At 36.4% G+C, this 72,089-nt stretch overlaps 1 protein-coding gene and 3 long non-coding RNA genes across 5 annotated transcripts in view; 2 read left to right on the top strand and 2 right to left on the bottom strand.

The window, feature by feature from the left end:
- Positions 1 to 124, top strand: part of LOC140008109 (uncharacterized) — a 2,340-nt gene extending 2,216 nt beyond the window's left edge. Inside the window, exon 2 of the long non-coding RNA XR_011815515.1 lies at positions 1 to 124. This exon is cut by the window's left edge and continues 71 nt beyond it. This is a non-coding gene — a long non-coding RNA (uncharacterized lncRNA).
- Positions 125 to 14,792: 14,668 nt separating this feature from the next.
- On the bottom strand, positions 14,793 to 17,868 carry LOC140008910 (uncharacterized). The gene is made up of 2 exons (XR_011816207.1): positions 17,631 to 17,868; positions 14,793 to 14,949 (listed from the first exon to the last, which is right to left on the bottom strand). It is a non-coding gene; the product is annotated as an uncharacterized lncRNA (long non-coding RNA).
- A 2,286-nt stretch (positions 17,869 to 20,154) lies between these two features.
- LOC113691741 (protein RRP6-like 2) lies at positions 20,155 to 35,915 on the bottom strand. 2 transcript variants are annotated; one of them, XM_072053889.1, is made up of 14 exons: positions 35,097 to 35,915; positions 32,582 to 32,737; positions 30,079 to 30,237; positions 29,929 to 30,012; positions 26,027 to 26,106; positions 25,830 to 25,880; positions 25,030 to 25,138; positions 23,196 to 23,278; positions 22,980 to 23,025; positions 22,644 to 22,731; positions 22,362 to 22,531; positions 21,485 to 21,655; positions 21,306 to 21,401; positions 20,155 to 20,906 (listed from the first exon to the last, which is right to left on the bottom strand). In XM_072053889.1, the coding sequence occupies exons 1-14, from the start codon at positions 35,712 to 35,714 to the stop codon at positions 20,289 to 20,291; spliced, it is 2,529 nt and encodes an 842-aa protein (XP_071909990.1). In that variant the 5' UTR covers positions 35,715 to 35,915; the 3' UTR covers positions 20,155 to 20,288. The 2 variants fall into 2 exon arrangements, with proteins under 2 accessions (XP_071909990.1, XP_071909989.1); XM_072053888.1 differs by having other exon boundaries at positions 21,485 to 21,805.
- Positions 35,916 to 40,661: 4,746 nt separating this feature from the next.
- On the top strand, positions 40,662 to 48,661 carry LOC140008911 (uncharacterized). The gene is made up of 5 exons (XR_011816208.1): positions 40,662 to 41,329; positions 42,665 to 42,724; positions 43,386 to 46,378; positions 47,715 to 47,774; positions 48,436 to 48,661. It is a non-coding gene; the product is annotated as an uncharacterized lncRNA (long non-coding RNA).
- Positions 48,662 to 72,089: the final 23,428 nt, after the last annotated feature.

Genomic DNA, 72,089 nt, shown 5'->3' on the forward strand with positions numbered 1-72,089 from the left:
GATTTGGAATTATTTGATGTATAGTTGAGAATTAATTTCCGCTGCATTTGTGACATGTAATTATTGGAGACTTGGATGTATATTTGTGGACCATGTGATGTATATTTGAGGTTTATTCTTGTAATTCATTTGAGGACTTTAGTGAACGACTCACGACTGAGTCCCGACGAGAGTTGGGCAGGCGGTCCGCTGAACCCCCTGGTTCGCCCTAGGGGGAGGTGGGGCTGTCACATAAGTCTTCATCTCATTACCAATTCAACCATTTAACTTGATTTCAGGCCACTAATCACTCACCAAGTTTAAAGTTTAGATTATTAGAAACCATGTTTCTTAGCTTATTAAACAAGATACGAAATTCCAACAATCTTTCTCACATTTCTCTTCAAGATTTGTTAAGTTTATTAACTAAGAATGATGAATATATACAAATACACCGAATTTAAAGTCTTGTGAAATAGTTAGACTAAGATTAAATCATTTTCAATCCCACTTAAAGAGTAGAACTGGAAAAACTTTTCATTTCTTCTCTCTCGGTCAAATCAATTTCCAATCAACTTTGTTGTTTAAGTTCTCTCAGATTTCATCTGCTTTTCAGGTCTCAAATTCACTAAAATGGACGTGAACGATAGGGTCAAGATGTTATAAGATGTTTTATACAAGATTACAACCAATCATCCTGGAATTTTTTTTTGAAATATCATAAGAGCTTCATCTCCTCCCTCTCTCGGCCGACAAACAGATTTCCAGCAACATTACCTCAAGGTTTTCAACAAAGTTCCATCTTTTACTTGGTTAAAACACTCAACACTCAGTATACACTCTGTCCTACCTAAACTAAAACAAATAACATGTAATTTGAGCAAATAATCCCAACAAAAGCAACAATTAATTCTGTCCTCAGCTAAATGCAACTTCCAGCAGTTCGGCAGTTAAGTACAAGACTATTTCCCTCAATTTCTTCATTTTCCTCACCCCCAACTTAACATGCAGAGAGTAATTATCAAACTACAGAGTTTTTAAGCAGCAATATGAAATTTATTGCCAAGAATTTGAAGAGAAAAGCTGAACCAAACTCTACTTCCTCTCTCGGCCATGTTGGATGAGTTCTAGCAGCAATCAGCCTTTAAGACAAGAAAATTCCCCAATAAACTCCTCATTTTAGACTTAAATCTTGCATGCATGTTAATACCAATGTATTCTACAATATATTACAGCTTAATATAAAATTTCAGGACCAAAATTCATAAGGACAGCTGGAACTTCTTCATTTCCCCTACTCGGATGAAGCTAAAAAATTCCAGCAGGTTTCTTTCAATAGTTTCAGCTCAAAGTTCCAACCTTTCACAAGTTCTACAGCTAAACCTCTTATAAGAACCTAAGGTACACATATTGCATGCATTTCTTACAATATTTTCCATTTTATACTGATAACAGGCTGCAACTCAAGCAAACAGCTCTCGGTTCCTTCAAATTTCTGTCCAATAACTTATTCATCTTCTATGCAGAAATTTCCTTGGTTAAGAACTCATGTTCCTTACTAAATTTTAACATGCAGCTTAAGTATCGTACATATTAGTTGAGTAAGAGTTTATTATAGAGTTTTACCTCTTTTTTTTTTTCCTTAGAATCTGGAATTGCAGACTGCACTAGCTTTTCCCTTCGGCTCCTTCAAACAGCACCGATCCTCTTTTCCTTCTATTTACTTCATTCTCACTCGATTGAAGCTAATAAGTAATGAATCTAACAAGTTTTCTCTCCCTCACTCACACCTTTTTTTTCACGGTTTTGAGGTTGGAAAAGTAAGAAAGCTTCACACTCTGCTTCTCTCTTTTGCTCCTCACGGTTTCTGCTATCAAATGAAATAGCCGAGCCTTCCTTCTCCTTCAATCCCTTAACTCCCGGTTTAGAATAATGGAAGGAGAAAGAAATGGTGAAACTCTCAGTTTCTCTCTCGGTTGCTGCTGTCCAGAGTAGAAGTGTAAAGCTCTCTCACGTTGCAACTTCCTATTATTCTCCCTCGGTCGATAACTCCTATGCTGGTCACTCACTTCCTCTCATTTGGTGGGGAACAAACTCTGAGTTCTCCTCTCAATTTTGTTGCTAATCAGACACTCCACAGCTTTTCTTCACTCGGTTCTCTTTTCCTTTGCTCAGACTACTAGCTGGCTGCATGGTATTTCGTCTAAAGTCCTAAGGCCAATTCAGTCATTTAGTTGTAGTTTAATTGTTTTCCAAGGCCTGAAATCTTATGATCTCAAGTATGAACTCCCAACTTTTGTTATATATATTTACATCACTCCAAAATATTTATAAATTCTTGATTTTCCTTTGTAAAGTTTAAATTTAGACATTTAATCGACCAATTATTTGTTATCTATAATAATTCAAATGACGAAATAAGGGTAATAATGGCTAAGTCTATTCAAGATTTTTTTCGAGTTACCACATTCTTCCCCCCTTAAGAAAATTTCGTCCTCGAAATTTCACATTTTTAATCGTAAAAAGTTCCAGGTATTCTTTTCGTATTTTATCTTCCAATTTCCACATCATTTCGTCTCATCATTCATGTTTCCACCAAAATCTTAACCAAAGAGATTTGTTTCTTAGCGTTTTCTCCTTCCGATCTAAGGGTTGTATCGGCTGTTTTCCCAAGTATATAAAATTCAACTACTTTAGTTTACAATTGAGCTGAGCGTTATACCTAATTAAACAATCTATAACTAAGATAACATCATAACCTGACGTTTTCACTTGACGTTATCACTCCCTAAGCTCTATAATTCTCACAACTAGTCTATTTACTAATGTGTAATAATCAATTATGCATGCGTACAATTGGAGGTAGCTGTAACCCAAAAACACATTCACTCCATATATATCATTAATACAAAGCAAATTCATGATCAATTAAATTACACCACACAACAAAGTCAATTACGGCATATATCAACCTTAAGTACACTTTAATAAAAAGTCAAACAAGTCTTTTTAAGTACATTCAATATCCAAACATGGCAAAGTTCCGACTCACTCATCCCAACCCTAGGGTTTTTATCCATAATAGAGATGGTAGATCCCTGAAATTCCTACCTTTATTCACAAAAGTTCAGTTTTTTTTTCAAATATCCCAATAATATCATCCCATTCACTAGATCTATCAAGTCATGGCTTCATCATTAGTTTGTCCTTTCTTCTAAACGTATGAGCTGACAAATAGATCAAATTTACTAACTTTAACATATTATTCATGTTCTCACCCTTTCCTACTTGTTATCAATAATGGTTATATCCACAACTTGTAAACATCTTACGATAAATATTTCTTTAGACTCATAAACTGCAACGATTCATCATAACATCATTGCCCTAATAATCACCACCTACTCCATATATTACATTTTTCTGAATTCCACTGCAAAATAATTCATTTTCTTATTTAATTCACCTAAGCCTTGCCTTAATAGTTAAAGCACCATTAACCTTAGTCTTGGCTTAATCTTATCCATTGATAGACGTTTAATTTATACTGACTACCGTGTATAATCATCCCAACATAGTCAAGGTGACAATCGTTCAAGTGCATTTACTAATCCAATTACCCCATTAGTACCACTAATCAAAATTCCTTCGTAAATTATAGATTTACTACGTCTAATATCCAATCAAAGAGTATGATCATTACATATGTACATCAATGGCTCTTGAGTATTCCAAATGATCTCAAACATTTCATACAATAGCCCCAAATAATCCTCCAATAAAATTTAAGGAGTCACAATGTCATCGAGAACTCACCTCACATGGCAAATTCATCAAATTACTTACACACAATATGAATTACATTACACACCAACTTCATACAACTTTAAAAGCCAAACAATTCACGGATAGTCCCCCTTTTTCATACATAATTCAAACTTCAATCTTTATAACATGAAAGAAAACAATTCAATAATACACAAATTACTATAACCACATGGCTAATAGTTCAACCCTTAGTTTAGATTCAACTTAACCTTCATTAGTTTAGTCCTGGACAATCCCACTAGACCCCACTTGTTCTTTCGGTTCCACTTCCATAGGTTCTTCTATCATATTAGTTTCCAACTCTAGAATCCTGTCACGTCACATCCTTATGGATTTCCTCATTTCTTACATTCTGATATGAACTCTCTCATTTGCTATTACTAGCCTCTGTCTTTTACCCATTTAAACTCGTATCACTCGCTCCAAATAGAAGTAAGTTCTTGAACGGTCACAGTGACTAGTCATTTGATACCCTAGAACACACTACCGAAAGGTTTCTGTGGAGTCTTGGGGATGGATTTATATAGCGATTGATGCCCTAGAACACACTACACAAAAGAATGTGTAGCACCTGGATCAATTAAAACCCTAGCTAAACGGTGAAAGATTGGGATTGTACCTTCTACCACCTCAGTTGCCTCAGGAACTTGTTGGTAATCCAGTGCATAAACCCTGGCCGGTACTTTTGGTCGGCTCCCTCCGGCACTGGTTTGCTTAGGGCTGACTTTTCCGGTCTCTGGGTATCACCTCCCGCCTTCAGTTTGTTTGGGCAATTCGCGAGCTGATGCTCGGTACTACCGCAGGCCAAACACTTCCCAGATTTCCTCCAACAGTCACTTTCAGAATGGTTGGATTTTTTGCAGTACCCACACGTAACTTGAGGGGTCACCGCTGATCCACTAGAAGGCGCTTTCCTTGCCTGTGTCAGTCCACTACGACCTCCTCTAGATAAAGCTCCTCTCAAAACTCCAGCAGTCCTTGGTCCTCCCGCTCCTCTTCCCATCTTGGAAGGCTGTGCACTTTTACTAGCTTGTCCAGAGGTATGGCTAGAAATGTTTCTTTTCTTATTGTGGAAGTCTCTCACTTGCAATCTTGCACTCTCAACCCTCTGTGCCTTCTCTAAAGCTTCAATAAATGTAGAGATTTGGGCTGCGGCCAAACCCTCTTGTATCTCTACATTGAGTCCCTGAACAAACCGTCTAATCCTTTTTCGCTCATTGGTCACCAATTCGGGAGCGTACTTTGAAAGCTTAGTAAATTTTCCTTCATACTCAGCTACACTAAGAGTCCCCTATTTCAGTTTGATAAATTCGTCCTCCCTCTTCTCCTGGATTAAGGGCGGAAGAAACTTTTCATTAAATTCCCTTGTGAAATTCTCCCAAGTCCAAGGGGTTTGAGTTCTCTCCCATTTTCCTTTTATCAGATCCCACCAAGCACGGGCTACTCCCTCAAATTGGAAAGCAGCGAAATTCACTCGCCTATCTTCAGTGTAGTCTAAATCAGCGAATATGTTGGTCATCCTTTCTAACCAATTCTCCGCTACCTCAGGATCAGGTTCGCCAAGGAACTTAGGCGAGTTAAATTTCAAGAACCTCTCTAAGGCTCTATCTTCTCCTCTTACCTGACCCCCAGGTTGGTTGAACGGTCCAGTGCCTTGTCTATCAGCTAAGCGCTCTAGGATATCAGTCATTCTATTAATGGCGGTAGCCACTTGATTACCCTCAATATTTTCCTGTCCCTGGGTCGGTCCAGTTGCCGATCCCTGGTCATTCCCCTGAGGTTGGACCAATCTAGTCCCTCGCCCACGGCCTCGACCCCTTCTTAGCCCTTTCATAACCTAGGCATGTCTAGTGCAAGAAATAAATAAATTATGCGATGCAAAGTAGAGAGCAGGAACCAATCAAGAAAACATTGGAATTAACAATAATTTACATTCATTAACATATCAAATTCATACAATTAACAAGTCATGGGGTAATCACAAAAATATAGCACACAGGTGCCACAAGAGTACTTTTAGTCACAGAAGACTAAAGTAAAGCAAGTGCCTCAAAAATAGGTCACACAGTCATGCAAAATACAATGGTCTCAGCACTTAGCATCACCCCTACTAATACTAGCTATACTAGTCAAAAGGATCAAAAGAAAGGTCAGTCAATCTAAACCTAGTCCGCAGCAGGACTATCAGGAGGGACCTCCTCCTCAGGATCCTCCTCCTTAGAGTCCTGAGTTACACCCATCGCCTCATCCACTAGCCTAGTGGCATCAGCTGCGATATCGGAAGCCCTACTACGGACCTCCTCTCTCAACCTAGTAAGCTGAGCCCTAGTACTCTGAAACTCATCACGAACCACAGCAGATGTGGCCACCTCACCCTCGACCACCTCCTCGATCTCGGCAATCCGCTCACCCTGAGTGCTAACCATCTGTCTAACCTCGTCCACCCCTGCCTAAAGATCCCTATTAAGATCCACTAGCTGATGACGCTCGTCGTCTAGAGCAAGCACAAGATGGTTCGGGTAAGCAACACGCACACCAGGGATATCTGTCAGATGGGGAATAGCGTACTCGAATTTCTCCAGCCAAAGCTCGGTAGTAAATAGGCCTAGGAGGCGCTATATGACCATTTGCATGGCCATTCCCGTCAGCTGCCGGAACTCCATTTCCGTTTTCCATCCCTGCAAAATAATAGCACCTTTCGGGTTAGAAATTTAAATCGCTATCTAATTCGGATGTCGTTTATGCATGCCTAACCCAAGCTCTAGTATGCCCCAAGTACCTCTTAAGGTATAACTAAATTATCCGATCTCAGGTCTTAAAGGTAGAGTATCCAATATGTTTCCCATATAGATCTCTAACTAGCGCTTTGATACCAACTGTGACGCCCCCACTTCTCCCTAAGGCGTCCCGCGGATACCCTTTGGTTCGCCTTAGGGAGAAGTGGGGGCGTCACAGTTGGTTATCAGAGCGCTAGGTTAGAGATCTATATGGTAGACATATTGGATACTCTACCCTTAAGACCTGAGACCGGATAATTTAGTTATACCTTAAGAGGTACTTGGGGCATACTAGAGCTTGGGTTAGGCATGCATAAACGACATCCGAATTAGATAGCGATTTAAATTTCTAACCCGAAAGGTGCTATTATTTTGCAGGGATGGAAAATGAAAATGGAGTTCCGGCAGCTGACGGAAATGGCCATGCGAATGGTCATATAGCGCCTCCTAGGCCTATTTACTACCGAGCTTTGGCTGGAGAAATTCGAGTACGCTATTCCCCATCTGACAGATATCCCCGGTGTGCGTGTAGGGTTACCTTTGCTTACCCGAACCATCTTGTGCTTGCTCTGGACGACGAGCGTCGTCAGCTAGTGAATCTTAATAGGGATCTTCAGGCAGAGGTGGACGAGCTTAGACAGATGGTTAGCGCTCAGGGTGAGCGGATTGCCGAGCTCGAGGAGGTGATCGAGGGTGAGGTGGCCACATCTGCTGTGGTCCGTGATGAGCTTCAGAGTACTAGAGCTCAGCTTACTAGGTTGAGGGAGGAGGTCCGTAGTAGGGCTTCCGATATCGTAGCTGATGCCACTAGGCTAGTGGATGAGGTGATTGGTGTAGCTCAGGACTCTAAGAAGGAGGATCCGGAGGAGGATCCTGAGGAGGAGGTCCCTCCTGATAGTCTTGCTGCGGACTAGGTTTAGATTGACTTATCTTTCTTTTGACCCTTTTGACTAGTATAGCTAGTATTAGCAGGGGTGATGCTAAGTGCTGAGGCCATTGTATTTTGCATGACTGTCTGGCCTATTTTTGAGGCACTTGCTTTACTTTAGTCTTTTGTGACTAAAAGTACTCTTGTGGCACCTGTGTGCTATATTTTTGTGACTACCCCATGACTTGCTAATTGTATGAATTTGATATGTTAATGAATGTAAATTATTGTTAATTCTAATATTTTTTTGATTGGTTCCTGCTCTCTACTTTGCATCGCATAATTTATTTATTTCTTGCACTAGGCACGCCTAAGTTATGGAAGGGCTAAGAAGGGGTCGAAGACGTGGTCGAGACCGTGGGCGAGGGACTAGACCAGTCCAACCTCAGGGGAATGACCAGGGATCGGCAACTGGACCGACCCAGGGTCAGGAAAATATTGAGGGTAATCAAGTGGCTACCGCTATTAATAGAATGACTGATATCCTAGAACGCTTAGCTGATAGACAAGGCTCTGGACCGTTCAACCAACCTGGGGGTCAGGTAAGAGGAGAGGATAGAGCCTTAGACAGGTTCTTGAAATTTAACCTGCCTAAGTTCCTTGGCGAACCTGATCCTGAGGTAGCGGAGAATTGGTTAGAAAGGATGACCAACATATTCGCTGCTTTAGACTACACTGAAGATAGGCGAGTGAATTTCGCTGCTTTCCAATTTGATGGAGTAGCCCGTACTTGGTGGGATCTGATAAAACGAAAATGGGAGAGAACTCAAACCCCTTGGACTTGGGAGAATTTCACAAGAAAATTTAATGAAAAGTTTCTTCCACCCTTAATCCAGGAGAAGGGGGGACGAATTTATCAAGCTGAAAGAGGGGACTCTTAGTGTAGCTAAGTATGAAGAAAAATTTACTAAACTTTCAAAGTACGCTCCCGAATTGGTGACCAATGAGCGAAAAAGGATTAGAAGGTTTGTTCAGGGACTTAATGTGGAGATACAAGAGTGCTTGGCCGCAGCCCAAATCTCTACATTTACTGAAACTTTAAAGAAGGCACAGAGGGTTGAGAGTGCAAGATTGCAAGTGAGAGACTTCCACAATAGGAAAAGAAACTTTTCTAGCCATACCTCTGGACAATATAGTAAAAGTGCACAGCCTTCTAAGATGGGAAGAGGAGCGGGAGGACCAAGGACTGCTGGAGTTTCGAGAGGAGCTTTATCTAGAGGAGGTCGTAGTGGACTGACACAGGCAAGAAAAACGCCTTCTAGTAGATCAGCGGTGACCCTTCAAGTTACGTGTGAGTACTACGGAAAATCCAACCATTCTGAAAGTGACTGTTGGAGGAAGTCTGGGAAGTGTTTGGCTTGCGGTAGTACCGAACATCAGCTCGCGAATTGGCCAAACAAACTGAAGGCGGGAGGTGATATCCAGAGATCGAAAAAGTCAGCCTCTAAGCAAACCAGTGCCGGAGGGAGCCGACCGAAAGTACCGGCCAGGGTTTATGCACTGGATTACCAACAAGTTCCTGAGGCAACTGAGGTGGTAGAAGGTACAATCCCAATCTTTCACCATTTAGTTAGGGTTTTAATTGATTCAGGTGCTACACATTCTTTTGTAAACCCTAACTTCATAAGTGGGATCGATTTGAAGCCAATTAAGTTACCATATAATCTAGAGGTTAAAACGCCTACTGGGGATCAAAGTCTAATTGCTAACTTGGTGTATCAAGATTGTGAAATCTGGATTGGGGAACGAAAATTATTGGCTGATTTGATGGGATTGACGATTAAGGGATATGATGTAATCTTGGGGATGGATTGGTTAGCCCGTTATAATGCTCAGATGAATTGTAGGACGAAAATTGTAGACTTGTGTATTTCAGGGGAGGCAACCCTGAAACTGGATGTAAAGGGCAAATTAGTTTCGTCTGCACTTATTTCAGAAATTCGGGCTAGAAAATTATTAAGTAAAGGAGCTCAAGGGTATTTGGCTTTTCTTATTAACACCCCTAGTGATAAGGTGAATTTGGAGGACATGCCTATAGTGAAAGACTTTCCTGATGTTTTTCCTGAAGAATTGGAGTCTCTACCTCCGGAACGGAAAATAGCCTTTAAAATCGATGTAACTCCGGGAGTAGCCCCTATTTCTAGAACGCCATATCGAATAGCCCCAACTGAATTGAAGGAGTTGAAATTCCAACTACAGGACTTGTTAGAATGGGGTTTTATACGGGAAAGTGATTCGCCGTGGGGAGCCCCAGTTTTGTTTGTTAAGATGAAAGATGGGAGTCTAAGACTGTGTATAGACTACCGAGGCTTGAATGATGTTACAATTAAGAATAAATACCCACTGCCCCACATTGACGAGTTGTTTGACCAATTGCAAGGGGCTGTAGTATTCTCGAAGTTGGATTTGAGACCGAGTTATTATCAGTTGAGGATTTTGGAGAAGGACATACCCAAGACTGCTTTTAACTCGAGATATGGACATTTTGAATTTGCCGTGATGTCATTTGGGTTAACAAATGCTCCTGCTACTTTTATGGATTTAATGCATAGGGTTTTTAAGCCTTATTTGGACCAATTTGTGGTAGTATTCATTGATGATATTTTGATGTATTTTACAAATGTGAAAGACCATGAGAAACACCTAAGGGTTGTTTTGCAAACCTTAAGGGAATATCAATTGTATGCTAAGTTTAGCAAGTGTGAGTTCTGGTTTAAAAAAGTGACTTTCTTGGGGCACATAATTTCTAAGGATGGGATTAAAGTGGATCCAACTAAAGTTGAAGTTGTTTTAAAATGGAAACGACCGGAAAACCCTTCCGAGATTCGGAGTTTTATTGGATTAGCAGGGTATTACCGGAGATTTATTCAGGATTTTTCGAAAATTGCTGGATCCATGGCTGAATTAACCAAGAAAAATGAAAAGTTTATATGGAGTCCTAAGTGTGAGGAAAGTTTTCAGAAATTGAAAAGACGATTGACAAGAGCGCCTGTGCTAGCTTTGCCAAACGGAAAGGATAGTTTTGTGGTTTACACAGATGCATCTAAGGAAGGACTAGGATGTGTTTTAATGTAAAATGACAATGTAATAGCATATGCCTCTAGGAAATTAAAACCGCATGAAGGGAATTACCCTTTGGTTCGCTTTAGGGAGAATCACTTCTCCCTAAGGCGAACCAAAGGGTATCCGCGGGACGCCTGCCTCGCTCTCGCAGGACTCAAGCCAAATCATTCAAGCTTATTATCGAACTACTCAACAACAGTAAGTAACTTACGTACAGTAAATGCGGAAGCGTTCAAGCTTATCAATAGTCATCCATTATCCAACCCGCATGTCGGGTATTCAAAATACATCATGAATTCCAAATATACATTACGCCCCAAAAGTTACATTTCAATTCCAAAAGTACAATCCAAAACCAAGGCATAACCAAAAGTAATAAAAATCCTAAACAAAAACCCATCAGGAAGGTTTTCGAGTATACCTCCAAGTTCAAACCTGTTAAGGAAAATAAATCTACAGAGTGAGCAAAAACGCTCGTAAGGCCAAGAACACACATGCAGGCACATAGCTCAGGTAACAAGCCCAAGTAACGATTCAAGTAATAGCTTGCAAGTAATTAATAATGCCATCCAAAATGTAACCAGAAACAATTTAAGGATATGGTAACTCTCAGGAGTTAAGTTCCACTTGCTTTGCCTGTTCATTCGTATATCTTCCCGTGATGACTCTCCGTCAACCGGGTTAATATTTCCAAACCGTAGATCACCACTTACTTCTCATCCGTCCCCCATACACCGCTTCGGGCCCGCACGACATTTATAAGGCGATACTCCACGAGTATGCCAAGCAAGATCTCTCAATAGATCAAGCTTATCATGTGAATCTCATGGCTCACTAAGGTTCCCGACCAATCCCATGCCGGCTCGAATTCCAAGGTCGGCTTATGAGTTTGGGCGTCCCCCATGTATCATATAAGTGTCAAGGAGATTTACTCCAACGACGTATGCAGCCATAGCATACCATGTCATGTATTCAAACATTTGACAGGTATAAGCATGTATTTCAGGTCATGTAAACCAGGCAAACGATGTTAAGCATGAATCATTTGTTTCAAATGAGATCGAGTGCGATAAAGTACACACTCGACTTCTTTTTTTCAAAACCAAGTAGGCTAAGCATGTAATCAGGTAAGCCAAGTATGAATCAAGTCCATAGAGTTCAAGTAGTCATACACTTGACACTCACCGAGCAAATCAAGAAGAAATATTTTCTGGAAGTTCAAGTGTTCACGGTAGGATCCTCTTGAAGGTTCTCGTGTGCGCCTGAGCAAATAATAATGTATTATCATTCATATATCCCAATTATCAAGGAAGATTGTAAGCTAGTACAATCTAAGGAAATTTCATGAAAACGAACCTCAATTACTCGTAAATTGAGGTTCAACTGGAGTTTCTTAAAGTAACAAGGGAGATCGAGTTTTTATTTTAGAAAATTAAGTATAAAACGTTCAAGTAATATCGAAGGGATAAAGAGTGCTTGAAAACTCTCTTCTTTTGGAATTCGGAAAATTTTCAGTTTTGATACGATATTTTAAAAAATCGTATCTCACATTTTACATGTCAAAATTTGGAAAACTTGGTACCGTTGAAAACCTCTTTGAAAGTACTAAAAGTTCTTAGAAGACACTTTTCCATGAATCTAAGTGGAAGGTATTCAAAAATGAGCTTAAAGTTGCTGTTCCAGAACACCCAGGATTGAGCCGGGTTTGCTTTTTCGCTAACTTTGGAAATTCGGCAGAATTCACTCGTTGTAAACCAGCCCTTGAAATTTATAACTCAAATAGAGGTGCAAGTAAGGTTTATGACAGAACAAGCGGATCAAGAATTGGAGTTTCGAGTACCAAGATATGGTAGCTCAAAGTTGGAAAAAATTCAAGACTGTTGAACAATTTCCAGATTTGGGTCTCCGACTTTGGACCTTTAGTTAAGTGTCGAAACGGACTTGGATTGGTGCCAAATTTTTCAGTATAGTACTCCTATATGAAGGGTATCTCTCTATCCAATTTCATGAAAAAATACCTTCGGGAAGGTAGTTAACCAATCAACCCAAATTTTGAAATTACTAAGGCCAAACTGCCTTTAGCTCCATTTCTCTCCGTTTCCAAACATTCGGCTAAGGAACCTCCAGACATGGTTCATTTGTGCAAGAAAAGCCTAAGGAACCTACATGGTACATTTGGTAGGTGTTTAACACCAAGAAATTCATTTAGTAAGACCACAACGAGTCTCACATCAAATCTGTCCAAATCCAAGGGTTTTCAAGAACAAGGCAGTCACCGTATTTCGATCACAAATCACTCAATTTAACTCGGAATTGGGCATGGTTTATGGCGTTGGAAAATACATTCATAGGGCTATAATTTTACAGAAGAAATTATTTTAAGATTCAGCATGAAACTGACTTGAAATTAAGCCTAAAGTTGCAGCATCATCAAATCGTTCCAGCAAAACAGAGAAACAGCGCAGCCTTCTTAAAATGATTGGTTTGGCTCACACACTTGGAACCAAAACGTACATTTTATACCATTGGAAAGGTGTGGATGTCTAGTTTCAAATGCCACTGATGATACTCAATTTCGACATCGGAGTACAGAGTTATGGGCGAAATACGAACACTGGTCTGAGTATTACGGGAACAGTTTCCAGATTGCTAGCTTTGGGCAATAAATTCATTTGACCAACCAAAACTCAGTATTTTTCAATGAAAATTTTTATACAATAACTACAACATGTAAACAACACAATCAAGCCATTAAATTCTCAAATTTTTGCATTAAAGTGGCCGAACAAAGCGGGGGCAAAATGGTCAGATTTGGCCTTTGCACCCATCATGAGTTTCCATCAATTTCCCACCAATAAACCACTAATTTAAACACTAATCCAACATTAAATCCATCATCAAACATTATACCAGCCATCAACACAGAGATGGGAGTTCATAGAGCCCACCTTCCAATTTTTCCAACAACAACAACAACCCATATGAAATTAAGAGCTTAAAGGTATAATAGAACTTCCAAAAACTGAAATTAGAAAGCTTGATCATGACTTACTCTAGTTAATGTCCAAGCCAGAAATTTCGGCCCCTTTTTGCTCCAGAAAATCCGTGAGTTTCAGCTCCCTTTTGCAGCTCAAAGTAGTGTCCAAGTGTAGAGCTAAGTGTATGTGAAGTTGGGTGTGAATCTAGGAAGGTTTGGTGCAAGTATTTGGAGATGGAAAAATTTGAGAAGCCTTGGTTGTTTTTGCTGCTTGGGTGTCGGCTGCTCTAGTGAGGAAGAAAGAAATGTTTGGTCTGACTCTTTGGCGTACAAAGAAAGCTTAACAACTAAGAGTTTAGGTGCGCAAAAGTCAACCGCAAATAGTGCGCATACGCGCGCGTTTTGTGCTCGATTTCTCTTAAGTTTGTTGTACTAGTGCACTAAATCTCTAAGACACTTACATTCATATAAATATTATTCACTCTTAATTGTCCCAAAATAATGGTCTAAAGTCCCTCAATTAATCGCGCGCGTGAAAACGCGTATTTCCAATTTAGGCGCAATAACGTGAAACCTTCAAGAAATTCTTATAACGATCGTACCACTAACTATCACTTGAGTACTTAAACCTAAAATTACCTATTTTAGAACCATTATACATGTCTCCAAATTTCCGAGCTTATTGTACTCCCAATTAGTTTAAGTTTTCAGACACGTTTTTACTTTTTCACTAAACAAGATTCTAAGAAAATATTTTTTTTGAAACGAGACACTTTAAAAAATATAACGAAACTATAAAACTATGTACTTAGGTCTAATAAGGTTAGAAAATAATAATCGAAGCAAATATTTGAATAAATAATTAAATGAGCAAAAATAGGAGTCGAAAAAATAATAATAATTTTACGAGTCCTCACAGATTGAGTTTCAAGAAAAGGCCCTTGGGTTACTTGGCTCTAAGATAGGCATTGATAGTCAAATTTCCTATTCTTTGAGGGATTCACTATTATTTTACCCTTTCAATATTCTTTTTTTGGCACTTTTTACCATACTAGAGCTACTGTGTGTGACGCTCCCACTTCTCCCAAGGGCGAACCCAAGAGTATCCGCAGAACGCCTGCCTAACTCTCGCCAGGACTCGAGACAAATCAATTCAAATTTAACAATATATAACAATTTATACCAGTCTAATAAGGAAAAATCGCTTCCATAATCGAATATCCAAGTCTTGCACCACGAGTTCAAAATACATCTGTTATCCAATTCTTACATCAGGATCCAAAAGATACATCAATTCCCAAATATATACAATAGCCAAAATATCTAGTCAATTACAATTGAAACCCTAATACAAAAGTACATCCAAAGGGTTCTATCGAGTTTCACTCCATCCATTCCTGTTAAGGAAAACAAATCTACGGGGTGAACCAATAGCTCGTGAGGCCAAGAAAACACACATGCAAGCACGTTGTCCAAGTAACAATCCCAATATAACAAGTAGAGCAATGCAATTTCAATATATAACAATTCGAGCGAGAAAATTAAACAGAAACAATTCAAGAATATATGAGCTCTCAGGAGTTATTTTCCACTTGCTTCGCCATGGCTCGATCCGATACCCCTTCGTGATGACACTCCGTCATCTGGGTGGGTATTATATCCGTAGAAACTTCACTTATTACTTCCTCCGACCAACATTCCACCCTCTCAGATCCGTAACCAAACACGCACGAAAAAGGCAATACTCGTCGAGTATTCCTCACGAGATCTCAAGAGATCAAGTTTTGATTTTTGAACACGCACGAAAAGGGCGATACTCCACGAGTATGTCGAACAAGATCTCAAAAGATCAAGTTGTGTTTTGTTATTCTCTTGGTTTATCAAGCTTCTCGACTAAGCCCATGCTGACTCGAGTTGCAAAATTGGCTAAGAGAATTGGGCGTCCCCATAAGTCGAGGAGATTCACTCCACCCAACAACACGACACGCACAGCATACACAACACGCACGGCAACACGACATGCACACGAAAACGGGTATATTTTAGTCGACGAGATTCACTCAAATCGACTTTGAAAACCAAGTTAATGCAAGTAAAGTTCGAGTAAAAGAGAGCGAGTGCGATAAAGTACACACTCGTCTCATCAAGTGATATTCACATATATGAGTAGGAAAATCAAGTAAACACGACAAGTCATGCACTTGACACTCACCAATTCAAAAGTAATTGAGCGAGAAAATCTTTAGTTGTTCCCTCCGGGATTCTCTTCAAGACTCGTTTGAGCACCTGAAGCAATTAACAAGTATTTTTCACTCACAATCACGTATTAATCAAGAAAGGAGTTACGCTCATTTGGACTAGTCAATACCTCAAACCAAGAACCTTAGCCACTCAAAATAAAGGTTCAAAAGTGAGGTTTTATTAACACAAGAAAAACTGATTTCCTTCATGAAATCAAGTTTAAAGTGACCAATTATCATCAAGAAGGAGTAACGAGTTTTCAAATTTTCATTTTCTAAGAAATCGGCAAATTTCAATTTTGCGCGTCAAATTTAGAAAAATCAGATCTTGCACTCACTAGGTCCAAAATTAGAAAACTTGGTACCGTTGGAAACCTCCTACAAAGTACTAAAAGTTCATAAAATACACTTTTCCATGAATCTAAGTGGAAGGTATTCAAAAATGGGCATGAAGTTGCTGTTCCAGAACACTCAGAATTGAGCCGGGGTTGGTTTTTTCGCTAACTTTGGAAATTCGGCAAAATTCACACGTTGCGAGTTAGCCTCTGAAATTTGTAACTCAATTAGAGTTGAAAGTAAGTTTATAACAGAAAAAGCAGATCAAGGATCGGAGTTTCGAGCACCGAGATATGGTGGCTCAAAGTTAGGGAAAATTCAAGACTGTTGAACAATTTCCAGATTTGGGTTTCCGACTTTGGACCTTTAGTTAAGTATCGAAACAGACTTGGATTGGTACCAATTTTTGCAGTATAGTACTCCTATATGAAGGGTATCTCTCTATCAAATTTCGTGGAAAAATACCTTCGGGAAGGTGGTTAACCAATCAACCAAAGTTTTGAAATTACTAAGGCAAAACTGCCTTTAGTTCCCTTTCTCTTGATTTCCAAACATTCGGCTAAGGAAAACCTCCAAACATGGTTCATTTGTGCAAGAAAGGTCTAAGGAACATACATGGTACATTTAGTAGGTGTTTAGCACCAAAATATTCAGTTAGCGAGTCTATACCAAGCATTGCATCAAATCTGTCCAAAAGTCAGGGTTTTCAAGAGCAGGGCAGGCTCTGTATTTTGATCACAAGTCACTCACATTAACTCGGAATTGGGCATGGTTTATAGCGTTGGAAAACACATTCATAGAGCTATAAGTTCACAGAAGAAATCATTTTAAAATTCGGCATACAACTAGCTCGAAATCGAGCTTCAAATGACAGCTTCTGTATTTCATTCCAGAAGAACAGAGAAACAGAACAGCTGAATTCAGAAGAGTGGTGCCGCTCACACACATGGAACCTGAATGTGCATTTTATACCGTTGGAAAGGTGGGAATGTCTAGTTTCAAATGCCGCTGACGGCACTTGATTTCGATGTCGGACCACTGAGTTATAGACAAAATATGAACACTGATCTGAGCATTACGGAATCAGTTTCCAGATTACTAGCTTTGGGAAATAAATTCATTTGACCAGCCAAAACTCAGTATTTTTCAATGAAAATTTTTATACAACTACTACAACATGTAAACAACACAATCAAGCCATTAAATCCTCAAATTTTTGCATTAAAGTGGCCGAACAAAGCAGGGGCAAAATGGTCAGATTTGGCCTTTGCACCCCTCATGAGCTTCCATCAATTTTCCACCAATAATCCACTAGTTTAAATACTAATACAACATTATAAACATCATCAAGCATAAGATCAGCTTCCAAGACAAAGATGGGAGTTCATAGAGCCCACCCATTTCATTTTACACCATAACCAAGTCATCCACATGAATATCCAAGCCTACAAGTGTAAATCAACTCTTATAAACCAAGTTTAGAGTGTTAGATCACTATATACCTCCTTGGTGTGCTTAAAACCAGAATTTCGGCCCTCCTTGAAGCTCCAAGAAACCGTGAAAGCTCCTCCCTTTTGAAGCTCAAAGTGGTGTCCAAGTGTAGAGCTAAGTGTATGTGAAGTTTGGTGTGAATCTATGAAGATTTGTGCAAGATTTGGAGATGGAGAAATTGAGAAGTCTTGGGTTGTTGTTGCAGCTTGATGGCCGGCTGATGAGAGCAGAAAAAGAAGAGCAATTGCTGATGATAAGCTTCCGTGAGAAGCTTTAAGATTTGGCCAAAGTTTGTTTCAAAAGTCAACTAGGAATAGTGTGCGTACACGCGCGTTTTGTGCTCGATTCCTCTCGAATTTATTTCACTAGTGCACTAAACCTCTAATGCACTTATATTCATATAAATATTATTCACTCTTAATTGTCCCAAAATAATGGTCTAAAGTCCCTCAATTAAACGCGCGCGTGAAAATGCGTATTTCCAATTTATGCGCGATAAAGTGAAACTTTCGAGAAATTCTTATAACGATCGTACCACTAACTATCACTTGAGTACTTAAACCTAAATTTACCTATTTTAAGAACATTGTACATGTCTCCAATTTTCCGAGTTTAATGTACTCTTAATTGGCTAAAAATTTCTCAAACGTGTTTTCACTATTTTCATTAATCGAGCTTCCAAAAATTAATTTTTTGAAACGAGTCACTTTAAAAACATAATGAAGCCATAATTCCATGTATTTAAGTCTAATAATGTTAGAAAATAATATTCGAGGCAATTGGCCAAATAAATAATTAAATGAGCTCGAAATAAGAATTTAAATAAGAAAATTTTGCGAGTCCTCACACTGTGCTTGGTTAACTGTATCATTGATAGCATTTAATGTAGCTTGTCTTTATTCCTCACAGCTAAAATGGATTGATGAGGATTTCCCGAGCTATGACTGAGTCCAACATTTTGCTAACTTGCTAAATTTGTTAAGAGAATAGTTGGCTTGCTTTACTTAATGATTCCTAATTTTGTCAAGTTATGGTGAGTTGTATTCTTAATGACAATGAATTGCAATTTTCACTCGCCTCTTTAAATCAATAATTCTTTTTACTAATTATATGCCTCCTAATTATATGGCCCCAAATAATACAACGTCTATCATCACAATAATTTGTAAGTTAGATGGACAGGATTGGGCAATTTGCAAATTTTCACCATGCATCGCATGGTGTTCCCCTCCGAGTTATCCACCAACTTTGAAGCTTAAATCATGCGAAAGCACCCAATTGAATGACTCAATCTTGAACCAAGATTAATCTTCATGCGCTAATCCTTAGGAAAAAATTTGAAGATGGGGATAGGAAGATTCAAAATTCATGATTGGTACAAGTTTTGGAAACTTTGTGAATGGATTCTGGTTACTATTTATGAATAAAAATAACTAACAATATTATCACTAAATTAATAAATCACCTCGTGACAGAATTTAGTCAACAACAGCATGTTCTTTAATCAAAAAATATGCAAGTTGTACGTTCAAATGTACACATTTAAATTGATATACGTGCAAATATATGTACTTGATTGTGCACATGAGGGCTAAATCGATATATGTGCAAATCTATGTACAAGATTGTGCACGAGTGCTAGTACATGCACATAAAAAGATAATTTCATGATTTTATGCAATACATGTACTCAATTGTGCACATCAGGGCTACTATATGCACATAAAATGTAATTTCATGAAATCACTGAGATTAGCTTGGTGATCAAGGAGGGCTCTTAAGAGCTCTCTCCAATATTAGGTTTAAGGTTCGAATATTATACCATTTAGTTGTTGAGGGCAAAAAAAGTATGAAGAGGAATGGAAAGGTGTAAAAAAAGGGATAATTTCATGATTTTGTTTACAACACAAATTCTATTTTTACAATGTATGAACCTGTTTCTAAATTTCCCGATACACATCCTTACATCCTCATTGTTTTTGAATCTTCCCATTCCCTTTCACCAAATTTTCCGTAACCCTTAATAAATTGTTTTACGGTGAGATAGCTTCCATGTACGTCACATCTTGTTATCTTTCATTTCTTTGCAATTTCCGTTAGGTTCATGACGGTGGATACTCGAGTCATTTTCCTAGCACTCCCAGCATCTAGCTACAGTTCTGCCAGATTTCTAAAGGTTTCCAACGGACCAAAATCTAGCTCGCATTCCATTTCTGATACAAATTCACCTCTACATTCAACCCCAGTTCACCATAATATGTGCTGTTAGCCTGTTACACAGGACAAGTTCTCTAACCCAGTAGTGCGTAACTAGACAGACTTCAAATCTCTAGCACAACTCTTCCCAAAGCTCAGATGGACTGCGAGACACATTGCTGCACTTCCTGCATTATGAAGTGTGGCACCTCGCAGAAAACTATTTCAAATGTCAACGACTTCTTAACGAACAAGATGGCCTAATGCTCATAAAAGCACCTGCCTGTATCAAGAAGTACTTGTGTATCCTTGACAAACCAAATGAAACTAGGCACAGCATTTGAAATCTAGATAATAGATAATTTTATATCGAATTCCAGCAACTAAATCATCTAGTAAACTACATGGGTTTCAATTGCTTTACAATGGAGAGAAGTATTAATCAATTTTGACCTGACACTCCAGGCCCAGAATCAGCGGAATGTTGCAGTTCGATTTCCTGACGCTGGAAAGGCCTGGCGCCTCCTACCCTGTGGTAAATCTCTTGTCCCATCTTCCTTCTGTGATTTCTTATCTCCCTTGGTAAGCCTACTCCTACTATCCTCAGCCTTTGGACTAGGATCTTCCCTGAAAATTACCTGCTTCTTTGCTGCTTCGTAGTCAAAAGGCTTAAACTGGAGTAAGCCCGCACTTTCTTGGGGTTTCTCAACAAGTTTGCCATCCCTCACTCGATTGATTGAGGGAAGGCACTTCTGGAAACTTGAAGACAAATCAGATAGAGACATAGTATCCTCTCCCTCTCCCTCTTCCTCTTCCATATCCAAGGTAGAACCTACAGCATTGTCCTCCTTATTATCCACCACTACATTCACAGCTTCAGTGCCATCATCTCCTGATTCAACATCAGATCCAGCTCCCAGCAATATGAAATCTTCCAAGTTTGAACTATTTGACACAGGTTGTCCATTGTGTAAAGTATCCACTAGTGCAGCACGTTCTTGTGCAGCTGGCTGCAGCAGCTCACCACTGCTTGGAAATGCATGGAATGGAAGGTTCACCGAGGACTTGATCTCTTCCAGCTTTTGATCTTCCTGGTGCTCATATTAATTACAAACAAAAAGAAATGAGTCTGGCTGAAAAGATAAGATATCTGAACCACTACATGGGCAAACACTTTTAACAAGATATCAGCAAATTTATGCAGAGCTTCAACTAAATCATCAATAATTGAATACCAACTCAGCTAGCCTATGACATTGGAAAGTCCGACATGCCATCACATCCGATAAGCTGCCAGTGAATGGGTACCATACAAACTAAACATGTGAACCACAAAAACCACAAACACGCCATGCACGTGCACATGCAAACACCCATACAGACACAATCACAAATACACAGAGGTGTACCAACATTTTTAGAAAGCGTAGATAATTACAACTGAGCATCAAAACCAATTACTTCGGAGAAAGCAAACTATTACAAATTACCTTTATATCAGGATGGAGCTTTCTTTTTGTAGAACCTCCTAGCAGGGCCCCAAAACCACGGCTTGGCTTCTTCAGAACCTGAATGCTGGCTCCAGCCTACAAGAAACAAAATATGGTAACAATACTGTTACAGAAAACAATTGTAGCTTATGAGGCAACGTTTTTATCGTGGTATCTACCTCTCCAGAAGATTCAGATGCACCACAGGCTGCTGCCCTTGGGATGGCAGCAGTGTAACTATCAGCTGCACTATTTATGCTTCCACTTTCACCAGGAGACTTGTGAATTGCCTGTGAATTTGCTGTAATACCTCCAGTTGAACATCCTGGGTCGACCAACTTGTTTTCTTGCTGTACAGAAACCATTGAATGCCCAAGCATGGTGTTAGATGATAAAGTCCCAAGAGTAACACCTTCAGCATCTCCAACAGTTTTCAAAATCTCAGGAGCTTCAGAGGGCAAAACTTCATCTACTTCAGCAACTAAAATATTTTCAGTTGCCTGAATTAATTGGATATCAAATTACTAAATCACAACATACTGGATTACGAGAATTAAGTGTGAATCAAAAGCGAGGTGCAGAAGAGCATATTCATCCATATTGCAAGCTAGCATTTTTTTAAGAAAAACAAATGCAGGTTGACACCTGAATTCAAAGTGCTTTTAAGTACCACAGCGCTGTTCATTAATTCTGAATTTTCTCCCCATAAATGGTTAAATTAGTCCAAGCCCACATTAATAACAACCGCACGAGAAATTGTGTTGAAAAAAAGTACACTTTCCAAAACCAAAAGAAAGCGTAACTTAATCTTTGGAAAATACCCTTGCCTTCCCACTTGTCCACGCCCCATTCAGAATTCTATTCAACACTTGAAAGCAGATAGTTTCAAAATTTTCAGCAAATGTATCAACAAAAGAATATTGAAATAACACAACTGATTCAGTTGTGAAGCTTCAGATTACAACTACTATACTATGAATGAAATAAAAGATAAAAACATCATAACATCCCTGTATGATAGAAAAAAATTTATAGCTTAAGGCAATGAAGTCTTACTCTTTCCACATGCTGTTCTTTTAGCTGCTGAGCCGCAACTTCAAATGCAGCTGCATTTTGCATGGAGTGCCTAATGATGCTTAAAACAGAACCAAGATTCCGCTCGATATATGGATGCTTTGATTTTAATGATCGCTTCAATTTGCTAGTCGTGAGAGGCATCTGTTTGGCTTTTTGTATTGGCAAAAGAGGATGAAGAAAGTTTGACATGTATCAGTAACTTTGTTGGCAACTCAGCAAACCACGTTTTGAGGAGACTTAAAATAATCAGTTTCCACATACCAATTTCAATAAGAGTTTTGTTTGGCAATACATAGCCAGTACTCTCATCTTCGGCACGGGCTACAACATCCCTCCATTCACATAGACCCTGCAAAGGATTTAATTATAGTGTAAGGTAACCCAATCACATGTTAAAGCCCAGAGAGAAATTAATCATTAATTAACTGAAGATGGGAGGAAAATCCTGAAAGAACCACACATTAAACAAGAGAGAGAGAGAGATGCTAGCACATACGTGCTAACTGTGACTGGATCAGTTACAACATTACAAGGCTCTAGAATGATGGTTACTTTATCTCATTGGAGAGAAGACTATGAAAGAAAGCAATAACTTACAGCAACAACAGCAAGCTGCTGAGCATTAAGATCAGCACCCTGTAACCTGCATTACAAAAGGTAGGCCATGCATAACAAACACGGTAATACAAGTAATGGCAGAAACATGGACATTTTCCTGATGAACACTCAAATCTAAAAAGCCATATTAGAAAAATCAATAAACTTTCATCTAAAGCTTATAGCCACACTAATATCGCTAAATCCAGAACATACCCATAGATATGAAGATATGAACGATCGGTCAAAAGCTCCTTCTCATAAAGCTGCATGCAGACATCGTAACTGCGCTTGTACACCTGAGTGAACAATCAAACACAATTAACAAAGATGAGAAATAACTGAAGTCCATTTTCAATAAGATGAAAGTGTTGAATAGCTCAAGACATATCATTGGGTATTGAGATAGCAGTTAAACATTTCTCTCTCCCTCTTTCCTTGATGACTCCACCATTTTACACTCAAATACCAGAAGAAAAAGAGGGCAAACTGTCACATGCTGGGGGATGGTTTTAAAGAAGAAACTTGACAAATGTGAGCCTGAACATGGCTAAAAGATGCTTCAACACATCATTCTTTGCTCATCCCAATAAAATACAAAAAAGAAAAAAGGCTGAATTCATACAACTTTACGTAAGTTGCTACAAATTATAAACAATAGCAGACAGTTACCCTTACCAACTTCTGAAGACCACCTTTTGCCTTTTCTTCAACAAGCTAATTTACAATTACTTTATTTTACTCGAGTTTCTAATTATCTTTTTGCTAAAAATTTTGCAAATTTAGAAAGGATTAATCATATATGCACTGTCACTGGAGATTTTTTTTTACACTGACAGGTGTAGATGCGCCACATGCGCAAAAAGTGAATATCAAATTTGAATAGAGCTAATGAGGCATGTATCTTACCCACCTAGTGAAACTAAATTCTAACACTGACTTTTTTTTTTTTTTTAAGTTCATTTAGAACTAACATTTCATGTTCTAGAAAATGACACTCTCAGATGCTTGACGTTGGAAAGTACACTAGTTTTTGTCAACTGTGATTGTCAGAAAATACAATCCGTTAATATGTGATACATATCTGCAGATTACATTTGAAACAAAATCATAAATTGTGTTATCACATATATAATATTATACCAGTGAGTAATTTACAATAATTACTAGAGCAGATTGTATGATTGCAAATGGGTGTGATACCAGTGTGATACCATTGCAAATATATCCATCATTGTCACCTACAGTCTCAGTAGTCCCATGCATACGCTCTTGGGGAGAACTTTGCAGTTTGACCAAATATTTGCAGATTCTTCTGGAACAGTTAACGAATGCCCACCTTAGTTAGCCAGTTACAAAGCAAGCACCTATTTGGCAAATGTGGGGATGACAATGCCACTATTAGTTGGGATTTCCTGCTTCTACGGCATATCTTCCCATACTTCAACATCAAAACCTAGACGTGTTCTTTATTGCCCATCAATTATTAATCCCCACGTGGACCATGGAAGTGTTCAATTCTCCACTAAGATGCAGGACAATTTAAAAGAAAAGTAGTATAGTGTCCTCCATTTCTTCTTTTATGATTTTCAGGTAGTGATAAGGATGAGATCCAAGATGCATTCACAGTACACAAACTCCAGAGAAGAAAAAGAAAAGATTAACAATTATATTTTTCTTAACACCAAAGTATTTGGTCAATCTGTTATATTTTCCAAATATCTTTATCTACAACAGTTTATGAACTAAAGGCTATGTACTTTCCAGTAAGATATCGAGAATTAATCTGATTACTCTGGGACACAGTTGATCAAAGGTCCAGTTGATCAAAGGCACTGCTCAGCCTTAAACAAAACATTAAAAATACAGGTACAATTCCTCCTCAGATGAAATGCCAATCTGATTACATACCCCATGACCAATAGGCCTTTATCCAACATGTTATTCCAGACAAATATAGAAAACAGAAAATTGATAAGCAAAAATAGCAAATGGTAACCACATCTTGCCTTTCTCAGGTAGCCAATGAAGAAAATAGAAAAGGGCCTACCTCTTCGAGAGGAGGATTGACATCTTCAGTCTCACTAGATGCTGATAGTAGCTTCATTCTCATTAAATCATAGATATACAGAAGGTAGTGTGTATCTTCTCTCGCATATCTATAAAATTGAAGTCACAAATCAATACCAACATATATTGGATATCTGAGATCATATGAACGTAGAAGAGAAACAAACACGGTAATTATGAAGCAGTAATTCTACATTTAACATTTTTTAGACAGGGAAACTGGAATGGGGGAAGGAGAGATTAGAGAATACTAAGGTTTAGTTAACCTCTCTTCATTATCAGGTCCATACTAAATAATTTACAGGCAAAAATTGAAACCTGCAATGTAGATTGAGGAACTAAGACCCTCAACAAAGGAGAATTTACATGCCATTACACCTAAAAACCGACCCTGTATTTGCAATTCAAATTATCATTTGGGTAGCAATCATAAAGACGAAAGGATGCCATATACATGGATAACCAATACCCAATGCTTCAAGGAAATCTTAAAAGAAGATATTACATGGGTTAATTTCGGGAAGTAGCAACTGGGCCTTTCATGTATTGTTCACATTGAAAGTACCTTAACAGTTGTGTTCCAGCTAATACCTTGCTGACAAAAAACCAACTTAGAGACACAAACAAAACAATAAGCTCAACTTTACTGCTGATAGGCAAGAATGAACCAAATAGCAGAACTGACTAAAATGTCTAGTCTTGATAACTATTGTGTGTCTTACACGGCAACACAGCTTAATAAAGGAAAGGAATGACCACATATCCCTTTCACAGACGTACCTGAGCATCTCATGAGGAAGGGGGCGTAGTCTCCAATCAGCATTTTGGTATCTGTAAAAGGTATGCTGATCAATCTGAAGGTATTATCAGATATATTTGTGCTGGAGAAAGTAGGGAGGGAAAAGAATGCACAATTCTAGGGCACAAAATCATTTATGCTGCCAAACATTTGCTAGCTGCAAGTAGTACATGCTTACTCCTTATTTGCAGTAACTCCACAGAAATGGTGCAACAAATATTCCAGACTGTTCCTTTCCAATTTCAATACCCTTGAGGCCTATAAAAGAGAAAATTCTACATCAACACTGTAAATAGAAAACCTAGCAAATTTTTATCATAACAGGACAATGATGAGGTCGCATAAAGGTGGATCAACGCCATATTCTACTGGGATTAGGAAATCCAAAAGCACTCAATGTCCTTTTCATCAATTTTTCTTTTTTTTTACTATACATATTATTACAAAGCAGCAGAATTTTACTCATTATTTCTTGGCATGTAATTTGAGAACCATTAACCATCTTTTTGCTTACTTTACAAGAACTAGAGTACCAGTAAACCAGAAATCAAAGAAACAGAAACAACTTAGAGAGTTTAAAATTGACACCTAAAATCCAGAGATTCATTCTCTAATACATCTTAGTAACTGGATCATAGCACCAATAACAAAAGAATTAACATACCAATCAAGGAGCTGCTCATTCAACAGCATAGGTGCAGAAAATGGATTTCTAATTGCACAGCCATAAAACAGATTGACGTTATAGCACCTGGAAATCAAGTGAAGAAACTAGCTTCTAGAAGTCGCTAAAACACTAGCTTCTAGAAGTCGCTAAAACACGTAAAACAACTGAATTGAAACAATAGCAGCCTCATTTGAAGTAAGAATACATCAATTAACTATATTTATGTTCATCGTAGTTCTATTCCCTAAGTAGTAGTAATTTCTAGACTTTTAGGTCCTAAGGATATTTTGGACATTTAATTGCACACAAAAATAAGTCATTCTAGGTAGAGAGATTAATGAACAAAGATGAGTTTTCTTGGTGTACTAGTTTTGTTCTTTTCCCCCTCGTTTTCCTTGCATTACTGTTCACAGCCCCATGATATCCCATTCCCATTCTTCATCTAGCACTAGTGGTCAAGATCTCAGCTATCTTGTCCTACATCAGTTTGGTATCCACAGCCAAAACTTTCTTCCTCCGCATCAGCCATATTTTTTCTTCCTTTATTTATATGGTCAGGTAGATGGCCTGATTTTTCATCTACCACATCAGCATAATTGTTTCATGTTATGATGGCTTAGGTCATCCTACAATATTCTATAGATGGCTGGCTTCTCTGGGATATTTCTTCAACTACCATAATCTTGCGGATTGTAACAAAACCTATTTGCCAAGCAAAGCTGGTTGGGAGGGCTAAGATGTAGTGGTCTATTGGTCAGACAAGATGCAATGCAACACAGGACATAATTATACTTGGAAGGAGATGAGAGGCGTACTCTAAGAAGACTACCTGCCCTCTTATCATCATCAAAAGATATTCTTGCAGAAAACAACATATCTTAAATGGGAATGTTAAAGTTTACTCCACTATCACATCAAATCCAAATTGCATAGGAACCTCTCACAAGAAGCTGGCAGTCTTACACTTCTGTAGCTTCAAACCAGGATGTCATGCCATTTGGACAGCAAGAAGAACACTCTTTCCCATTTATCCAACAGGCAGAAACAATAGAAAGTCAGATTCTGGTTAATGCTCCTCTTACCAAAGCTGCAAATATCATAACGTTTTGGCTGCTGATGAATTTCCAGTGAATTAAAACTATACCTAAACTTTCAGAATTGACCACTGACCTTGACAAGTTTGTCAAGAATATGGCAAAAGTGGCTCTTCAAAATTTTGAAGATAGAACTAAGATGGACGCAGGCAAGGATTCTCTTGTGAAAAAAGTTTCAGAAACTAAGTCTATGGGAAGCCTTGTTACAGCCAAGGAGAATGAGTTTAACATAACAGAGTATACGAATGAGGACGTGGTAGCGTCACATGTTCCACAAAAAATTTCTGTATTTCACTCCAACAATTGACTTTGTCCTTGGCAAGAAAAAATCATTTAAAACTGCAATTCTCCTTTCTACTTGTTTCAGACCCTCAAGTTCTTTATTCCACAATTCTCTAAAACTCAAGGGCGAGTTTTTTTCCAACCAGGAGAGAATGGCGCATTCAACACAAATTTTGAGCAAACCTACACCTAATAATTTTCATGCTTTTCCTCGAACATCAAAAAGCCATCCTGTTGAAATTAGCAGCCTTATTGGGAGGAAGATTGCGTCAATAGAAAGGCATCACAGTTTCATTCTGAGTTTTAGTAGTCTCGAATTATGGATCTCAAGGCTATTTCTCTTTTACTTGTTCACACAAAAGTTCCAGCAATCGTGTCATGATTGTCTTTTCTAATTATTTACCATATAGGGAAGTTCCTAAAAAGTTCTATAAATGCTTGCAAAAAATTAATGTTTCTACTTTGTTCAGGGCAGAGTCAGATTGATGAATAACGATTTGAGTTTTCTTAATTAATTGTGTGATTTTTTCTCCTTATTCCTCACGTTACTGTTCACAGCCCTGAAACATGCCTACCATTCTCCCGTTCTTCCACTAGCACTAATAGGCTAGATCTTACCTATCTTTTGCTCCATCATTTATAGGACCTCATATGTGGTAAAGCTCTTGCAATGATAACTCATATCCCATGCATCCAGCGTCAGATAAGATGCTACTTTCCACGAACATAATGATTTGACCTTCTTACATGCAAGGCTTTCAGGCAGGTAAAATCTCCACCTTTTTCTGTGACCCTTAATCTAAGGTATCTACCCACCCTAGAATGCAATAATCAATAAACCTGGCTATATTTCCTCAAATCTCTGAACAATCACTGACCATTTGTATCCGAAATTCATATTATCTGAACAATCAAAGATTCAGATCATACAATATTCACTCACACTACCTGAAGATGACTATCAATCCAGGGCACTCATTCTTGGGGAGCATCGGAAAGAAGAGAAGAAAAAACGGGGGGCAATGCAAGATAAATGAAACCTAACGCATGGTCAGCCCGCTAAAACATCAGTAAGCCCTTCAAAGAACTTGTGCACCCATCTGTTTTAAAACATTAATACCTTCTTACTAACAGAACCCATCTCTTCAAGCCTTTTGATGTTAAACTAAATCAATTCACAGAGACGAAAAAAGTGAAGAAAGACCAAGTACTATTACACCAGTTGCACCTACCTGCAGCAGCACCAAATATTGTTGGCAACTAAAATTAAGTCATGTTACAAACTTAACAAGGCATTAGAACCCTTCACATTTTTTAGGGACCAAAATGCCAACTTTTCATAGCAACCCCCAAAACATCCTAGTTATCTTGGTGAAATTCTTTTGTCCAATCCACCTTTTAAGTTCAAATGCTTTAGGTTCCAAGTTACATTTTCAATTCAAAACAATTACGTGAGAACTCGTCCCCTTAAAAACTATTAGTTCCCAATCATATAAAGAACACAAGTTTGAGTTAAATATGCAAATGCTCGAAGACTGAAGTAATTTTTTTCATATGTCACCACATAATTCTTCTCCTTCCAACAAAGTAGGTACTATTTCAACATTAGAAGCTCTTAAGGGTAAACCATTGAAAGGTAGTTCTATAAAAAGAAATTAGGACTACAAATTTAACCATGATCCTATAAAGTTAAATAGTACTAAAAGATAAATACAATTTTCAAAGAAATTTCAAATAGGACTAATTGGTAATTTTGAAAAATGCATGCCTTTGATTCCCATAAGTACCATAGTGACATAATTACTCAAGCCACCATGACGAAAGGCACAATCGAAAATCAAGACAAACACACATGATAAGTAACTATTTCTTACTGCCTGGTTGCTATAAGAGATCCCAATAGGAAAGGAATAGCGAAAGTTATCAACAGATAGGCCATATTTTTTGACAATATCACAAATGTGCGCAACTTGAAAACCCAAGAAAGAAATTCAAATAAAGACCTTGGTTCAAAAAATAGCAGCTTAAGCCAACAACCTGCCCAGTGTCAAACAAGTTGCAGACATATATGCCAAAGTCCCGCTGAAGCCATATAATATCTCGATCTGCTCCATGCATCACCTAATAAGCACAGTAATATGTCAAGAGTGCTGCAATGTCAGAGTGAAAAACATCCAGAAACTTCACCTTTTTCTTGTTGGAATCTTTAAAAGCTTCCCTCAAATATGGGCCAACATGAATGCGAAGCTTAAGCGTGTCTATCACAAAATCCTCACTTCTGGTAGATATTTGCATTAGGCATGTAAGTCCTTGAAAAGAGCGGTACTGATTATGTTCCAGATCAACCTATATATGAGGCACACCAAAACTAGTGCTTAATTATGAAACTGATTACAAAAATGCGCTTATAAGAACATACTATAACATCTAAACATTTAAAAGCTTGCTAAAATTTTAACACTGAAAAACTGAGGTTGATACAGAAAAAAATGGTCCTCTTGAGGATGTGCATGAACATCGAAACAACTTGAAATTAAGGCAATAATAAATATCCTAAAGCCTCTATACAAGTTTTTTTTTAAAAGGATAATGAGAAGGTAAAATAAAGCAAAAATTAATCAACAAGCAAAATAAAAGATAAAGAACCCAACTATCCAATTCTCTTTAGTAACGAGTCACTAATATTAATCAGGAATAAGTGCAGCTCAAAGTCAGCAAGAAACATGCACACAACACAAAAAATTTTATCCTAAATACCAACATTAGGTGCAAGTAAATACGCGCACAAATTTCCAAAATAATGAATTTGACAAGTGATCAACCATTCTCAAAGATGACATGACAAAGCAAGCACCCATATTTACAAAACTGAAAGAACAGAATAGCCTCCCTGTGTGCTTTTTTAATGCATACGAGTATGTATACATATATCTTTTTGACATGTAGCTCATTTCACAGCAAGGTAGTTTTCAGGCGCAGCCTCAAATAGAACCATCTAATGTTGAATCTGGAAGGTGTAGACAAATCAATATAAAGCCAAAAGTGTAGAAAACTGAATGCCCATGATCAAAGAACCATGCAGAAGCTGAAGACTCGGAACAAATGTCTAAGACCCAACTTTACCCTTGGCAGAAAATGGCACAGACGGTTCATGTCTGCTTCTGTTTGTTATTGTGAAAAACATTTGTATCCAAAAAGGAATCAGTTTCATGCAAACTTAATACAGACAGAACATCTCTTGATATCCATCCTAAGAATAAAATCCAAAAAAAAAAAAGCAAAACTTGCTTTATCATTTTATTGAATTCAGTTTACCTTCTTTAACAAATAATTTCAGTTTAAATAAAATAAAGATATGATTCCTATCTGGCAGGACAAAAGAAGTTATTAGACAGCTGTGTCGTAATACTCAGGGAACCATGCCAATTAGTAATGACTTATTAGACACTATGGAAGCTATTTTCCTCACCATCAAAATGTAATCTTTGGAATAAAAAAAAAGATTTGCTATTTTAAAAAACTGAGACGCAAGATATAAACAACCAAACCATAATATTCATCTTTCATTCTTATCCCTTTAGAACTCCCCCCCCCAACCCCCAAAAAAAAAAGGCCAAGCACTATACTGATCTTCTTTCTTGACCTTTTCAAATAGATCTATTAAGTTTTCGCCCATTCAAACCTCCCTCATAATCATCAAACCCATTTGAAACGAGATTAATACAACAAATTCAGCAATAGCCCCTTATGTGAAATTCAACACACAACAAGATTATTCAAATTAAGCATTGAACAATCCATCATAATATACAATCTTCAAACTATTCTAGCTCCATATCCCAACATTTGTGGGGGTTAAAAAACAACAAACACAAAGTATTCTTTGTACAAATTACACAGCATTATATAGCTTTATAGGGGCACAGTATAGGCTATCATTGATCCTAAGACAGTCTACAGTTGAAACACTGCAGCAACCAGTAATATTCAATGTAGCAGTCAAAACTTTTCACTCTTGGGTAAAATGAAACTCAGGTCTTACACAGATTCCACAGGTTGGGCACAAGCATGCTTCTAAACATTCATATAAAGCCAGACATGTGTAGCAGATTATGTGAATAAACTGTCCCACAGGAAAGAAGAAATGCAGGAAGCAGACTTGGATGTGCGATACCGAGGCAAGTATTAATTCTTCTAAACCCAGCAAGGTCCAATTATTTTTCAAACAAGTACATTTTCAAAGACTCTCGTACTATTCCTTCAGGAAAGAAGAAATGCAGCAATCAGACATGGATGTGTAATACTGATGCAAGTATTAATTCTTTAAACATCAGCAGGTTCAATTTCTTTTCAAACAAGTGCACTTTCCAAGACTCCCGTACTATCACATTCCCCTAAAGTTCAACTCTTTCAGCAATCTTGCAATGAAATAGGCCAAACAAATACAATAGGACTAAATAGACACTCAGGGAAAAAATAAAACCAACAATGAAGGGTACCAATTCTCACTTGGAAACGAGAATTGAAGAGCATCAAAACCAACAATGAAGAGTACCAATTCTAACTTTAAATTCAGAACTCGATTAAAAACTAAAAATATTTTTAAAACAACCCTCAGTTTCAGAGTCTGAATAACATGTCCTTAGTAACTAACAAGTAGGAAGAAAAATCATCATGCTCAAAAATTTACCGCGAACTCATCTGCAACTTTCAACTTGGCAGCTAACTTCTTCAAATCTTTGACATCTTCTACAAGCATGAAAGGCGTAGACTCTAGTGGATGAGGTTTTACAGGTGTGACGTTGCTGGTACTTCTATCAACAAAGTCCAAGAATGAATGATTCTCCTGCATACAAGAAAATATGAATTAGCGTCCATGTTTTCACAAACATAGATCAAGCAATAGTGGCCCAAAAACATGGAACTCTAGAACTGAAATCAACTGTTATAAGCAAAACCACCAAGTATCCTCATAAAACATCAAGTCCAAGAACTTCAAAACCTAGATGAACTCAGCCAACTAAACATAAAATAAAAAGGAGCATTGGGAGTATATAAAGACTTTGTCCCATATCTAAGCATGGCGAGCACTAAAAGGCTAGAGGCTAGATTTTTTGAGCAAAATGATATGCAAGTGGATTACATACCAGCTTCCATGGCAGAGCCTACTTTATTGTTCTCCTGGCTGCTTCAAAAAAGTTACTTTTGCGACAGCAGGTAGTAAAATAATAAGATATCCTCAATTTAGAATCCCAAAGAATTTCCAGCAATCCAGCAGAGTAATAATGAATTTGTAACTAATGCTTCAACTTTCAGTGGCATATTATATCACTAGTTCATCCACTAATGTAATTAGTTAATTTGGCAATTAAGACAGCATCAATTTAGCAACTTTTTCTGCATACAAATTGAAGACCTCCAACTATTGGAATCCAACTTCTGCACAATCCCAATATCCTATAAAGCTCTGCCACAAGCCCCAAACTCTTTACTTTAAGCAATCAATATACACAAGCCTAACTATTTTCTAACTTAAAATCTCAACAACTAAGGACACTACTTACATGCATTATTATTTTAGGAAAAAAGACTACCATTCCAAAAGATTTTGAACAATTTGAGGATCACACATTCCTAAAATTACATTAACCTCTACTTTGGCTGTTTCATACAAACTTAGATAACAGGAATAAGAATCCCTGTAACAACGAACACAACAGGCAAAAAAGGAGTGTCATGATACCAGACAGCCACGCAAAATCTGTCAAAAGTGAAAGTCACTGCACTTAGAAGATATGAGCAAATTAGAAACAGGTAAACTGCATATAAGGGAGACTCAACAAAGATGCTATCAAGAAAGACCAACAGAAGGATGAAACTGTAATAACAAAACCCGCTACTTCAATTCAAAGCAACAACATAAAGCTGAGCCATACTAAAAGGTAAAAGTCCAAAAAGCACATGAAAAGAAATTAGTATAATAGGATCCCAGAGGCATTAAATGGGAGGTGACCTACAACAGGTCAAAAAGTCAAGACTTAAAAGTGGGGTTACATGGATGCAACTTACATAACTTAGTAAGCAATCCCTCAAACATTATAATTGATTGACAGTACATCAAACATGTAAAATGATAAAGAAACATTTGTAACTTAAATGCTTTGAAAACAAATACAATGTCATAGCCCGCACAACTAGCCTTTCCCATCTAGAGGGAAAGTCCCAGAATGGGTTTAACTTCATGCTAATTGACACAGAATACCCCATCGATCAATAAGCCAATAGTCACAGGCAACCACAAAAGGAACTTTAAAAATAGCAAACATTGAAGACATTTTACAAAGGAAATTTCACTTTCTGACGATACAAATTGAAACAGACCTAACTATTGCATCATTTACTCCACACCAAAAATCTGATATACCAGATATCTTAATTCCAAACAATCATACCGTTTGGACCATTGAAACCCATATTACATATCCTTTGCCACAAGGCATCTGTGAGATGGACTGAAATGTAACTCCTGCAAGTCCTCTAAGACCCAAAAACCTAACTTCCATATAAAGAGTTCACCACATGCATGAATAAGACCAACCACCTTTAGTCTCAATTTTTCTTCTTTTGAGAACTGTACCATGCTCATCCATAGTACTTCCCCTGTCAATAAAATTTACACTTAAAACTTGGACCCAAACAAAGAAAATGGATAATTTATAACTTTGACATAGTTAAATCTTCTTGATATACCAGCGTATACATAGATGTACGTGAGATTCTACTTAGTCTTATTTCCTGAACTAAATGGATAAGCACCAAAACATGATTGAGCATCTAAATTTAGGAAACCTTTCTTTGCCATCTGACTGTTCTACTATACACTACAACCCAAGCAAGAAAACATCAGCAAATGATGGCTGAGTGCAGCATCTTGTGCATATCTAGAAGTATTAGCATTTGTATTTGTTAATTTGCTCTTATTTATCTGCTACAGAGGAGGAAGAACGCAAACATATGAATTGATATCCAAAAATTGACACTTCAAACACGTAAATATAGGTTCCAACAAATCCAAGAAACAAAGAACAAAATGTGCTCAAGACAAAATGAAATAGCAAAATCCAAGAAAGAAAGCAACCTAATAATCACATGATGAAAGATATGCACATCAATTATCACATAAAAAAGTTGAAAACCTTACTCACCAAAGGATGAACAAAACGGGAACCATCCTCACTCCTCTGCAACCAAACATGCTCAAAGGGCTGATTGGAATTATTCACAATAAACTTATACTCATCCTGAGGCCTCGGAATCGTTGCTATATGAAATGGCACTTTAGGCTTGGGCTTCACAGCCACCTGCACTCCTCTGACCGCTTCTTCACTACCACTAGTCACTCCTCTCCTATTCTTCCTCCCCTGTACCACTTGAAAGCCACTCTCCTCACCTCTTCCTACGCGAAATTCATCGAGTGAGGCATCAAGCTTCTCCAAAACATCATCATTGATGTTCACCAACCAATCATACGCATCAATATCATCAAAATCCAAATTCCGCGGAAATTCCAGCGCTTTCCCCCACAATTGCGACGAAACACCAATTCTCTCCAGCAAGCTTTTCGATTTATCGTCAATTTCTTTGATGGGCGTCTTGAATTCATTGAAATTTTTGTAGAAATGGAAGTCTTTCTCCGAAGGAATGCCCCTAGAAGACCCCGATAACTTAGCTACTGATGATGGTAACGGACCCTTTATCGCTATATCGCTTAATAAATTTGCTACTGTTTTGGAGGATTCTTCCTCGGATGGTTCGACTTCCATTTCTGGATTCTGTCGATGGAATAAAATCACGACGATAGAAGAAGAAAAGGCATGGTAGGGTTTTGGAGATTTTGGGGGAGTTCGGGGGTTAGGGTTTTAGGATAAAACAGTAACAAGTGATCGTTCTTGTTTGGTAGTGGGTGCTCTGCGTGTTTTTAAGCATACTGCGAGCAGTAGTTGTACTCTTCTATTTCTCATCTCAGTGGAACTTTTTTCAAGCGGTGGATGGGGACACCAAGTGGAGTAAAGAACGGAGGGGCTTCTTTGGCACGTGTGAGCACTTGGAAAAGCACGTTGTATAATTTCATGCAAATTTTTTTATAATTGGTATTTTTGAAGGAATAATTTCAGAAACCTCTCCTAAGGTTTTCAACAATTTCACTCGACTCCATTGAAATTTATAAAATTACACAAACCTCTCCTTAGGTGAAGGTTTTAATAATAAAATTAGCTCAATTAGAAAAAATAACATTAAAAAAATACTTTAAACAGAGAGATAAAACTTTTATTTCTTAAATACTCCTTATGCATGTACATAAATTGTATTAAAAAAAGAATAAAAAAATTAAAAGTTAGAAATAATCAATACACACAGTTTCGCCACTCAAAAAGTTCAAATTTAATAAGTTAAACAACACAAATAAACAACAAAACTACATTAATGATCATAAGATTCAACAAAATAAACTAGTGATATCTTTTAATATGATGTTTGTTATGATTCTTTTGATTTTAAAAACCTTCTTTTGGCCTGTATTTTTCCTTCTGCCAAAACCCTTCTTCTTACATTATGTACAATTGATTTCTGGTTATTGTCAAATTTTATCAATCACAAAATAATGTCATTAGATTTATTAATTGATGTAGTTTGTAATTACAAGTGATCGTTCATCATCAAAGAAATTTTCAACAGTTATTTCCATTAATTAGTTACTAATAGTTAATTAGTGCTCTTATCACTTAATCGTTAGATATTAGTAAAGGAAAAAGGAGGGAAAAGAAAGACAAAATTAGAAAATTTTTCTTTTCAAAATCACAAGAGTTGTAGCAAACATCATGTCAAAAAAAGATGACTAGTCTGTTTTGCTAAATCCTCTGATCATTAGTGTAGTTTTGTTGCTTATTTATGTTTTTAATTTATTGAATATGAACTTTTTGAGTGGTAAAATGTGTGTATTAATTGTTTCTAACTTTTAATTATTTCCATTCTTTTACTAATACAATTTATATACATGGCTGAGGGGTATTTATGAAATAAAAGTTTTTTCTCTCTTTTTAAAGTACTTTTTTAATGTTACTTTTTCTAATTGGACTAATTTTGTTATCAAAATCTTAATATTAGGAGAGGTTTGTGTAATTTTACAAACTTTAGGGGAGGCTAGTGAAATTGTTAGAAACTTCAAGGTGATTTATGAAATTATGCCTTTTTTAAATATGTGAGATTTTTTTTCTATATACTTCTTTTTTCTTTTCTATGTAGTAGGAACGGTTTATACTCCGTTTCGGTTTGCTATTTTGGGGGTGGTTTTTGAAATATTTTAGTGTAATAGTGTATATAAAAACTTTTTACCATAGATGTTTTTCGTGATATTTTTTGAGGTGCTTTTGGGATAAATTTTAGGGTATTTTTAAAATTTAAAATTTTTTTGATATTTTTTTAAAACCTACCACCACTACCCAACACCGCTATCACCCCCTCCCTTTTCCTCCCTCTCTTTCTCCCTCCCCCTTCCCCTGCCTCCTCCTCCATCTCCATCTCTTTGCTCCTCCCATGTTCCTTCTCCCTCTCTTTCCTCCTCTCCTCGCTTCCCCTTTCCCCCCTTCTCCCGCCATGCCTCACCACTCCTCTTCCCCTCTCTGGTCACGATATTGCGGCCCCGTGGCCAGATCACAGTCTTTGGTCGAGGCCAAATTTAGGGGAGAAGGGAAGAGGGAGGGAGAGGAAAGAAGAGAAAGGAGGGGATGGTGGCGGTGGTGGTGGTGATAGATAGAAGAAGAAAATGGTGTAGGTTTTTTTTTATTTTTTTTGTATCTTCGGAGTTGTTTTGATATATTGTATGGATGCGATATTTTTGGAGTTATTTTTATTTGTGTATTACAGTAGCATTATATTTGAAAATTTTGTTTTTCAAAAAATGAGAAATTCAAACGAAACCGAAGTTAGTCAAGAAAGTGCTATTATGTGGCAAACAACAATGAAATATTTAATAAAATTTTGTAGAATTTATAAAAGTATTACACACACTAATAATTTAGATTGTATAAATTTATGGAAAAAAAATCCTTCAAAATGTTCCTCAAATATTCGCTAAATGAATTTATTCATCCTTCACTTTTTAAATAATAACTTTACATCCCTTACAAAATCAAGTAAAAAATATTCGATTCCAACCCAGATTTTTTATTATTTTTTACCTTGAATCCATCATGTAACCGACATATGATCATTTTTCCAAAAGCAAAAAGTTAGATCCCATTTATAATTAAACAAATAATTCGATCCATATTCATTTTTATCCCTAAAAAATTAAAATTCGGTCCAAACCATATTCTTTTTTTCCAAAAAAGGGGATCGAGTCTAGTCCGTGTTCATTTATACCACTAAAAAGTGACATCTAACTTTTTTGTACATAAAAAATGATAGTATATTGGTAACATGGTGATTTCAGGCCAAAAACTGGTCGAAAACTTAAATTGGTACCAAGTTTTATTAACTTAAATTTGTAAAGAACATAAAGTTAACACTTTAAAAGTGAGAGACGAAAAAATTTATTTAACAAAATACGAAGGATGTATTCAACTATTTTCCCTAAATTTGTCTATAAACTAAATAAAACAAAGTAGTACACGCTATCTCGTCTTTGCCATGTGACATTGGGTTTAGGAAAGACAAGAATTTGGTGACAAAATAGCCTCAAAAATTGTCTTTTCCTCCTCCATTTTGATTCTTCTCCATTTATATTGGCTTGACGTTGAAATTCCAACTTTCCAACCATTAAATAATAACTTATTTTTTAGGGGTATATTGATAAAATTTGGTCGCATATTATGAGGAATGTTCGCTTGTTCTTTATGGATATCACAACCCAACAAGGCTTTTGGTGTTTAATTTACACTTCAATCAAATTACCTTACGTAATAAGTGTGAGTACTTTATTGTGATTTGTGAAAGAGTTAAGTCAATTCAAAGTCCAAAATGCCCAAATTATAGCACCAATTATGTAAAAGCTAACCTTTTTTTTTAAAAAAAAAAGGTGTTTTTGCTTTTTGATGATGCATGAATTGTAGTATTTTATATGTGTATTTTGTTAGTTAATTATGATATTTGAACTATAATTTGAATGGAAACTGCTTAATTTTGATCTTATATTGTTCTAATAGATGAAGACCTCAATTTGAGAGAAAATGAACTGGTTTTGAGAGTTTGGGAACGAGGTGAATCATACGAAAAAACAATAGGCAAGAAGAAACAAGAAGTAAGGAAGGTTGTTAGGTTTACATGAATTCGCAGATAAATCTCTTGGATTTACGAGTGGATCCCATCTAGCACTAAACATTAGCTTGGTCATTAAACCGGATTTCTTCTAATTTGATTGATTTTTTAGCTTTGTCCAATATCCAAGGCCGGTCTTTAGGCTAAATTTTGAGCTGAACTTTATCGGATTTTCACTCAAACGTGACCTTTTTCTGCTTTAAGAAACTAATTCCTACTATATTTAGGCTAGTTGTTTGGAAAGCTATAAATAGGAGAGTTATTTAGAATGTTTTTAGAATTAGAAAACACTAAGTTAGCATTAGTTCATCTTTATAACTTGTTCTTGAGAGATCAAGATCAAGAGATATGCAAGCAAGAGTCAAGGAGCAATCAACATGGGGATTAGGGCATCAAAGATTGAGAAGTTTTTCTTACTTTATTCTCCAAAATTGTATTTGTTGCTTGAATTTTTGGATTTATCAATGGTTTTATCTATGTTTATGTTGAATTAATTTGTCTCTAGGGCTAAAGTTTTATGAAAGAGTATTGTTTATTTATCCTAGTTAAATTCTTTTCTTTTGCCTTAATTTATTTAACTTGTTTTAACTAGATATTTATGTTTAGATATGCTTTTAGGATCTGTATTGAACTGAAAAAGAATATACAACTGTGCACTAGGTAGATAAATATGAATATACAATCGTGCATTAGATAAATAAACATATTTAGGCTAGACACGAGAGTAGTTTAGAATTTGTATGACATAATTGAAATCACTTAAAATTTTAGAGGGTTCAATCAAATACTTGTGATCTCAAGAATGATGAGAGATTTAACTGGGCACAATTTAGATGTATCGAGAGATTGTGATAATTCGAGAGAAATCTTGAATAAACTTAACCATTATTACCCTTATTTCATCATTTGAAATATTATAGATAACAAATAATTGGTCAAATTAAATGACAAAATTTAATTGTTCTATAAATTGAGGATTTAGCAATATCCTAGAATAGTGTAGGAAAACATATATATATATAAATATATATATATTTTTAACAAGAAGAATTTATTCTAAATATTAGTTACACGAATCAAATAAACATCCGATATGCATATTACCGTTTGTGACCTTTGAATATATTGAATAGTGGAATAAGTGATACGTCTAGTTGAATTTCTTTAAGATCAAGTGTAAGAAAATCTACTGGATAGATATATTTAGAAAGTTTTCAAGGTAAATGCAAAATTGGAACAAACGGAAAATTTTGAGTCAAGGTGTGAGGCAATAAAATTTCGGGTTCATGGCAACCAAATAAACTAAGATGAAAATACCAAACTAACCACCGAATTTCAGATTAAATACCATGCAACCAAGACCCAATCATTAGAAATTTAACAAACAAACTGGGTGCTTGGGGAATTAAAACCAATTGGAGGTCAACTAACTAGCTATTAGACCAAACGGTAGAGAGGAAATAAGTGGAATTTGGCTGCTGACATGGGACGGTGGGTAGCTCTCGTCTGGACAGCTGCCCTGAAGGAATCTGCTGAGTATGCAGTGACCGAATGAGGTGAACATTGGATTGATCAGCACCGAATGAAGAAGCTTGAGTGGTCGGTGGAGTGAAGGAAATATGTTCAAATGCTCTTCTTACCAACCAAGCATTGGAAACCAAATCGAGAGTGAGAGTTTCGGTCATAACCATTCATGCCAAAACACCACCGAGTGAGAAATATTTCTAGTTCCTCTTGTCCAGCTTGCAACCGAGAGAGAGTGTGTGTGTGAGGGAGAGAGTGCTAGCTTTATCTCTCCAGCTCGCAACCTCATAACCGTGAGTCAAAGTGAATGAGAGGGAGAGAAATCTTGTTAGCTGCATCATCCACCAGTTTTAACCGAGAGTGAAAGTGACGTAAGGAAGGAGAAGGAGAGAGTTGGAACGGAAACTTTGAGGAGCCGCAACAGAAAGCTAAGAGTAACCTGCAATTACCGAATTCTAAAGGAAAGAGGAACTCATTTTTGGCCTCTTTCAACTGTGAGAACCAGCCACAAAGAAAGAAGGAATGCAGTCTATCGAGTCTAGGATGGGAGAGTGGAACCAGAATTTTATTTTCTTAACTTAGGCCATAAGAACCAGAGGTAAACTACTGTCCTCCTCTTCCAGTTCTTCCACGTTTAGTTAGTAGTCTTTTAGACTGAGTTGGAACCAAGTAAAAGAAAACTTTCTGGAAAACAAAGGTTATCAAAGCTGGAAATGTTAGTTTGAAGCTGCTGTGTGATACTTGATGAGCTAATCTGCAATTTTCCAGTTGTATCTTCTGTTGCATGTCTCACATACATTTTCTGGTCACATATCTTAACATGGATATCACCTTTGAGAGGTTAAAAGCAAGGAAAAGATGAATTAAAAGCAGGAACATTGTTGGAAATTTTATTGAGGACCGTAGGAAGAAAACTTGCTGGAATTTTCCAGCTCTATCCGAGAGAAGGAAATGAAGAGGTTTCTAACTGTCCTCATGAATTATGGCCTTGAATCTCTATGTTAAACTGTAGTATATGATGTATAATAGCTGGTCTGAACATGCATGGAAGATTTGAGCAAGAACTGAAGTGATTATTGGAGAGAAAATAGTGTTGAGTGATTGCTGCAACAATTCTGGAAAAAAATGCAGAAGGAAGAAGATCGTGAGCTGAACCAGTATTGTTCTGATTTCCCTTGGCTATAAACTTGTATTCATGCTGATGGTACTCTGTAGTTTGATAACCAACCTTTGCATGTGGAATTTAATGAACAAAACTGAAAGAAATTAGGGAGGAAAAACTATGAACTGCGTTGTTAATTGCTTCACAACTGAGTGAGTGAAGCAGGATGGGCTTCCGTCCGGCCATTTTTGACTATGACAATGTGAAAACTGGATGTTGGTGTCTTCACAAGAAATGTAGGTCTATATTTTAGCTTCGAAACGCTATAAAGTTTGCCTCAATCCGATAAGCATAGCTCTAGTTATGATTGAAATACCAGAGGATGGCAAAGCTGCCTTCCTCGTTGCCTTTCCTTTTGTTTCGCATGCATGCAGCTTTGATAATGGCCGTGAGGAAACCAACTTTTAACTAACGTTTCTTCTAATTTCCAATCTTGTAAGCTTTCATAAATGATAGCTATGATTGTGCTGAGATTTAATCGCTATACCTAGTTCCACGAGTAGAGTTAGACTAAGGCAATTGAGTGAAAAGTCACGATAGTTATATACGTAAAGTGGCTTCTAATTATTTAATATTATTTTCACGAATATTTTTAAAGGCTATTAAATTTTGGGACTGGTATAGTGAAAAAAAACTTAATTTCCAAATAACTTAGAGTCTAATTAATAAAAGGGAACCAAGGGAATACTTCTAAACCTTAATTTTGGAATCTTGAGTGGAAAATGATTTAAATCCTAAAATAAATATCTTATGAATTATTAACTTGTCCAGGATGTAGCTGTGAGCCAAGAAACAAACCCGAGGCTCAAGAGTAATTTACTTGGATAATTGGTGAGTGTTTTCCGAATTTATGTATTAAACTGCTTATGTGTACCTAAATGCAATTATATGGCAAATGTGTTTATTATGAAATATTGCTAAGTGATTCATTGTGAAGTGTTTTCAATTGTCCCTCGCCTTTTAAGTCCAGAGTGTACTTTATCGCACTCGTCTTAGTTGAGCTTGAAGGTCGATAATTGATCGAGTGATATTATAAGTGTGCATGACTGTAAGCCGTGTGTGTACTTTATCATACCGGCTGAACTGGGCCCCAAAACCCTCTGTTCAACGGACTATTCGAGCCAGCAAAGGGCTTGGTCGGGTAGGACGGTAGTTTTGAGTAAGTGTTCCGGTATGCTCGAGTATTACCACGGAGTAGCAGATTATTGATATTGATATGGCCATCCAAGTGAGGGAAATGTTTATTGTTTTGGAGGTTATAAGGAGGAGTTCGGCGGAGTGTGTAGTGCATTGAAGTGGCTCTAATGCGAGCACCGTATCCTTTTAAAAGTGATTGTTCAGTGAAGTGTTTCCTCAATTGCTAATGAAAGTGATTGTACAGTGAAATGTGCACTACTTGTTTATTTGTATTGATTCATGTGATTATTAAATGTTACTTGCATGGAAACCTCACGGGCGTAAGCTCACCTTTTTAGCTTTGTTTTCCTTACAGGAGTTGGAGATTGAAAAGTGATTGGATGGAATTGGAAAGTTATTTTTGGAAATCCCATCACTATGTGTGTATATTGGAGTCACGTTTTCTTTCGTATTTTAAGATGGTTGAATCTTTTGTTTTGAGTTGATGTAATATTAAGAATGGATGTTTAGAACGTGTATTTTGTTCCTTTTAGTGGACAAATCTATGTTTCAAGCTGATTGGAGTGGTACTTAAGAGTGAATGTTCAGTTGTCCAATGGTAATGTTATCTCTGAAGTTAATGGGAGTGAGTGAGTCCTGGCGAGAGCCAGGCAGGCGATCCGCTAACTTCTAGGGTATGCCCTAGGAGAAGGTGGGGTCGTCACAAGTGATATCAGAGCTCTTAATGAGCTCAAGCCAGGAGAAGGTTCTTGGATTGTGGGGAGTGGCCTGTTAACTGTGAAATGAACTATCATTATTGAGGAAAAATTAGATACGTATATCGGGTAGGAATCTCAAATATGGATGATTTACTCTTGGAACCGGCCGGCTTGAGTTGTGAATTATCCTATTTTCGGATTCTTGTATCCGAGTACTAAATATTTTATACATTCGTGTATTTGCAAATTGGCAGGAGTTAGTATATTGCATTATGAAGTGAATAGGAATCGTGATTAAATTTGGGGAAGTGGAATCGAAGAGACTAAGGCTAGCTTTGAGAGTTAAAGGTGAAAAGACAGTAGTGAGATCTTGAAGATTGGTGCAAATCCTCCATCTTAAGGTGAATAACTTTACTAGTCTTTCGATAGTAAATGAATTATATACCATCTATTGCCCAAAAATGTGGTTTTCAGACATGAAATTTAAGTGAAATAATAGTTCAAGTAAGGATTCTAGATCTGTAAACTGATATGATAGAGGAGCAAGAGTGAACTAATGCAATGCATGATCAGTTGCAGGAGACTAAGGACCGCCTTGTTTGGGTACCAAGATAGGCAAGGGATAAAATTGAAGAGATTTTGGCAGAATGTAGCTCGTGATTGAAGAGGTTGTGGGAAATTTGGATAGGAAAAAAAATCCAAAAGAAAAAGCTCTTAGGGTTGAAAATAAAGTTGAACCAACTAAAGAGACTGGATCTGCCAGCTCTATTATGGACTGACCCAATAAATCACTTGATTAAAACTTTTGCATGGACGATTGAGTTGGAACTTTGTCATGTTTTTACGGATACTAAATTTTCTTATACCAAATACTTGTTTGACTTCTTATTAAAGTGTACTTGAACTTGATATATGTTGTAATTGACCTTGTTATGTGATATACTTTAATTGATCATGAATCGCTTAATAGTAACGATATGTATGGAGTGAATGTGTTTCTGGGTTATAGTTAACCACAATTGTATTCATGCATAATTGATTATTACATGTTTGTTAATAGACTAGTTGTGAGAGATATAGAGTTTAGGGAGTGATAACGTCAGGGTTATGAGGTTATCTTTGGTGAAGATTGTTTAATTAAGTATAACACCCAGTTAAATTGTGAATTAAAGTAGTTGAGTTTTATATACTTGGGGATGTAGTCGATACAACACTTAAATTGCAGAGGGAAAACGCCAAGACCAAATTTATTTGGTTAAGGCTTTGTGGAAAACATGAATGATTAGACGAAGTGATGTGGAAATGAAAGATAAAATACGGAAAGAATACTCGAAACTTTTTACAATTCAAAGTGTGAAATTTCGAGGACGAAATTTTATTAAAGGGGGAAGAATGTGATAATTCGAGAGAAATCTTGAATAAACTTAGCCATTATTACCCTTATTTCATCATTTGAAATATTATAGATAACAAATAATTGGTCAAATTAAATGACAAAATTTAATTGTTCAATAAATTGAGGATTTAGCAATATCCTAGAATAGTGTAGGAAAACATATATATATATTTAACAAGAAGAATTTATTCTAAATATTAGTTACACGAATCAAATAAACATCCGATATGCATATTACCGTTTGTGACCTTTGAATATATTAAATAGTGGAATAAGTGATACGTCTAGTTGAATTTCTTTAAGATCAAGTGTAAGAAAATCTACTGGATAGATATATTTAGAAAGTTTTCAAGGTAAATGCAAAATTGGAACAAACGGAAAATTTTGAGTCAAGGTGTAAGGCAATAAAATTTCGGATTCATGGCAACCAAATAAACTAAGATGAAAATACCAAACTAACCACCGAATTTCAGATTAAATACCATGCAACCAAGACTCAATCATTAGAAATTTAACAAACAAACTGGGTGCTTGAGGAATTAAAACCAATTGGAGGTCAACTAACTAGCTATTAGACCAAACGGTAGAGAGAAAATAAGTGGAATTTGGCTGCTGACTTGGGACGGTGGGTAGCTCTCGTCTGGACAGCTGCCCTGAAGGAATCTGCTGAGTATGCAGTGACCGAATGAGGTGAACATTGGATTGATCAGCACCGAATGAAGAAGCTTGAGTGGTCGGTGGAGTGAAGGAAATATGTTCAAATGCTCTTCTTACCAACCAAGCATTGGAAACCAAATCGAGAGTGAGAGTTTCGGTCATAACCATTCATGCCAAAACACCACCGAGTGAGAAATATTTCTGATTCCTCTTGTCCAGCTTGCAACCGAGAGAGAGAGAGAGTGAGGGAGAGAGTGCTAGCTTTATCTCTCCAGCTCGCAACCTCATAACCGTGAGTCAAAGTGAGTGAGAGGGAGAGAAATCTTGTTAGCTGCATCATCCACCAGTTTTAACCGAGAGTGAAAGTGACGTAAGGAAGGAGAAGGAGAGAGTTGGAGCGGAAACTTTGAGGAGCCGCAGCAGAAAGCTAAGAGTAACCTGCAATTACCGAATTCTAAAGGAAAGAGGAACTCATTTCTGGCCTCTTTCAACCGTGAGAACCAGCCACAAAGAAAGAATGAATGCAGTCTATCGAGTCTAGGATGGGAGAGTGGAACCAGAATTTTATTTTCTTAACTTAGGCCATAAGAACCAGAGGTAAACTACTGTCCTCCTCTTCCAGTTCTTCCACGTTTAGTTAGTAGTCTTTTAGACTGAGTTGGAACCAAGTAAAAGAAAACTTTCTGGAAAACAAAGGTTATCAAAGTTGGAAATGTTAGTTTGAAGCTGCTATGTGATACTTGATGAGCTAATTTGCAATTTTCCAGTTGTATCTTCTGTTGCATGTCTCACATACATTTTCTGATCACATATCTTAACATGCATATCACCTTTGAGAGGTTAAAAGCAAGGAAAAGATGAATTAAAAGCAGGAACATTGTTGGAAATTTTAATGAGGATCGTAGGAAGAAAACTTGCTGGAATTTTCCAGCTCTATCCGAGAGAAGGAAATGAAGAGGTTTCTAGCTGTCCTCATGAATTATGGCCTTGAATCTCTATGTTAAACTGTAGTATATGATGTATAATAGCTGGTCTGAACATGCATGGAAGATTTGAGCAAGAGCTGAAGTGATTATTGGAGAGAAAATAGTGTTGAGTGATTGCTGCAACAATTCTGGAAAAAAATGCAGAAGGAAGAAGATCGTGAGCTGAACCAGTATTGTTCTGATTTCCCTTGGCTATAAACTTGTATTCATGCTGATGGTACTCTGTAGTTTGATAACCAACCTTTGCATGTGGAATTTAATGAACAAAACTGAAAGAAATTAGGGAGGAAAAACTATGAACTGCGTTGTTAATTGCTTCACAACTGAGTGAGTGAAGCAGGATGGGCTTCCGTCCGGCCATTTTTGACTATGACAATGTGAAAACTGGATGTTGGTGTCTTCACAAGAAATGTAGGTCTATATTTTAGCTTCGAAACGCTATAAAGTTTGCCTCAATCCGATAAGCATAGCTCTAGTTATGATTGAAATACCAGAGGATGGCAAAGCTGCCTTCCTCGTTGCCTTTCCTTTTGTTTCGCATGCATGCAGCTTTGATAATGGCCGTGAGGAAACCAACTTTTAACTAACGTTTCTTCTAATTTCCAATCTTGTAAGCTTTCATAAATGATAGGTACGATTGTGCTGAGATTTAATCGCTATACCTAGTTCCACGAGTAGAGTTAGACTAAGGCAATTGAGTGAAAAGTCACGATAGTTATATACGTAAAGTGGCTTCTAATTATTTAATATTGTTTTCACGAATATTTTTAAAGGCTATTAAATTGAGGGACTGGTATAGTGGAAAAAAACTTAATTTCCAAATAACTTAGAGTCTAATTAATTAAAAGGGAACCAAGGGAATACTTCTAAACCTTAATTTTGGAATCTTGAGTGGAAAATGATTTAAATCCTAAAATAAATATCTTATGAATTATTAACTTGTTCAGGATGTAGCTGTGAGCCAAGAAACAAACCCGAGACTCAAGAGTAATTTACTTGGATAATTGGTGAGTGTTTTCCGAATTTATGAGTTAAACTACTTATGTGTACCTAAATGCAATTATATGGCAAATGTGTTTATTATGAAATATTGCTAAGTGATTCATTGTGAAGTGTTTTCAATTGTCCCTCGCCTTCTAAGTCGAGGGTGTATTTTGTCGCACTCGTCTTAGTTGAGCTTGAAGGTCGATAATTGATCGAGTGATATTGTAAGTGTGCATGACAGTAAGCCGTGTGTGTACTTTATCACACCGGCTGAACTGGACCCCAAAACCCTCTGTTCAACGGACTATTCGAGCCAGCAAAGGGCTTGGTCGGGTAGGACGGTAGTTTTGGGTAAGTGTTTCGGTGTGCTCGAATATTACCACGAAGTAGCAGATTATTGATATTGATATGGCCATCCAAGTGAGGGAAGTGTTTATTGTTTTGGAGGTTATAAGGAGGAGTTCGGCGGAGTGTGTAGTGCATTGAAGTGGCTCTAATGCGAGCACCGTATCCTTTTAAAAATGATTGTTTAGTGAAGTGTTTCCTCAATTGCTAATGAAAGTGATTGTATAGTGAAATGTGCACTACTTGTTTATTTGTATTGATTCATGTGATTATTAAATGTTACTTGCATGGAAACCTCACGGGCGTAAGCTCACCCTTTTAGCTTTGTTTTCCTTACAGGAGTTGGAGATTGAAAAGTGATTGGATGGAATTGGAAAGTTGTTTTGGGTAATCCCATCACTATGTGTGTATATTGGAGTCACGTTTTCTTTCGTATTTTAAGATGGTTGAATCTTTTGTTTTGAGTTGATGTAATATTAAGAATGGATGTTTAGAACGTGTATTTTGTTTCTTTTAGTGGACAAATCTATGTTTCAAGCTGATTGGAGTGGTACTTAAGAGTGAATGTTCAGTTGTCCAATGGTAATGTTATCTCTGAAGTTAATGAGAGTGAGTGAGTCCTGGCGAGAGCCAGGCAGGCGATCCGCTAACTTCTAGGGTATGCCCTAGGAGAAGGTGGGGTCGTCACAGAGATAATTTAAAGTATTTGTGTGTGAGACGTTCTTGGCATGTTAAGAAAATAATTGAATGATTATTCAAATTCTGGATCAAATTTTGAAACCCTAGTTTCCTGCTAATTTTTTTTGAATTTTATTTTATTTGACTTGATTGTCTATTCTATTCCTTAATTAGAGATTAAGAACCCTTGAACTTGAATTTTATTATTTTCTATAACAATTAAACTAGAAAAAATTAACTCGCCCCTTTGGATTTGACCCCTGAAATACTCTAGGCTATTTATTACTATGATCAGCTCTGCATACTTGCAGAAAATATTGATCACTTCAAATTTTAAACTCCTAGATAAGTGACCATATTTTATCCCATTTTATTTATTTATAATAACTTGATTAAGAAAATTGCCTAGCTTATCTATTTTTATCAAAAATTTAAAATCTAAACTAATTATAGTTAATTTAATTATACATTATATCCCTCTTGGTTGTTTGATAGAAATAATGTGACGACCCCACCTCCCCCTAAGGCGTACCAAAGGGTTCGGCGGACCGCCTGCCCAGCTCTCGCCAGGACTCACTCACTATCTTAATCGAGTCACGTACACACATCCATGAACCATAAATAACATTCCCAATTCAAGCTTATAATTTACATTAATAGAAATCGAGGTACAAAGTCTCAACACACCCAACTAGTTCAAAACCTATACAATCCAAGTACAACATGTTCCATTCGAGGAATAGCGCGAGTACAAGACCAAAAAGTCAAAAGTCAAAACAAAAGGCTACGCTAGTCTTTTACAAGTCTCACGCGTCACTCGTACCCCTGAAAGGAAAACAAATGGAGTGGAATGAGCTAAAAGCCCAGTGAGGTTCCAAATAGCAAATTGACCATTATTTAGAAGTACAAGTTTTCGGTATAGCAAAGTAACAAGCATGAAGAGTTCATAAAGGTGAGCAATAACACGTCAAGTAGCAATCTTAAAATGAACGAATGTAAAAAATTTTTCAAAAGAAACAATAGTCCAATAAACAATAATTACTCCAAAGTATAAGGATACGGATGACTCTCAGGAGCCAAATTCCCATTACATTACCAGAATCTTGATCCCGTAGTAGTTGACACTCCGTCAACTTTCAAGTAAGTAACCAATCCAGTAGAACACCACTTAAACGACTCTCCGTCCACCGTTCAACCCCCAGCTGGGCCCAAAATCCTCAAGAACATGGGTGGTAATACTCGAGTATACCGATTAGTCGAGGAGATATCACTCCACTCGACAATACAAGAGACCCAGGGTTTGTTACCCAATCGACCAAGCCCTTGCCGGCTCGACTAGAGTAACTCGCCACAGGGTTTCTGGAATTCCAGGAAGTGCGCGCATCATAATCAAGTATATCAAGTCAATTGCAACAATAAACAAGTATATCACGTAAGGGCAAGTGCGATAAAGTACACTCTTGCCCTATCAATTCACGTATATAACATGTACTCATATTGGTCACGTATCAAGTTCAAGTATCTAGTGCAATTCGGTATTTGAAAGCACTCACCAAAAGATATAGTGCCTTTACTGGTCACTTTCAGGTTATACTCCGGGTTCGGAGTCCAAATCTGCGATAAAACTCAGTTTGAGAACTTTGAAACATGACTCAGATTCGAAACTTAGACGTTTCGTTCAATAAAATCAAGAAAGTGAAATTCACTCGGATGGTAGTCGTGAAACACTTGCTCGCTTTTTAAATGGTAAAACTTTGTAACATTTATACTTGAAAATGCCATGCAAGTCGAAAGTATAAGGAAAACATACTCCGAGCAATCATTATTTCCTTTCTCAAGGGTACAAGTTCGGCCAAGTCCTTCCTTATATACCTCGGAACAAGAATACTCAAGTACCCTAGATGGTTCAAGCAGTAATCACTCTTAACCCTTACTCAAGTTGCAAGTAGTTCTCTAGTTTTCGAGCGTAAATTTGGGCAGCATGCCCTTTGTGTTTACCTAATTTTCCAGCCTTTTAGGCTTCATTGTTTTTCTCAAACACAACCCAACATCACATATGTCAACAATTCATGTCCAGAGCCGTTCCATAGCCTCACAATATCATAATAACAAGAATCACAACAATGACAAGTGCAGAAATTCAACTTAGCACAAGACAGATTTGACGTACGAATGCGGAAATAACATATCCGAGGCTACGCTTATCGGATTGAGGCATAACCTATGCCGTTTCGAAGCTAAGACACAGAGCTACAATGTTCATGAAGGTCACTTAGTCCAGTTTCTAATGTAAATTGGTCAAATTCTCCAATTACCAAACCTGAAATCAATTCACCGGCTGTTTAAATGCAGAACACTGTAATGGACATAACTCAGTGTACATAAGTCCGAATCAGGTGTTCTTAGAGGCATTTTAAAGCTACTTCAGAGCACTACAACTTTCATGTTTTGGTCCAGAGCTAAATCAGAATGGATCCTGGTCAAAAATCATGATAAACTGGACTCAACTGAAGAAACGGAATACTGGGAAATTCTTAAAGCAGTAGGGGTATTTTGGACTTTTCACGTTCTGTGTTGCTCCGATTGAGCTAAAATTTTGTAGGCACCTATAAAACACCATTCTCTACAACTTTCCTTCTTTGACCAAAGGCCAATTCGGCCTCTAACATACAGATACAATTTCGGACAGAATGCTTGGGAAATTTTCCAGAAATCTGGAATTTTTAGCTCTAAGTGTAGTTTCCTCAAATTTCTGGTTCCAATCACCACTAAACAACCTTATATAACTTTAATTGCAACATTCATGCATCATACATCAACTTGAGCAGAAAATCAGGAACCCTAGTTCATCAAATAAATTGGGGAAAACTACTAAAACATGCTAATCATCCATAATCTCACCCTAAAATCAAGTTGCCCATCTTAATTTAACCAAATTAAAAGCAAAACTTGGAGAGATAATCTCTCTTACCTTGAGTAGAGGTCACTAAGAGTAGCACAAGCTCTCCCCTTCAAGAATCACACCACAACTCACTAGCTAGTCACTCAAGAACAAGTTTAATCGGTTTATTTTGTTTATTTTCTCACTAAGTTGTTGGATTTGAAGATGAAATGGAAGGTTTGCTCTCTTGTTTTTCCTCTCTCTCACTCACGGTTCTTCAGCAGCAAAATGAAGAGGAATGAAGCTAAGTGTTGGTCTTATAAGAAGTAAGAAGGTTAGAGTTAATTATGACCACAAATTTCTACTAACACTTGGACTAATCTTGTCCACTAATTTTTCTCTTTCTTCCCCTTGCTTCTTAGCCACAAATTTCGGTCCTTCTTAGCTGAATATAAGAAGATATTTTGGCTTAAATATCAATGAGCTTGTGGTGCAAGAAAGTGGTAGTCCAATGGTGCGTTCAAACGGTAGTGCGCGGGACCCGCCGGTTCGCGCCGTTTTCTTAAAAACTCACGTACTAGGTTTTTTTTTTCCATTCACTAACCTTGTCTCATGGCTACTACTCACATATTATTTCTCACTTAAAAGTCACTTTTAATCATCAAATTGATCCTTGGCCAGTACCGAAAATTCATCCGGCGGAAAAATCGAAAAACCCTAATTTTGCTCAAATCTTGAAACTGAAGTGTAAAACCCTATTTCCAGGTTCATCTGCACTTATTGTTGAACAATTGGGTAGTAGGGCCTTAATAAATAATAATTTTCAAATAAAAGGAATTTTGTAAGGAAACGTGAGGAATTTACAAGTTCAATAATTAACATTAGGATCTCTAGTAAAATATGAGAGATTTAAGAAACCGTTTAGTCACAAGTAAACTAGGGTTTTTGATTAAAACATTAGGGTTTCTAGTCTTTTAAAACAAAATAAGGTTTTAAATCAAACCCGAAGAAATATACTTTAATATTTTCTTCACAAACAACCTCCTAATATTCGGGATGTTACAATCTCCCCTCCTTAAAAGAATTTCGCCCTCGAAATTCCAACGGGTACTAAGAGTCCTTTAAAGTCAGTCAGGTACTAGAAATCACTCCAATCCCTTATATATGACCTTATCATTTAGTAAAAAAACTAAGAGATAACCAAATAGAACATGCAAAAAGGGCTCAATTCGCATAACTAGCCCTAAGTTGAAAGAAAAGTCTCAGATATTTGAAAAATTTAAAACATGGCTTAGCCTCAAGTCGAAAATTTTTACCCCTGCCGGGTGCTTGGAAACACAACAGGCAAAGGCACACAAATACAAATAAGTTCAAAAGCAAGGTCAAAGCAGGGTTCAAACATATAAGTTCAAAAGTAGATTCAATTATTTCAAGTTCAAGAAGCACGGGTACAAATAAGAACTCACTCGACTAGCCTATACCCAGCAATTCACATTCTCAAACAGTCGCCGAATTCAAATCCACATATAGGTCATATTACTCATGTGTAAAAATCAAATCAGGTCTATTACATGTACGTAAGAGCACACTCGCCAAAACAAGTTCAAGTCCTAAATGAGCTCATTTTAGTCTGTCTCAGACAGTTCAAGTATTGCAAACCCCTTTGATCAGTCCAATAACAAGGTTACATGTTAGAATCATCCACGCTTTAACCTTTCCATCAAAACTCACCTCAAGTGCAATCAAGATACAGACCCTTATTCTAACGCACTTTACTATATGATACCCAAGTACAAGAATCCACAATAAGACAATTCACAACTCGAGCCGGCCGGTCCCAAGAGCAAACCATCCATATTAGAGATTCCCACCTGGCATAACTAACTAAGGTCTCCAACAATAGACAATCGTTCCACACTTAACAAGTTAATTCCCACAGTCCGAGAACCTTCTCCCGGCACGAGCTCAAAAGGAGCTCTGATACCATCTGTGACGACCCCACCTCCCCCTAAGGCGTACCAAAGGGTTCGGCGGACCGCCTGCCCAGCTCTCGCCAGGACTCACTCACTATCTTAATCGAGTCACGTACACACATCCATGAACCATAAATAACATTCCCAATTCAAGCTTATAATTTACATTAATAGAAATCGAGGTACAAAGTCTCAACACACCCAACTAGTTCAAAACCTATACAATCCAAGTACAACATGTTCCATTCGAGGAATAGCGCGAGTACAAGACCAAAAAGTCAAAAGTCAAAACAAAAGGCTACGCTAGTCTTTTACAAGTCTCACGCGTCACTCGTACCCCTGAAAGGAAAACAAATGGAGTGGAATGAGCTAAAAGCCCAGTGAGGTTCCAAATAGCAAATTGACCATTATTTAGAAGTACAAGTTTTCGGTATAGCAAAGTAACAAGCATGAAGAGTTCATAAAGGTGAGCAATAACACGTCAAGTAGCAATCTTAAAATGAACGAATGTAAAAAATTTTTCAAAAGAAACAATAGTCCAATAAACAATAATTACTCCAAAGTATAAGGATACGGATGACTCTCAGGAGCCAAATTCCCATTACATTACCAGAATCTTGATCCCGTAGTAGTTGACACTCCGTCAACTTTCAAGTAAGTAACCAATCCAGTAGAACACCACTTAAACGACTCTCCGTCCACCGTTCAACCCCCAGCTGGGCCCAAAATCCTCAAGAACATGGGTGGTAATACTCGAGTATACCGATTAGTCGAGGAGATATCACTCCACTCGACAATACAAGAGACCCAGGGTTTGTTACCCAATCGACCAAGCCCTTGCCGGCTCGACTAGAGTAACTCGCCACAGGGTTTCTGGAATTCCAGGAAGTGCGCGCATCATAATCAAGTATATCAAGTCAATTGCAACAATAAACAAGTATATCACGTAAGGGCAAGTGCGATAAAGTACACTCTTGCCCTATCAATTCACGTATATAACATGTACTCATATTGGTCACGTATCAAGTTCAAGTATCTAGTGCAATTCGGTATTTGAAAGCACTCACCAAAAGATATAGTGCCTTTACTGGTCACTTTCAGGTTATACTCCGGGTTCGGAGTCCAAATCTGCGATAAAACTCAGTTTGAGAACTTTGAAACATGACTCAGATTCGAAACTTAGACGTTTCGTTCAATAAAATCAAGAAAGTGAAATTCACTCGGATGGTAGTCGTGAAACACTTGCTCGCTTTTTAAATGGTAAAACTTTGTAACATTTATACTTGAAAATGCCATGCAAGTCGAAAGTATAAGGAAAACATACTCCGAGCAATCATTATTTCCTTTCTCAAGGGTACAAGTTCGGCCAAGTCCTTCCTTATATACCTCGGAACAAGAATACTCAAGTACCCTAGATGGTTCAAGCAGTAATCACTCTTAACCCTTACTCAAGTTGCAAGTAGTTCTCTAGTTTTCGAGCGTAAATTTGGGCAGCATGCCCTTTGTGTTTACCTAATTTTCCAGCCTTTTAGGCTTCATTGTTTTTCTCAAACACAACCCAACATCACATATGTCAACAATTCATGTCCAGAGCCGTTCCATAGCCTCACAATATCATAATAACAAGAATCACAACAATGACAAGTGCAGAAATTCAACTTAGCACAAGACAGATTTGACGTACGAATGCGGAAATAACATATCCGAGGCTACGCTTATCGGATTGAGGCATAACCTATGCCGTTTCGAAGCTAAGACACAGAGCTACAATGTTCATGAAGGTCACTTAGTCCAGTTTCTAATGTAAATTGGTCAAATTCTCCAATTACCAAACCTGAAATCAATTCACCGGCTGTTTAAATGCAGAACACTGTAATGGACATAACTCAGTGTACATAAGTCCGAATCAGGTGTTCTTAGAGGCATTTTAAAGCTACTTCAGAGCACTACAACTTTCATGTTTTGGTCCAGAGCTAAATCAGAATGGATCCTGGTCAAAAATCATGATAAACTGGACTCAACTGAAGAAACGGAATACTGGGAAATTCTTAAAGCAGTAGGGGTATTTTGGACTTTTCACGTTCTGTGTTGCTCCGATTGAGCTGAAATTTTGTAGGCACCTATAAAACACCATTCTCTACAACTTTCCTTCTTTGACCAAAGGCCAATTCGGCCTCTAACATACAGATACAATTTCGGACAGAATGCTTGGGAAATTTTCCAGAAATCTGGAATTTTTAGCTCTAAGTGTAGTTTCCTCAAATTTCTGGTTCCAATCACCACTAAACAACCTTATATAACTTTAATTGCAACATTCATGCATCATACATCAACTTGAGCAGAAAATCAGGAACCCTAGTTCATCAAATAAATTGGGGAAAACTACTAAAACATGCTAATCATCCATAATCTCACCCTAAAATCAAGTTGCCCATCTTAATTTAACCAAATTAAAAGCAAAACTTGGAGAGATAATCTCTCTTACCTTGAGTAGAGGTCACTAAGAGTAGCACAAGCTCTCCCCTTCAAGAATCACACCACAACTCACTAGCTAGTCACTCAAGAACAAGTTTAATCGGTTTATTTTGTTTATTTTCTCACTAAGTTGTTGGATTTGAAGATGAAATGGAAGGTTTGCTCTCTTGTTTTTCCTCTCTCTCACTCACGGTTCTTCAGCAGCAAAATGAAGAGGAATGAAGCTAAGTGTTGGTCTTATAAGAAGTAAGAAGGTTAGAGTTAATTATGACCACAAATTTCTACTAACACTTGGACTAATCTTGTCCACTAATTTTTCTCTTTCTTCCCCTTGCTTCTTAGCCACAAATTTCGGTCCTTCTTAGCTGAATATAAGAAGATATTTTGGCTTAAATATCAATGAGCTTGTGGTGCAAGAAAGTGGTAGTCCAATGGTGCGTTCAAACGGTAGTGCGCGGGACCCGCCGGTTCGCGCCGTTTTCTTAAAAACTCACGTACTAGGTTTTTTTTTTCCATTCACTAACCTTGTCTCATGGCTACTACTCACATATTATTTCTCACTTAAAAGTCACTTTTAATCATCAAATTGATCCTTGGCCAGTACCGAAAATTCATCCGGCGGAAAAATCGAAAAACCCTAATTTTGCTCAAATCTTGAAACTGAAGTGTAAAACCCTATTTCCAGGTTCATCTGCACTTATTGTTGAACAATTGGGTAGTAGGGCCTTAATAAATAATAATTTTCAAATAAAAGGAATTTTGTAAGGAAACGTGAGGAATTTACAAGTTCAATAATTAACATTAGGATCTCTAGTAAAATATGAGAGATTTAAGAAACCGTTTAGTCACAAGTAAACTAGGGTTTTTGATTAAAACATTAGGGTTTCTAGTCTTTTAAAACAAAATAAGGTTTTAAATCAAACCCGAAGAAATATACTTTAATATTTTCTTCACAAACAACCTCCTAATATTCGGGATGTTACAAATAAACTCCTTGAAATTTTTCATGACACGATCTATTTTTTGTACCCTAAAAAAATACAACTCCTCTCTACTATAAAACAGACAAAGATATAATGTATGAACTTTAATAATATTTAATATGATCAATTATAATATTTAATTCTACGTAAAAATTTTATCCCTCTCTTGTTTGTTTTTCATTCAATTCTCCATTTTGATCACCAACCTACTGTCTTCTTTTTACAAGACCATTCTTTCAATCATCTTAACCTACTTTAGTACAATATGTGAGACCCCGGTTAGTCCTTACGTTTGATAGTAGGTGAGGTGAATTATTTGTGTAGTAAAATTGGGGTTTAGGGCTAATTAGAAAACCCTAATTTAATCATAAGTTCGAGTTGTAGTTAAAGTTAGTTATACTAGTGTGTGTTTTAGTACAGGTAAGTATAGGATCTGATCCATTTTATATAGGTTAAATAAGTTTAAAAACTTAGAAAAACCCTAAACTAGAAAAAATCTCTAGTGTTATGATTTATTAGAATCTTAAGTTGGGTTTAAACCCAATATTTCCCATAACAAAAAGCTTGTTTTTTAATTGCATTTGTGTATGTTAATATATGGTTAAGTATAGATGATTAAGTTAGTGGGGTGATTAGTAGAGAAACTAAGTAAGATTAATTAGTTTGAACTAGATTAAGTTTAGATCCTATGGAGTACAACGTAAGAAGTTCAAATGTTTAAGAGCAAGAGTTGATCACATGCAAAGTTAGAGTGTAAGGACTAAAGAGCAAAATTGAAGCTTTTATGTGATTGGTTGTTAGGAAAAATATCTTCTAATGCTTTGACTAAGTTTATATTATAATGGTTGCTAGATAATCATAAGAAATAAACAAAACAAAAATCAAAAGGAGAGAGAGGGGAGAGGGCCGGCACTTGAAACTTGAGAGGAGAAGAAAAATTTCTTTGGTGCATCAACTTTTGTCCATCAATCTTGAAGTTGGAGCTTGGAGGAACCTCTTTGGAAGCTTGTTGTAGTAGCTTGCACCCTTATTAACCTTGTTTGAAGGTAAGAAAGCTCTTGTAAGTTTAAGTTTGGTTAATGATTTTTGAGATGGTTGGAAATGAAGTGTATGGTTGTTGTTGAGCTTTATTATGGCTTATGAAGTGATGGTGAGATGTTTCCATGGATTATATTGGTGATTTATTGCTCTAAGACTTTTGGTTATGGCTGCCCTAGTTAGGGTTTAATGATGCACATGTGAATTAATTCTAATCTTGTGTTGTTTAACTTGCAAGTGATATGTTTGATGATTTGCCTCATTTTTTTTGGTTGGTTGATAGCAAGGGCTGGTTTGAATCAAGAAACCCTAGGTTAAGGTAGGGTGTATTAGCTTGGTTAGGGTTTGGTTGGATAGGGTTTAGCTAAGTAATGGTTGGATTAGGTTAAGTGATGTATATAATGCTAGGTTCGAAATTGTGGTTCGTGTTTGGATAGTTTTTGTGGAATTTTATGGAGAATCTTTGGATTAGTTGTGGAAGATGTAGGATCTGGTTTATGTGTGTTTATTTAGTATGAATTTGGTTAGAAAACTTGTATGAGAACCATAGCAATGGACCATGCGTTTGCGACGTACAAAACCGGTTAAACTGGAAAACAGGGCAGTCCAAAATCTGAACTTTGGCTACATTTTTCTTTGTGCTATGTACTGATTCAGAGTTTGTCCAAAACATAAAAGTTGTAGCTTCTTAAGTGCTTGTTGTGCCTACAAAATTTCAGGTCAAATGGATCTGTGCAGCCTGAGTTATGGCCAAAACCCTCGCTTCTATTCTAAACTCTGAATTGTGCTACGTTTCTTGATTTTGCTTCTGACTGTGCTCAGTTCACATTGATAACGAAGGAACTGGGTGTCGAGGTTTTCATAAGACTTGTAGATCTTTGTTTCAGCTTCTAAATGGTATAAAGTGTGTCCAAATCCGAGTTCCGTAACTCTAGTTATATCCAAAACAAGATCGGGTGTCAGAACTGCCCTTGAAGTTGGACAGTTCTGACAAGAAATTTGGACCTTTTTTTCCTATGCTCTGTACTGATTTAGCTTTTTGTCAAAACACAAAAGCTATAGCCTTATAAATGAGTTTTCCAACGCCTCTAGAATTTCTTGATTTCGATCTCTGAGTCATGAGTTATAGTCGTTCGAACAGGGCCTGCTCGGTAACTTGAATTGAAACAGTTGGGACTGTCTTATGCATTTTTGTCATAGTCTTATTGAGATTTGGCTTGAGGTATCTTCATGAAAATTGTAGCTCTTCTTCTTAATTTCGCAACAGTATCTCATGCACTTTGATCTGATAATCGTAACTTGAAATTTGATCAAAACAGTTCTAGGTGCCAAATCTACCCATTTCCGTTTGCCGGCCGTTTCCGTTTTCGTTTGCCGTTTCCGTGCATGCATGTGCCCGTTTTGCCGTTTTACTTGATTTATGCATTTTAGTAGTGGTTTGTGTAATAATGTAGTGCAACCTTCTATTACAGACGGTGGCGAGTTAGACGGAGCCGGTGGGGCCTACTAGCTATCACATGCGAAGTGATTTTTGCCATTGTGCTATCTTTGTGTTTTGTGTAAGTATTCAGGCAATTTTTATGTATAACTTGCTTATGTGCTTTGGTGTGGATGAGAGGGTATTTAGGCGAGGGTGTACTTGATCACACTCGACCTAAACCCTAATTTGCACCTGTGCTTTTATGATATGTGTGTATATGAATTATTTTGGTATTGAACCCCTTGAGCTTGTAGTTCGGAGTGGCTTTTGTGGGGTCCGATCTCAAGACCTAGACGGACTATTCGAGCCGGCCGGGATTTGGTCGAAACCAGTCCAACCTAGTTTTAAAGTCACCAAGTTTGTGGTTCTATGAACCAAGTTTGTGAACCAAGTTTGTGAACCGAGCTTGTGAATCAAGTTCAATTTCGTTTCGTTTGCTCGAGCCATTTTGTGAGGTGACTGGCCAGTGAGGGTGATAAGGTGTACGATGAGAGTACAAGTGGAGTTCTACGGGCCCTTATATGTGGTCGACGAAGTGTCGACAAGAGGTCACACTTGGCAAACGACTTGGCTTTGGAGCCAACCTGTATCCTTAACTGTGTTGTTACTTTTATACTTGTGATTTGACATAATTGTGACATACTTGTTCATCTTAATGTGCAATTTACGCTTTTACCCCTGTTTACTTACTAAGCATATAGCTTACCCCTTTCCCTTTGTTTTCCTTAATAGGGGCCGACGTGGGGAAACTTTTGGCACTATCACTAGAATAGTTAGGTTTGGTTTGTAATAGCCGGACAACTAAGATGTTTCTTCTTATTTTGGTGATCTGTATAAGGACCCCTCTTTGGGTCTACTTTCTACTTTTGTATACTAGCATATGATAATGTAGTAGTCTGGATAACTCCTTTTGAGAAAATAAATAGAACTTTTTTGAGGTTGTATATATTGTAAATAGTACGCTTTTGTTTTATCTAATTTTTATTATTTTGTGTTTTTGAATCCTGGCAGGAGCTAGGCAGGCATCCCACCGATACCCTCGGGTTTGCTCTTGGGAGAAATGAGGGCGTCACACAATAGTATTCAAATTGATTTATTCATTTCTTCTTCTCTTTCTTTGCCTTTAAGTGATTTAATGGTGATAGTATTTTGTGTTGGTGATAATCTATATCTATATCTATATGTATTACAGAGTGGGTTTTTAGGAGACACCCTCTCAATGGTTTCCAAACTTCCCATTCTTTTTTCTAGATTTTTGTATTTATTTTAATACATAAAAAGTAGTGGGTTATAACCAACCCTATCACCAGACAAATTTAAAATTTAAAACTATCCCACTATCTATTTCATAAATCATTTATAATTTATTAGTTATACTTTAAATCTTTTTTACTCCTTAATTAAAGACAAATGCTCATTTGTATGCTATTTTAATACAATTTTACATTTTTATAATTAAGAAATATTTATCACTAAACTAATCTTATAACCACTCCTACAAATGAACTTTGCAAATTACAATCACGTTTCAAAAAAATCACAAATGTGCAACTAAATGTAAAGTTGAGGGGGTAAAGTACAACTACATGTAAAGTTAAGGAGTTTACTATATTAAACTCTAAAAAAAATCGCAAGAACGGAAGCGTTGATTTTTTTTTCTCTTTAGGATGGCCGGACATCCATGTGCAGTGACCAAAAAATTTTCCCTCCCTTAATGAACGTAAGATGGCCAATTTATTTATTTTTCAAAATGAATAGGGCTGTTTCAGATTAAAAAAAAAAAAAAAAGAAACAAACCCAGGTTCCTCCATTGTTATGATTTTTTCACCATTATTCTAAAAAATTTGTTGAATTGAGTTCTTTAGGGCAAAGAATGAGATGTGTGACCAATCCCATTTTTTTTTAAATTTGCGTGACCAACCTATTGTTGACAAAAGTTTAAATTTTTTAAAAAGTATACAAAAATTAGGGGAGATAATATTAGGAGTTTATAGTAAATTTATCACACTTCTGGTGTGATTTTTGCCTGTCCAATACCATGAAAGAATAGAATAAGCCATTATCAATTATTAAACGCTAAGTAGAATTCGAAAGCATACAACATGATCAAGAAATAGCAGAACCAATTAGGACTAAATTTTGACAAAAAAAAATTAGAACTAGATGTCACTAGCACGTTGCCGTAACTTGCAATGCCCCACATTTTCCCAACGTTTCCCACTTCAATTAAGAGTACTCCAATTTAAGAAATGTTTATCTCTTAATTAATCCTATAACCGCTTCTAAAAATCCTATAATCATGCTCACATTTTCCCTACATTTCTCCTATTTTCCGACTCCAATTAAGAGTCTTCCAATTTAAAAATTCCACTCCAATTAAAAGTCCTCCAAAATATAGTATTCTCATTCAACTTTCTTGTGTGCTCACTCCAATTAGACCTTTCGTGCGTTTTTTCCAAGAACTTATTATCTCCTTCAACTTTTTTATAGTATCCATCTTAGCCCTTAACCTAATTTCACTATGGAACATGCCTGCCTACAAGTATTTCAACGACAGCTAAATTTAAATTCACAAAATTGAAAAGGAGAAAACATTTGTTTAGAAAACGAAACGTACATGTTCTACGAGCTATGCAAAAATTTTAGACAACTATGTGAAGGTCATTTTTCAAAAACAGTGTGTATGCATTGTAATGACGTGGTTATATTTCAAATAACATTTCGGTTGCATCATAAACACATTTCTCAATTCATCTTTTTATATTCCCAACTACTTTTTATCTCACATACTAGGAGGATATGCGGGTGTTTGGTGCTTATGGTTAAAGAAGATTTTACGGTAGTTCAAGCGAATATAAAAAAATTCACGCACATTGAGTAATAAAATGAAGTAACAAAATATCTAATGTATACTGGGAGATGGAGAAGGAAATTATTATGCATGCTATTTTGCTCAGTTCATATATTTTGAAACAAACACTTGTATATAAGTTTTTCATTAACAAGACTAAATGAATTTTAAACAGATACCCAAACGATTCAGAGAATAGCAAAAAAACAAAGTGATTATCCACTTAAAGATGCATCTACACAACATTCTTGTTGATGAAAGTAGCCAACTATGGTGGAGGCTTTTTGATCAAAGTAGCCAACATTTTTTTTGATCAAAATAGCCAACATCCTTGTTAATCGAAACCTATTCCAATAAAACCACACCATTTAAATTATATAGAACAACCAACTTTGTGGAAAAATAATAATATCAATATTAAATTGCGCTAACAGAGTATCCAATTTTGGAATGAAAGGATTTAGCTAACAATAGAAATTACGATTTTACAAAGCAAATCATACCTTTAAAAAAAAGAATGAAACCTCACCTCAAGTTGAACCACCAAGAATAACTTCACTAGAGAACCATATTGAAATCTAGAGTATGATAGCAATACAAATAAGTATTTACTGGAAGATAAAAGGAACGTAACAGAAGAATGTGAAGGGGCAGACATTTGAAGAATTGAATTTGAAACTAATGCTCAATTATAAATTCCTTAATAAACCACATTGTCCTTGCTTTAATTGAAATGAAAATGACGTTTGAAGTTCTTCAAGTTATAATAGCAAAGTAATAGTAATAATTGATTCAAACTAAAATGAATGTCTCTACAAGGACATTTAAGTAATTACACCAATAAAAAAACTATTATGGGTTGTACCCATTGTAGAAAAGATGACCAAATAATCTCACATTCCCAAACTACCCAAATCTTTGAACAAATCATCACTGCATCTTTTAGAATACAAGGACATTTCAGTAAACACAATAATACACATGCTATCTAAAGTAGTACCCAATACTATAACTACACTTAAAACCACCTCACAATCCCAAAATACCCCTACTCTTGCGGTTGAAATTCAAAACCATTCTTTAATCCAAACTCATTCTTATATAGTTTTACCGGAAGATGAAAGGAACATAACGGAAGAATGTGAAGGGGCAGACATTTGAAAAATTGAATTTGAAACTAATGCTCAATCATAAATTCCTTAATAAACCACATTGTCCTTGCTTTAATTGAGATGAAAATGACGTTTGAAGTTCTTCAAGTTATAATAGCAAAGTAATAGTAATAATTGATTCAAATCAAAATGAATGTCTCTGCAAGGACATTTAAGTAATTACACCAATAAAGAATCTATTATGGGTTGTACCCATTGTATTAAAGATGACCAAATAATCTCACATTCTCAAACTACCCAAACCTTTGAACAAATCATCATTGCATCTTTTAGAATACAAGGACATTTCAGTAAACACAATAATACACATGCTATCTAAAGTAGTACCCAATATTATAACTATATTTAAATCCACCTCACAATCCCAAAATACCCCTACTCTTGCGGTTGAAATTCAAAGCCATTCTTTAATCTAAACTCATTTTTATATACTATAAGGATATCACATCACAAAAAGTGCTATAGTAATTATTCCAAATAATATTTCAAATAATATTCTATCCAAACACACTCACTGTTGTTAGGTAATTAATTTCATGTATCTTTAATTTCAACATATTTTTCTGTATTGTATGTAACATTTTATTTGTGAAATAGGTACAATGTTAACATACAAATTAGAGATTCCAGTGGTAACATGTATCTTAATCTACAAGACAAACATGCACGATTCGTATTTGGTTGTGATGCTTCTTATCTCAGAGAATTACAAAGGAAGGTAGAATTTCTTAATATATATTTTATTTTTTATAATGTTATTTATAAACTATATAAAAAAATACATTAATTTTGAATTTCGTACGTGCTTAATTCTCAGGAAAATGGTTGTTGATCTTGATCCCTATCTTTTGATGTTTACAAAACAAATGGATGATACTAATATCTCTCCAAGAAATATTTTCAGTTATGAAATTATGTGATTCCATGAACAAGTGCTATTGAAAGAAAACAAAGGTTACTGAAAGCTGTCCGACGCTCAAAAAGACTGCATCGGACGTCCGACAACCATCGAATATCTTCGGACCCAGAAAACCAGCCTACCGGATGTCTTAAGGAATTGAAAAAAAAATTTTAATTTTACATCATACCTTCGGACGCAGAAAACCAGCCTACCGGACGTCCGAAAGAATTGAAGAAAATTTCTCAAACTCACTGCCTGCTGTCGGACGCATAAAACAGTGCTATCGGACGTTCGACACTACCAACGGCTAGTTGACTGTTCAGCTACTTTCTATCCGTTTGAAGCATTAATGAGGCACTTTTTTGGTCCTATATAAATAGTGGTTGATCAGACACTTCAAACAACTTTGGCACACTGAAGATACAAAATATCTAGAGAGATTTTAGTGAGAAAATACTCTTCAAAGAAGATTTGTAGTCTTAGTGGTGTGAGATTCATTGTAAGCTTTTCATTTGTGAGTGAATACTTCATGAGTGTAGCTCTGTGAGGGTTATCCGAGTGATAGTAAAACTTTCTTGCTTGACCAAGTGCGGCTTGGGACGAAGAGGAAGTGATCCTTCCTTTGTACACAAGAGTGATTGTAATTCATCAACTTGAAGTAGCTTGTTTGAATCAATCTACAAACTCAAGAGGAGTTGGGTACTTAATTGGTTTGCAATTCTTTCCTTTTTTATTTACTTATTCTTACGTTTATGATTTTTAAATTGTTTATCTCTTCTACTCACAAGCACTTGTGCTTTCTTATCAACTGCTCCATTGTGTGGTCGCCTAGAAAAGGGTTATTTTCGGGCCTTACAATTGGTATCAGAGCTTGGTCTCCTAGAGATTAAGCTCAATCGGCTTTGGAGTAAAGATGATAACCAATAATGCTATATTTTTTGAAGGACATTCTGTCATTAGACCACCTATGTTTAATGGGTCAAATTATGTGAATTGAAAAGAAAGAATGATTATTTTTTTGCAATCTATTGATATTGAATTGTGGTTTATTATTAGTGAAGGTCCATATGATGCCTCTCTTATAGATGAAAATACTCAGAGATCTAGACCAAAAACAAGAAATGAACTGACTGCTGCAGATAGAGATCATCTCACATTAAATGCAAAAGCCATGAATGTGCTATATTGTGCTTTAGACTCAAATGAATCTATTAGAATCAAAGGCTGCAAGTCAGCTAAGAAAATTTGGGATAAACTGAAAGAAATTCATGAAGGTAGTGAGAATGTTAGAGAACAAAAGAAATCCATTCTAGTTACAAAGTATGAATCTTTCAAGATGCAACCTCATGAAAACATTGATGAGATGTATTGTAGATTTAATGACCTTATTAAGGATTTAGAGGTGTTGGAAAAAGAATATTCTCTTGGTGAGAAAAATAGAAAAATCCTGAATGCCTTGTCCAATGATTGAGAAAATAAAGTGACTGCTATTGAGGAGACTAAAGATTTGAATACTATGCCTATTGAATCTCTTGTTAATTCTCTAATCTCTTATGAGCTGAACCTTAAGACTAAGATACAAGAGAAAGAGGATGCAAAAGTGCGAAAGAATATTGCTCTAAAGGCATCTCAAGATGAAAATGATTCTGCCTCCCTAGATGAAGATGATGCAGAAGGTGATGACAATGATATCGCACTCATCACAAGAAGTTTCAAACGAATACTCAACAAGAAGAGATTCAAAAAATGTGGACCTAGCAATTCATTCCCAAATCAGTTCAACAACTCGAGAAATAAGGGGAAGCTAAAGTTCAACAAAAGGCAAACTGATAAGTGTTTTGAATGCGGCCAACCTGGACACTATGCAAGTGAATGTCCAGTGATGAAGAAGAAAGAAGGAAGAAAACCAAGATTCAACAAATTTCAATTCACATGGAATGAGTACAACTCCGATGGTGAAATTGAAGAGGATGAAGAATCTGCTCAATTGGCTTTTATGGCCATTGGAGATGATGAGGTAACATCTTGTAACTCTCAAGTTGAAAGTGATGGTGAAACTGATGATGATCTTGAATCTTTCATTATAAAATTGTATGATAGTTTGAAAGAGTCCTATACTAGAAACAAGGAGTTAAAACAGAAAATTAGTTTTTTGCTTCGAGATAATGCAAATCTTCTTCAACAAAATAAAATGTTGAAAGCTGAAAATGATTATTTCAAAAAGAGTGAGACTGCTTTACATTTTGAACTTGATAGAAAAACAAAACTTTGTGAATTGTTCAAAAAGGAACAAGGTGATTTGAAAAGAAGAATGAATGGTCTAAATGAGTTGCTTAAACACAAGAAACAGGTATGTTTTCAAAAGAATAGGTTGAATTCTAATTCCAATGAATTTGCTATTTGTAAGAGAAGACAAGTAAGATTTATTAAATCTGTTCATGTAAATAACTCTTTGGTTATATGTAATTTTTGTTGTCAAAAAAGTCACATGAAAAATGATTGTTATGTGAAAAAGAATATGAGAAGAGGCATGAAATACATGTGGATAGTTAGACATGATACTAACTTTAACAAGTAGGAGATTTTATTAATCATTGCAATGATTTTTGTTCATAATTTTTTGATATTTCTGATACTTTGATATGAGTTTTCGCTGATATTTTTGAATACTACTGAATCTGTATGATGTCAAAAAGGGAGAGAAAAGAACTATTCTGATCTAACGATGATTTGCTAAATCTCTCTGTGATATGTTGGTATGTTGGTATTGCTAAATTCTGGTATCATTTCTCTGTTTTTGTTAGGAATTTTGAATTCTCTGTTATTGCTGTTAGATTATGGTTACTGGTTATTACTCTCATATTATGATGACAAAAAGGGGGAGAGATGGATGCAATGTGTAAGGGGGAGTTATTCTGAGATTTTGAGTTTGGGTTTTAAAAGTTTTGGTTGCAATGTTTGAGGGGAAGTTTATACTTATTTTTGTTTCTCTCCATCCATTATTTTGTCATCACCAAAAAGGGGGAGAATGTTGATCTTGATCCCTATCTTTTGATGTTTACAAAACAAATGGATGATACTAATATCTCTCCAAGAAATATTTTTAGTTATGAAGTTATGTGATTCCATGAACAAGTGCTGTTAAAGGAAGACAAAGGTTGCTGAAAGCTGTCGGACGCTCAAAAAGACTGCATCGGACGTCCGACAACCATCGAGTATCTTCGGACGCAGAAAACCAGCCTACTGGACGTCCTAAGGAATTGAAAAAAAAAAATTTCAGTTTTACATCATACCTTTGGACGCAGAAAACCAGCCTACCGGACGTCCGAAAGAATTGAAGAAAATTTCTCAAACTCACTGCCTGCTGTCAGACGCATAAAACAGTGCTATCGGACGTCCAACACTACCAACGGCTAGTTGACTGTTCAGCTACTTTCTATCCGTTGGAAGCATTAATGAGGCACTTTCTTGGTCCTATATAAATAGTGGTTGGTCAGACACTTCAAACAACTTTGACACACTGAAGATACAAAAGATCTAGAGAGATTTTAGTGAGAAAATACTCTTCAAAGAAGATTTGTAGTCTTAGTGGTGTGAGATTCATTGTAAGCTTTTCATTTGTGAGTGAACACTTCATGAGTGTAGCTCTGTGAGGGTTATCCGAGTGATAGTAAAACTTTCTTGCTTGACCAAGTGCGGCTTGGGGCGAGGAGGAAGTGATCCTTCTTTTGTACACAAGAGTGATTGTAATTCATCAACTTGAAGTAGCTTGTTTGAATCAATCTACAAGCTCAAGAGGAGATCGGTAGTTAATTGGTTTGCAATTCTTTTCTTTTTTATTTACTTATTCTTACGTTTATGATTTTTAAATTGTTTATCTCTTCTACTCACAAGCACTTGTGCTTTCTTATCAACTGCTCCATTGTGTGGTCGCCTAGAAAAGGGTTGTTTTCGGGCCTTACAATGGTGATAGATTGTTCAACCAACGAATCAATTCATACAAAGATCGTGTATTTTCATTTGTAGTACGCACTCCACAAAATTCAACAAAATTAATTAAATCACCAATTTTGGCTTTCGTACTAAAAGTTGATTGGTGTGAAGAGTGTTCATATCTTCATGCAAGATTAATAAATTGAATGCATAATATTTGTAAGTATTTCATTTGACTAACATTCAATTACATTCATTTTTATTCATATATCATTCATTTTCTAATATAAATTTCTATTATTTTTCAGGATCTATCTTCCTGAAAAAGGTAGTTCTTGAATGATATACACATTCTATCATATTTCAAACTATTGTTAGACAGATATTATATTTCAATTGTATTGGTACAATTTTTTAACTTTTTTTATTCACCCTTTTATTTTCATTTTTTTAATAATGTCAGCACCGTACATAACATAGGTATTCACACTAGTGTTTACGTAGTTGTCATAATGCATTGTATTGGTCATAGTGTTATGGTGATCAGGGATTTTGTGGTGGTGCAAAGTACTAACCAAACCACATAGGTATTGGAAAGGATAGATACTCCCCAAGATACCCAAAATCCCAATTACTTCCTTAAAAATTTTAAAGATATTGTATGTATTATGATTTTTAATATTATATATTTATTATATATACTTACCCCATAGTTGAACCAGACTTAAGAGCAATGTTTACCTCTATCTCTCAAAAAATTGGCACCATTAAAATGTTGGCCCATGTGTTTACATTTAGATTTTTTTCTATAATTTTCTTACATAACAAAAATTGATTGGATAAAAAAGTATATAAGTACTCTTAACCCTTTACTTGTTTGGCTCTTTTGTATTCCACAATTTATGTGCCTAAGGTCTAACCTAGACAAAAAGTCTGCCAAGTATTATAGATTCTTTAGAAAAATATTCTTGTTTCTATACTCATTATGGACGATCCACCAATGCAATAGTAGAATACTTTATTGGCTAGAGAAAAAAATTAATGTCCCACTAACATTTCATTGTCACAACCACTATAGATCTTTAATATTACCTCCATCACCAAAGAATGTTTAACCTCCCATTAAAATGGTTGACCATGGCAATATCTCACTTCTATGAGTGAATATTATTGAATCACCATGCTACTTTTTTTTGTATGCTTTTAGGCAAGCTTGCAAAGTTCATGTTATTTAACAATAAAAAACACATGTTTAACCTCAAATAACCTTTTAAAAATGAAAGGCCTCATATTAAGTGTCAAATTTTATTCACTTGTAGAACTTGCAATCCCTATATTTTCTGATTATGGCTAAGTTATTATCACCTTTTATGATTGTCTTGATAGGATCAAGAATGTTAATTACTTCTTTGATTATCAATTTCATTGGTTACTCTGTATTTCTTATATAACACCAAGGCCTCTTTCAATCTATCTTTCCTTCATATTAAATGTCTCATTTTCCACCAAGTCTTGCATCCAAGTGATAATTTGATAAAAAAATATACAAGTCTTGCATGCGAGATTAAATATCATGTGGAAGAGACATAGTAGTAAAGATACTTACTTAACGGACATCAAGGGATCATAACATGTCATTCTTGTCAAAAACTTGGAGATTGTACAAACTTTTGAATTTCTTTGATGTCATTTCAATCTTTTGCTATTTTATCCATCTTTTAGAAATCTAAATAGATGATATTTCTTCTTTAGTTCTTCAAATATTACTTGAAGCATGTGGATACATGGCATTTCTTAAATTTAAATTTCAACCAAGAACACTAATTCTTCACTTCTTTATTTACGTGCACCAAGCAAGACTTATAAATTTGATCATAATTGGTATAATATTCATCTAATTCAAATAGTCCATCATTGATAAAATATATTGCTACTTTGTCTTTATTCACCATATAAAATGACATTATAATGTAAACTTTGTACACGTACTTCTCAAAATTTGTATTTTCCATTGCCAACACTAAGTAGTTTCATTTATCACATAAATTATCTTTGACATGGTGTAAAGTAACCGTTTTTTTTTCCAAACGGTATTCTTCTTATATATATATGAACTTGATAATACAAGATTTTAATTACATAGAAGGACATTGGTCCTATTATCCTCCTGTATACTCTCTTGGAGCCATAGGGGGAAACTTTGTTTCCATATTACCTTGGAAACAAGTTTGGTTGCAAATTGTGCCATTTTATGAGCACATCTATTTCCATCTCTATACACAAAAGAAAAAGTATAGTCTTGGAACATGTCACTCAAATGTCTAATATCTTCCATGATTGGTGCTTCAACCAAGCCTATCTTGTATATTGTTTCAATGGCAGCTTTGCAATCAGTTTGCATTTCAATTCTTCGCCATCCAGCTTCTCTAGCCATTAGCAGGCCTTGTCGGAGTGCGTCTGCCTCTTCCATTTCAGCTCCACCTCTGCTATACTTTTTGATGCCTCTTGCTGGTGTAAAGTAACCATGAAGTTACCAAAAATGTTCTAACAAATTTAAGAATATATTCATTTTTATTGTATTATTGGGTGTTTTGTATTCTCACAAAAAAAGAGGTCCCCTACAATAAATCTTTATATTCAAATTTCTTTTCTTATTTATCTCTTGTACTGACCATTCTCTCTCAATAATGACTAATTAGTTCAGACTATATACAATCTGTGTTATTATACAGATCTTTTATGACAAATTCAATATCCTCATATCTATTGGCATCTTATTTAGTTGGGATATTGTGTCTTGGGTCTTATTCTCCTCAATGTTTTAACCTACCTAATCTGCTTCGCTTGTTTCATAACAAGAACGTAGAAGACCATACACAAAATTAAATGATTGTATCTAAACATTTATTATAACATAGGATATCATGATTGTGTCCAAACACAAAATTAAAAGAGTATCAAATCTTCTTAGTTATAGACGGGTTCAAAAGATGTTTGACAATTGCATCTTATGATGGTTTTAATTTTTCCAAATACTTTATCTAATTTATTCAACTTTTCATCTCCTACTTCTAGTGTCGAGATGGCAATGAAGTGATTTTAGAGTCAGGGAAGATCACCCCACCCAACTCTCCCCATAATTTTATAAAAGTTCTCCTCATATCTACCTCATTTGTCGCTCCCTCAAACCTTGTCTTCCATCTCTCACCTCGTCTCACTAACCTCCATGAGTGCACCTATGCTATCCCACTATCATTTTATATTATATTTTTTATTTTCTCTTTATATAGATTTAATAATAGCTTTATTAATTTTTTTTATTAAATATGAAATAAAGTTTAAAAATCACTTGAATCTTTTGATCGCATTTCTCTGTATTTGACACCACATATAATCTAAACTAATTACTATTTTTTTATAAACAACACGTGATGTGTAAATAAGAATAAATATACCAACATAATATGATAATCATTTTACCACATAAATAGAAAATAAAATTACAATCATTTTTAGGTGCTTTAGAGGGCCAGCAGCAGTAACCTATGAACCAAAACTCAAAACATGGGATTGAAACCTCCTCTAGCATTTGCTCCTAATATGCTCCTAAGAGGTACGTGAATAAAAT

The sequence above is a fragment of the Coffea arabica genome, chromosome 6c, assembly GCF_036785885.1.
Source record: "Coffea arabica cultivar ET-39 chromosome 6c, Coffea Arabica ET-39 HiFi, whole genome shotgun sequence".
Lineage (NCBI taxonomy): Eukaryota > Viridiplantae > Streptophyta > Magnoliopsida > Gentianales > Rubiaceae > Coffea > Coffea arabica.

Bases quoted from the DNA above. Each gene is read 5' to 3' on its own strand.
- LOC113691741 (XM_072053888.1), bottom strand. From the start codon at position 35,714: ATGGAAGTCGAACCATCCGAGGAAGAATCCTCCAAAACAGTAGCAAAT. The intron at 26,107-29,928 runs GTTGTTGGCTTA...TCTCTTTTATAG, and splicing joins ACTTGTTTGACACTGGGCAG to GCCTCAAGGGTATTGAAATT. The intron at 22,732-22,979 runs GTAAGTTATTGC...AATCCTTTGCAG, and splicing joins AGCAGCTTGCTGTTGTTGCT to GGTCTATGTGAATGGAGGGA.